This window comes from Scomber scombrus, chromosome 10, assembly GCF_963691925.1.
Source record: "Scomber scombrus chromosome 10, fScoSco1.1, whole genome shotgun sequence".
Lineage (NCBI taxonomy): Eukaryota > Metazoa > Chordata > Actinopteri > Scombriformes > Scombridae > Scomber > Scomber scombrus.
In genome coordinates, this window is record NC_084979.1 from 26,832,177 (window position 1) to 26,900,791 (window position 68,615).

Sequence of the window (68,615 nt, forward strand, 5' to 3'; positions counted from 1 at the left end):
AAGAGTCATTCCAACAATTCCTCCTTTAGAGGCTGAGTACGCTGCTTGGCCGACCTGGAGGAACAAAAAGAGAGATAGTGAGAAAAACAAACAAGCTGCTAAACAGAGAAACCTTCTACCACCTTTACACAAAGTTAAAAACATACATCATGGTGGACAGAGCGCCTCTACTTAACTTTTTCTTTTTATAAATGTACTTTTAAAAGGACATTGCATCTCACATTTGAAGTTTAGCTGCGTTGTAGGGACTGACACATAATTCATAACAGACGATGAGTGCGGTTAAAACGTATAATTTTTTTAGTTTGACGGCCAGATAACGGTTTTTATGCATGCATGAGCTTCACTTGTGACAGTTTGATCTTTTTAAGAGCTCTTATTTTGTTTTCTGTTATGAAGGCCAGTCATGTTTCTCTCCTGCCATTTAAGATGAGTCGGTTTTTTAGTCAGTTTACAAAGTATTTTAAATCCAACTGCACACAAGTCTGTAAATGATGAAACATATTTGTGTTCATGATCAAAGGATAACGGCTGAACATGAATAATAAAAGGCTTCTTTAATCATCAGTACGCTTAACCACTGTCTGGCTGAGGTCAAAAACACAAATACTGCAATATAAGGCAAACTATATTTTATATTTGAATAACAAAGTCCCGAAGTTCAACAACGGGTTTTCTTCACATTTCAGTTCATGTTTTCAAAAATATACCAGGTCAATAAATAAAAGAGTTTTCAAGAAAAGAAAACAACAAACATCACCTGTCCATCAAAAGCAGCCACACTGGCAGTGTTGATGATGCATCCTCTGTGTCCATCAGCATCCGGCTCGTTCTTCCCCATCGCGCCCACGGCGAGGCGGATCACGTTAAAGGTTCCTGCGATGTTCACCTGCAGAACAAACACATAAACGATCACATGACACACTTCCACTGAGCTGCGAATGGTGTTATAAAAGTTTTTGTAACGCTCGTCCGCCTTACGTTGATAACGCGCTGGAAGTCCTCCAGGCTGTGAGGCACGTCTTTCTTGAAGTTGTAGGTTTTGACAGCTACGGCGATGCCGGCGCAGTTCACCGCCAAGTCCAACTTCCCAAACTTCTCTCTGGCCAGCGACACGGCCGCCTGCACGTCTGCCTCCGACGTCACCTGAGAAAGGACAATAATGACATTTAGACATCACATCTACACGCAGCCTCAATGAGAAGATGGATAAAACCAACAGAGGTGCAGCCAAAGAGTGAGGAAGTGGTTCAATCACACAAACATTTGGGCATTATTTTAGATTATCACCCAACATTTGATGAACACAGACGCTCGTATTATGCTTTATAGCTGCATCTCATTTTTTTTATAGCCTACTATTTCATCTTTTTTAGCTGTGTGTGTCTTGTTTTTATGTGGTTGTCATGTTTTTATTGTCTTTAAAGCACAAAGTGTGTGGAGTGGCACCTGTAATCTCATTATATGTAAAACATAATGATAATAAAGCTTTCTATCATATTGTGAAACGAGGGGCAACAGAGAATTCACCTCCTCTTTCCTTTCAGTCCGTATCATTCTCGGCCAGTTTTATCAATGTTTTAATGAGAATCTTCTGACCTTTTCTTCTTTTATTCAGCTGTTAAAATCTGGTCCAAAAATCCTCCAGAAAGCCACAAGTGACTCAGCTTTTTCTGTTCATGTTCTTGCCAGTGAATTTTCTCTGTCGACATCGGTGCGTCGTTACGTTTTACCTGCTTTGTAAAACCAAACGCTATTTTAAAATCATTCATTCAGTAAATGCTTGTAAATGTTTAATCTGATCATTTTATCAAGTTTATTTATCTTATACATGAATTTTTATTATTGATTTTATGCTGTATATTTTATCACTTACTTGTATGTTATTGTATTGTGTGTATAATAAACTACTCCACACAAAGTGTCTCCCCAGTGGGATTAATAAAGCTGTACTGAATCATTAAATGCACCAAAGATGCCCTGAAGAAAAATGCTGCTTCATTTTTTCATGTAAGTAGGAAACTAGAGAAAGATCTGCCATGAATAAAGAATAAAGTATATGTTTATATGCACTGGTGATGGTGTCAGAGTGCCATCTAGTGAGCTGAGAGTACATTACACTATGAGCTGAATTATGGGACCTGATTTATTTAAGATAATATATTAATAATATATTCCTTAATTAATCCCACAGTGGGGAAATTTACAACAATTTAACTTTGCTTCCTGTCACCGCTCTAACTACACAGTGTCGCCAAATCAACCAAGACTGAAATCTTTACTTTCTTTCATTAGAGAGAGAGAGCAGTTTTGTATTGACTATGTGGTCGAAGCTCTATCATATACCTTCCCACTGATCGTGTTGGTTTCAATTTGCTCAAAGAGACAATGAGACAGGGATAAAAAGGGAGCATGACATGACAGGAAGTGATGGGATAAATGCAGCAAAGACTGCGCAAATATCTAGCATTTACCCTCCAAATAGCCAATAATAGCCCACAGACTTATATAATTAATATTCTGCTGGTTCCCTCGAGGTCTGGTACCTGTCTACAAACCGGTTTCATTTTCATCATATTGGTTTTTGAGTGCAAAAGAAGGGGTGTGTTTTTTCCCCCTCTAAACTTTATCCAATAACTGTGTTAATTCAAGTAATATTCTGAAGGCAGTTTTTTTGTCATCTGTGCACTTTTCTTACAGTCAGATCTACAAGATGAGTTTTGGACAGCCCAAAATCACACAGTGTAAATGAGCTTTGAGGCACTCTGATACCTCTGTACATCTATTACACACGTCTAATATTTAAGAACTGTATTTTGTGTGAGTGAATGTGTCCCTTTGGACTCACGTCTGCGGGGGCGAAGGCACAGCGTTCTCCCAGACTGGCTGCCAGAGCCGGTCCGTCAGAGGAGGGCAGGTCCAGGATCACAGCGGACGCTCCGTTCTTCAGCAGACGCTCCACGGTGGCCCGACCCAAACCGGACGCACCGCCCGTCACCAGGCCAACCATACCCTGCACAACACACACACACACACGTAAGGAAACACACACATGGACGGAGACAGGAGGAGGAGGGTAATGCAGGAAAAAAGGAGACAGAGGAAGATTAAAACAAACAAAAACAAAAAAACAGGAAAAAATGGGTCACTGAGAGAGGAGGAGAAAATCAAAACTGCTCTGATTAATTTATTATGTAACGGTGACAGCAAATATTATGAAAGATATAATGAATATAAGCATTTTGGTGATTTTCAAAAGAATATCCCATCACACAGATACAATGCAGAGCGGCAGCGGCAGAGTGTTGAAATATGCAGAGTCTATACCTTCAGAACAATAATGAGATACATTATGTCACTAATTAGAGATTCATTACGAGCTTGATGTAGTATGCAGTATTACAGTAAAGGTACATTAGTATTATGAGTGATGCAGTATGCAGTATTACAGTAAAAGTAGTGGTTTGGTCCCTCTGACTGATATATTATTATATATGACATCATTAGATTATTAACAGTGAAGCATCAGTGTTAGAGCAGCATGTTACTGTTGTAGCTGCTGGAGGTGGAGCTAGTTTACACTACTTTATATACAGTTAGCAACTAGTTCTCAACCTAGGGGTCGGGCCCCTCCAAAGGGTCAGCAGATAAATGGCGGTGAGATGATTAATGGGAGAGAAAAGAAGAAAAAACTCAATTCTGATACACAAATCTGTTTTCAGTTTTTGGACTTTTTCTGTAATCTATGATTTTTGTGAAATACATTCATTGAAATGAAACCATGTGAGAAGTTTAGAGGGAAAAATCACTAATTGGTGGAGCTGTTAACAACTCATAGACATCTGAAATGTGTTGTAGCTATTTTAAAAGATAATTATATTTTCCATTGTGTCAAATCTTCATCTGAGAAGTAAATAAAGCTGCCAAATAAATATAGTCGAGTAGAAAGTACAATATTTCCCTCTGAACTGTAGTAGAGTGGAAATATAAAGTAGAAGTATCTTAAATTGTACTTTAGTGAATGTACTGAGTCACTTTCCACCACCAATGTCAAAAAGTAAGTGCATGGTTGAGCTAGCACTAAATATAAGCACTACATTACATTAGTTTTGTACTTTAAATAAACCAACCCTTTAAATAATGACTATAAAGTGTGTGTAAAGTCCCTCCAGCGTGTGTGTGTTCGGTAACCAGAGGCCGGTTATCAAACACACACACACAAGGCTGAGCAGCTCCAGTGTGTTAACATTAAAGCTACACAATGCAACTTCTGATCTGCAAAGTAAAAAAGCACAAACATGACAACACAGGCCCGCAACAAGCCCCCCGCATCACCCTCATCGCATAGTAAAGAGTGTTTCATTGATAAAAAAGGATTCTCTGCTCACCTTGACACATCGAATGTTCGCCATGTTGCTTTTGTGACGTAGCGTCGAAGATCGTGTGTGTAACAGAAGGAAGAGGGATAACTCTGAGGATAAAGAGAGGGATCACTCCGAGGATAAAGAGAGGGATCATTATGAGTTAAAGAGAGTGATCACTGAGTTAAAATGCTCCCACCAGACTGTTTTACTGCTTCTGAGTTTATTCAGGGTGTGTTTATGATATTTCCAGAAAGATGCCGATATTAAATTATGCCTGTTGTAGTATATTCACCTATTTATTTTGGTAGAGCCTATTTGTGAGACTACAGTATTGATGACTATTTCATTATTATTTGGCACCATATTTATTTTGTAATTGCTCATTTTATGTTGTATTTTGTGGAGGATTTGGAGAAGGTTTATTTTAATTTATTTTATAATGTATTTAATCAAAACCCTAACCCACATAATATCTGCATGGGGGGGGGGTATGTATTATTAAAATATATTAAGAATGTTTTAATTGGAGATAATGGCATACATACATGATTGATAAATGGCGCCAGTAATCCAGTCTGTATGAGAGCTCTGTCATTTTAACTCTTCTTTGGTCACAGCATGGAATAACAGCGAGGCACTTTAGCCACGCCCTCTCCACTCTGGATTGACCAATAGGAGAAGGTTTCTGGGAACGCCCCCCTCCCTCAGAGAGACGCTGACCAATCAGAGCAGCCCTGCAGCTCACTGAGGTCAGTTGAGGAGAACTGATGCTCCTTCAGTTTAATTTTGATTTATACGACATATTTGGTCCCAGGGGTAGCCACAATTTTAGAGATTAGACCAAGACTCTCCTGCCACGACATACATATATAATATCAATATAATATACTCATAAATCAGCAGAACAGAAACAATTTTTATAGAGAAACAAGTTTTATTATCATTATCAGGATGCAAAAACATTTTGGCATTTTAAAAAGTATGCAAAGTTGCAAAGTTTAGTATAATTGTATTAGTAAATGCATATATGAGTATAAATGTATGGTTGCATGTGTGCATATAGATATACAGTATGTGTTTAGTCTTGACTTTTTATCATGTATTTGATAGATTTGTTTATATTAATGTAATTTCTGCTTTTATTCAGTTAAGCATGAGCATGAATACAGAGACAAGAGATGAAGGAATTTGGTTGAAAATTAAAAAATCTGTAAATATCGTGAACTCAATGAGGCGGAAAAGGATGTTATTTAAATTTTCCATTGTCTTTTATGTCGTGATTTGTGACAAATATTGTTTACAAAAGTGCAAAATGTTCCAGATTTAGATTTAATGAGAATTTAAGCTGGAGCGACAATTGAATTTCTTTTTTAATGTTTTTTTTGCATTTTTCTGAATATTTTTCTAAAGCACCCCAGCCAAAATGTATCTTAATATTATATTAAATAATAAAAAGGTACCAAAAATCTACATTTCAGGAGATAGAAACAGTAAAGTTTTGATGTTAACTTTATTTATATAACACCTTTCATACATAAAATACATCTTTACATTTCAAGCAATGGTATAGGTTAAAAAAACAAAAACCTCTGCAGCATAATCCAAAAAAACAAATCATTCAACACAAAAACCTGATAATTTACTAACTGTCTCCAGGCTACAATAAAAGGGCCGTTGAGCTGGACGGGAAATGACGCACACGTCTGAACGTGTGGAGCGCGTTAAGCCGCCACAATGTGGAAGGCAGTAAGTTGTGTGGTTGTATCTCCAAAATAGGGGTTGCAATATCCCAAACCCCACAACAACACAACTTACTACCTCACCACAGCGCAGCTACGAGCACGTCCGCCCCGACCTGGAGCACCAAAAACAAACATCACACCAACACTGAGGAGCGTGTGGTCTGTGGTAGGGGAGACCTACTTTCATACAGGTTATGGCCACAATAAGCTGAAATTTTAACAACCAATTGTATGCGAAAGTTAGCGTATATGCATGTTTCTGGGTCAGTAACAAATAAGCAAGATGAGCAACTCAAAAATATCTTTAAAAATAGTTTTAAAAGCAGCATCAGGTTTGTTAAAAAGTACATTTAGTATTTTTGTTGGTTTTATATAATTTGAAATGATATTTGCACAATTTCTTACCAAAAGTAAGACAGAATGCTCCTGAAAATGTCAAATGGTGTAACCACAAAAAGAATGATAAACATTAAATATTTTATTCACATACAGTGTACTTACAATGACCTATACAAATAATGACTTCATTAAAAATGTAAATGGCTCCTGATCTCCATGATTCCCCAGATTAAATGTAATATTTAGAACAATTGTATTCTATTACCTTTATTTAATATAAAAGTTATAATGTAAGATCATGCCAAACTAGTTAATATGGTGTTTTATTGAGAATTTAGTGTTTAATTATTTGGTACAAAGTTTTTTTATGGTTACACCACTGAGACCTTTTTGCTATAATCCTCTAATGTATTCTCTCAAAATAGATTAAAAGCAGATCATTTTTACTGGCTTCACAAAAAAAAAGAATGTGTGCAAGTTATACATACGTTTATTTTAAAATTGTATTCCCTTTAAATTTGACTAAACCACATGGACATAAAAACCCTGTCACTGATCCTTCTACATTCCTGCAGGAAGCTAAATGACAGGAAGGACAGATGCAACATATAACCAGTAAAAAATTAATCCAATGTTCTATGAAAGCACCGTCACTAACAGCAACAGAGGCTCCAGTCACCGTGGCAACAGAACGCAGGATGCCGATAGGCTGGATGGATGAATGGTTTGGTGGTCGTGAGAAAGACAGTAGGCTGTATAGTTATCTCCCAGATCTGGTGTGATCCTAAAACTATACAAACTACTACCTCATCCCACAGCCCCCACTCTTCCTCTTCCTCTTCTTCTCTGGAGTCCAAATAATCAATATCATCACACATCTACTTACATATAAACAGCAGCAGGAGGAGAAAGATTAAAATGACAGGTTCACATTTTTTCCAAGTCTGTCTTAAAACAACAGTCTGATGACCGAATGAACGTTAAAAGAGGTTTTTCTTGCTGTAATCATTCCTCCTGTTCATACTGACTATTAAAAGGTCTCCTTCAGATGTGCTTTTAATGAAAGTGACAGGGGACAAAATGGGTGTTGGTGCAAAAAAATGTATTAAAAGGTTGATCTGAGGCTAATATGAAGCTTCAGCCGTCCAAATAAGTCAAATCAAGTAGATATATTTCATCGTTAGTCTTTTTAGTGTCAAAGTCCCTCTTTTTGTTACTATACTTCCACTACAGCTCAACAGAGAAACACAAAGAGGGAATCTGATGCTAAAGACTGTAAATGTGTCAGATATCCACTTGATATGACTAACTCAGACTGCTGAAGCTGAATATAAGCTTCACATCTACTTCTGTCCTCCGTCACTTACACTGAAAGCACATTTAAAAGGAGATCTTTTAATATTTAGTGTGAACTTTTTATCATCAGATACCCCGCTGTGCGTTTCGTGTATCAACGCAAGCATTCTTGGATTTAATGCAACATGTGATTGGCTCACTGCCACAGCAGCTACGACCCGTCTGTGGCAGTGAAGTCGCAATTTAATGCTTCTTTTCACATGATGGGTATCGAATGAAGTCCTTAGTTGGTATCTGTATAGCTTTAAGGGTACTTGGATTGGTAACGACACCCAGCCCTAGTGATCAACATTTTAAGCTATTTTCTGCAACTAACAATTATCTTTTCATCACTGGTTGAATTTATTTATTTATTTAACATGTCAGAAAGTGGTAATAGCGACAAAAGTGTCCAATCACTGTCTCCCAAAGCCCCAAAATGCAACCTCAAATGTCCTGTTTTGTCTCAACTAACAGTTCATGACACAAAGATATTCAGTTTGTGGTCATAAAAGACTAAAAATAAACCAGAAGATATTCACATTTGAGAGGTTTGAACATTGCCTGTGGATTTTCTCTGCTTTAAATCAATCTAAAATTAATATAATTGAGTTTTAGACATTCAATAGGTTAAAAATAAGGCATTCTTTAGATGTCATTTTGTAATTTGGTAGCATTCTAAAGCAATTTTCTGCAACTAATACTTATTTTCATCACCGATATAATTTATTTGTTTAGTCATTTTATCTTTAAGGTCAGAAAGTGTTGATCACTGTCTCCCAAAGCCCCAAAATGTCCTGTTTTGTCTCGACTAGCAATTGCTGTCATAAAAGACTAAAATAAACCAGAAGATATTCACATTTCAGAGGCTTGAACATTGCCTGTGGATTTTCTCTGCTTTAAAATCAATCTAAAATTAATATAATTGAGTTTAAGACATTCGATACGTTTAAAAAAAGGCATTTTAAGGTGTCATTATTCAATTTGGGGGCATTTTAAAGCAATTTTCTGCAACTAGTCATTTATTTTCATGACCAATTTAATTTATTTGTCTAGTCATTCTGTCTGTAAGACACCAGAAAGTGTCTCACAAGGCCCCAAAATGTCTTGTTTTGTCTTGACTAGCAGTTTTTGTCATAAAAGACTCAAATAAACCAGAAAATATTCACATTAAGATCAATTGCCCCTCATCACTTCAGTGCATTATGAAGATATCTTCAGTATGATTATCATTACAGCAAGAAAAACATATCTGTGTTAATTCAGGACCCTGACTGTTGATTTAACACTTAAAACATTATGAACCTGTCCTTTTTATAGATGATAGAGATGACCAATCCTCAGAAAATGATGCAGCCTTCTTCTCATTCAGAGGCTTCCTGTCCTTGAGGGAGGGTCTCCAGAGTCCAAACCACAACCTGGAGGGGGAACAAACACATATATCATGAGGGGACCAACCAGAAAAACCTGCATAATAATAATAATAACAATAAACTAAACCCCTGCAGCAGAGCATCAATCACTAATCAGCTAACTTCTCTCCTAACTCAGGTGAGGCTAACAAGCTAAACCTGGCCACCATCTTAAATAACAGCAGCTTCATTTACAGGAGACAAACAGCCTCAGCTTCAGGACACTGTGGCGATGTTTAACACATGATGTACAGAAACAAGAAGCTGCTGCCGATGTTTACCAGGCGGGTTAATTAGCATCAGGAGCTCCAGCTAGCAGCGCAGTTAGCATCGAAGAGCTAGCTAGGAATTGGCGGTTCTCGACCCCGCGCCACCCCGCACACTCCTCTCCTCTCACGCACACGCACCCGCAGCTTGTCCCGTTTATCACGTTAACAGTGTTGGTTTCCTCCCGGGGTCGTCGTCGTCTTCGTGGTGGTAATATTTAAGCAGAGAGAGAGGAGGGAACGGGGGGTTTACTTGGAGGCTCTGCGTAGCTCCAGGTGTCTCTGCGTGTTTCATCCTCACCGTCTGCTGCTGCTGGAGGAGGGGAAATACCGCGAGACGTTAATACAGCGGGGCCGTGCAGCGCGACCCCGCGACGAGATTTCAAGTGCTGTCTCACAGCAAAACCCAAAGATGTTATAACATAGTATAAGAGCTTACAAGAGGTTATTTAGACCTTATAAGAGTTTATTTAGACTTTATAAGAGTTTATTTAGATTTTATAAGATGTTATAAGAGTTTATTTATACTTTATAACGTGGTATAATAGTTTATTTAGACTTTATAAGATATTATACAAGGTTATTTAGATTTTATAAGAGGTTATTTAGACTTTATAACTTGGATAAGATAACTTTAATAAGATGTGATATGAGTTTATTTAGACCTTATAAGAGCTTCATAACACCTTATAAGATTATCTTATTAAGACCTTATAAGATATTATAAGAACTTAATAAGCCCTTAAAAGAGCTTGATTAGACCTTATAAGATGTTATAATATATTACTAAGACCCTATAAGAGCTTAATAAGATGTTATAAAAGTTAAATAAGACCTTATGAATGGTTTGTATCACACTAAAATGTAGTTGTAAACAGACATGTTTATATGTTTATTCATGTGCTTGTCAACAACTGTAAGCAAGCAGTAGATGAATTACTCAGAGCTTTTTCTTCAGTACAAACACAGAAACAGCAATGTTAAAAATAGGGTAGTTTGGGAACGGTTGCAGCACTTTTTGCATTTTGCTCAATTACTCTGAGATTATTTACGCATGAAAACATGATAATAATTTACATTTAAAGTCAGGTTTCCAGGGACAGTTACTTTAAAATGCATTAAAATGGTACTCAGTATTTGAAGAAAAATGTAGTTCAAGTATCAGAATCAGAGGTTTGCACATATAAGGAAGTAGTTAAAGTATTACATAAGTATTATGAGTGATGTAGTATGCAGTATTACAGTAAAAGTACTGCAGTATAATGAGTGATGTAGTATGCAGTATTACAGTAAAAGTATTGCAGTATTATGAGTGATGTAGTATGCAGTATTACAGTAAAAGTAGTGCAGTATTATGAGTGATGTAGTATGCAGTATTACAGTAAAAGTACTGCAGTATAATGAGTGATGTAGTATGCAGTATTACAGTAAAAGTAGTGCAGTATTATGAGTGATGTAGTATGCAGTATTACAGTAAAAGTACTGCAGTATAATGAGTGATGTAGTATGCAGTATTACAGTAAAAGTAGTGCAGTATTATGAGCGATGTAGTATGCAGTATTAAAGTAAAAGTACTGCAGTATTATGAGTGATGTAGTATGCAGTATTAAAGTAAAAGTACTGCAGTATTATGAGTGATGTAGTATGCAGTATTACAGTAAAAGTAGTGGTTTGGTCCTCTGACTGATATATTATTATTATGACATCATTAGATTATTAATAGTGAAGCATCAGTGTTAGAGCAGCATGTTACTGTTGTAGCTGCTGGAGGTGGAGCTAGTTTACACTACTTTATATACAGTTAGCTAGTTTAGTCCAGTGGTTCCCAACCTAGGGGTGGGGCCCCTCCAAAGGGTCAGCAGATAAATGTGAGGGGTGGTGAGATGATTAATGGGAGAGGAAAGAAGAAAAAACTAAGATCTGAGACACAAATGTGTTTTCAGTTTTTTGGACTTTCTCTAATCTTTGATTTTTGGTGAAATATTGGATCATTTCAACATTTATTGAAATGAAACCATGTGAGAAGTTGAGGGAAAGATAACTATTTGGTGGAGCTGTTAACAACTCAGACATCTGAAATGTGAACCGACTACACACTGCTTTTTGCAAAGACGCTAAAAATGGTTTGTTCCTTAATGTGTTGAATTTTAAAAACTTGTTAGCCATTGTTTCAAATCTTCATCTGAAAAGTAACTAAAGCTGTAGAGTAATATAATAGAGTAAATGTATTTTGTTACTTTTCACCTCTGTGTATTCAGTTATTTATAAAGTTTAAATTATTTCATCATTTCTTTGCTTCCATATGAACCGATCATGTTTAATCTGACCTCGATCGTCTTGAAAATCAAAAACAAATCAAGACGCTGGACACATCAAATACTTTTTTTACTAAAAGAATAAATTTTATTTCAGCACTGTAAGTCATTTCCAACCAGTACAAACATGACTGCCATCTTTTGTCTCTTTCTGAACCATTCCTCCCCTCCCTCTGTGAAATCAGACCACCAACAGCCAGACAAATAAAAAAAAAAGCTTTCTTCTTTTTTTCCTCATCTTTCCACAAACAGTCTGGTGCTTCCATAATGCTAACAATGATGACAAATTATACCAACCATAATTATAACAGCAATAATGATGATGATAATATTTCTATAACAATAATATTATGGATAAATTTGTAACCCTTTTCGCTGCACAGGTAGTTTTTGGGTGGCCCTGGGTACTGAAGTACATGCATCGGTACACATGTCGCTGGAGGCATGATTGACCAACGTGACAATAAATGGCCCACAATGATCAAAACTTGAGCACCTTTGTGGGACTCAGCCAAAGAGGAGGAGGGTTGGTTGGAAGGGGGGCGGATGGGGGGGTTATTATACTGGAGCTTGGGGGGGGCTGGTGAGGGGGGGGGAGTGGCAGTGTAGAGAGAGACAGACAGAATAGGGACCCTTTAATCAAACTGGACAAAATGCTGTGAGAATCCTGCAGATATAATTCAGAACAGGTACAAACACAACCGATGAATCTTTTTTTTTTTTTTTTTTCCACATTCTGTATGACAGACATTAATACTGTTTTTTAACTTCTACAATAACAACATTGTACATTTCTACTCTGGGGACTTTTGGTTCTCTTAAACATTGTTGAGCTCTTCAGAGACACTCCCATTTTGTGTGAGGCAGTGAGGCGAAGAAAGGGGGTGGGTGCTTTTAGTTTTTTTTTTAACATCCACTGGAAATCATTTAAAAACAGTCGGTAAAAAAAAGAGGTTGAATTTTTCCTCAAAAACGCTTCAACTGAGAAGGTTTGCCGTTATACTTTCTCATCTTTTAGACGAGAGCTTTAATTTGTGGATTGTAGTTTGCAGTAGTCAGTCTTTTCTTTTAAAGCTGCAAGCAGCAATTTTTAAATAATTCACTGATTATTTTCTACATTTATCGTCACAAAATAGTGATAAAAATGTACTTCTCAATTACAAATAGTCCTTTAATTCATTTATTTTATTGAGATTTTTACTGTCAGTTAGACAAAGAAATGCAGCTAATGCTCATAAAGTGAAAAGCTGCAACTAGAGCATGTTCAGTATACTTTTGTGAAAAATTATTCACACAATTAACAAAAGTGATTCATTTCATTTTGATTGTTTCAGCTCTAATATATATATATATATATATATATTAATTTGGTTTTAAACTCAAGTCACCATAAAAGTTCATCCTTTCTTTCTTGCACATTTTATTTTTAAGAGAAGCATCCAATCTCAGATTTGTGTTTTAAAGGAAAATTCGGCCTCTTATTTTTATTTTCAGCCTCTGTGCCCCCACTAAGGAAGAGACTCAGTGTCTGCGTCTGGCTAGTTAAAAAGGCAAGTTTGAGAGAGCGCAACATTTACATGTAAGAAAACTGCAAAAGAGGGCGCAAAACCCCAGCACGACTGACTGAAAGCATGTTTGTCAGGTGTCATTATTCCTTTGTTCCTGTGTTATTTAGTGTAGAGCTGATGTGAGCGTGTGCAGTGGTTCAAACAGCTTAAAATTCAGTCAATTAACGAAACGTACGAAACTTTATGAGCGCGAGTTGAGCAACAGGAGCAGAGAATTTACCCCACATTAAAAACGCCTTACGGCAATATAATAAGAAACTTCACGCTACAACGCCTCACCTTCATGCCTTATACTCTGTTCACTCGCTCACTGTCCACAAACACTCCACTTTTCTCTTTCCTTTCCTGTCTGTCTGCGTCTCCATGACGACCACAGTGTAAAAGACACACCGTTTCCCTCACAGACTTGTCAGATAAAAATCACACGTGCTGCAATGTCATTATATATATGTTATAATCAGAAAACTTGTTACTCAGGGGGGCGGGGGCAAACCGTTGATGTCTGAGGGGGTTGGGGGGGTATAAGGGGGAAGAGGAGGAGGAGGGGGCGACTATTGGGGGGGGGGCTTTATAGGGCTTATAGGGGGATGCTAGGTGTACTTTGGTTCTCAGGTGTTTACAAGAGATGTTTCGCTGCTTTGTGCAAGGGCGCAGAGTTCAGCTTAAAAGATTGATAAATGAGTCGACCACAAAAATTGTTTATAAGGGATATTATGAAAAGAAAAAAATCAAACATAGTGCAGACGACGATTTTCAATTCGTAACGGGCAATATTTACTTTACGTACATAATAAAACGGTGAAGTGGTCTAAAGATGCCATATAAAATACAGGTAAGGAAAATCGCAATCATTACAGTTCAAATCTCTAGGTTGGCTAAGCGTATTTTTCAGTACTAACTGAAGCAATGGTAGAAGGATTAGATTAGAGAAGATGTAATAACATTAAAAATAGTAAGAAAAAACACATTTGCACAATTGAATAAAACAGTTTTGATTTTTTTTTCTGATTTTTTTTCCAGACTCTGGCTAGATAACATACAGAAATTGATTATCAACGTTAATATAACCTTTACTGTTAGTTGGGTTGATTAAATGGGCGGGGCAGCCCAAAGAGTAAAAGAGAGAGAGAGAGAAAGAGAGAGAGAAAGTAACGGCCAATAAGAAACGGTCCTAGGGCTATTTTTTTTTTTTTTTAAGAAAGGAGAGGCGGAGAGAGATTGGGAGGAAGATAGGATTGAAAGAGAGAACTGAAATCTGAAATACAGGGAGGGTTTAACCTGTGTGTGAAATATATTGAGTGTGTTTATGTGTGACTGCTTATAATGAGAATCAGTGGGCATGGCCTGTCTGTTAGAGTGTGTGTGTGTTTTTTATATATATATATTTATATGTGTGTATGTATATGAGGATTGGAAGGGGGGCAGAGAAAAAGTGAATGAACAGTGTGGTGGTGAGGGGTAGAGAGAGGAGAGGCGAGAGAAAGTGTCATAGCAGAGGAGAGGAGTGGTGGAGGTGGGGGGCGTTAAGGATAACAAGCATAAAAATCACTGATCAAATATCTATAAAACTAAAACAGACAAGGACAAAAGAGGGACACTACATCATGTATTGTGTTGACTTTTTTTTTCTTTTTTCCATACTAGCTACTGTGTAACTCAGGGTTTAACATCTATGTATCTGTATGTATGTGTATGTGTCTGTATTCATGTGTTATGTCATTATGTCATGTGTGTAAAATGAGTGTTTTGTCTGTCTCTTAGCGTGTGTATTTGTGTGTTTTTTGTTGATGTAAGTAATCCGTCCATGCAAACTTGATCGTGGGGTGTTTGTTTTTGTGGTGTTTTTTTTTTTAATCAGTCAGTAGAATATGTTACCAAAATGATCTCTGATGAACTGACAACCACTCCACTGGGAACTGAAACTGCACAAAAAAATTCACTTCAGCACAAAAGCAGAGAGAATGCTGCTGGTAACAAATGCAACTGAATTACTTTGTCTTGTCTTGTTGCATGTGTGTCTTTATGTGTGTGTTTTTATGTATTATGTGTATGTTTTTGTATGTGTGTGTTCGTGTGTGTTTTGTAACTGGCGAGCGAATCGAGAGAGGGCATCGTATACCAGATCACGCTCTGGCTCGCCGCAGAAAAAGCCATCTTCTAACAATGTACTGTTGCGATACACATATTTGTACTAATGTCAAAAGTTGAAAAGCAGTTAAGTATATGACTCCTAGTTAATCTAGACTTAGTATTTTTCGGCCAGTGGAGCTATATTCTCTAGCCTAGTCTTGGTGTCTGAGTATTACAGTCCTGTGTTAAGCCCGACGCTGTTACCTACTCTTATAAACCTATTAAAACACCTACAGCACTCGGTAATGCTTAATCCCTACCAATAGAACGGCTAACAAGTCCAAACCTCTGATTTCATTTGGTGTTGGTGTAACAGAGACGGCGGCGTAGCCCAGCCCGTGTCGTGAGCGTAGGCCTACACTCATCGCTGGGGGTCAACGGTCAGTGTTTCACTGTAATGGTTGAGTTCATAACAGAGGGGATGTCTGACACGACTACATTGACACTTACATATAGTCAGGGTTTTTTCCTTCAAAAAAAAGAAAAACAACGGCTTCTGGTAAGAGCTTTTTTTCCCATGTCAATTTTGTGGCACACGATAGAGCATAAGTCATCAACATAGTAAGAAAATAAGGTGCTTCTTGTTGACTTGCCTTTTTTGTGTTTTTAATGAAATGAGCTCATTTCAACCTCTCTCCGTGAGTTTATAGAGATTTATAATGTTCATGGCCAGCATCTCTCAGGCTGTATCTTTCGGTCTACTGCTTTTAAATCTGCAGTTCTACCAGTTAATCGGTAAAAGTACATAACTTGTGTTTCCGTTGTAAGATGAAACCTACTGTGGGGGGGACACATCTCATTCTCTACAAACATAAGTGCTCTAATAAAACAATTCAGTATCTTAGAAGTCTCAGATTGTGTGAGCGGCGCTCTCAGGTCCGCCATGAGGCCTCCCTCTCCCCTGTCATGTGACATGTGTTCCAACCCATAAAGCCTCTGCCAGGTCCGGCTGAGGTACTCAAGGGCGGGGAAGTGCTTCCTGTTGGTCTAAAGTGACACACCAGAGCTCTGCGGGGCAGCAGCTCCTGGTGTTGGGCTATTGTCATGACAACAGTTACTCAATCACCACCCGAAGGTGGAGGGATCTTTGAGGCTTTGCTGCCACACCGGTTATATATCACTGGCAGCCGAAGTCGGCTTGCCTTATTAAAATACACTTTGGAAATAACTTCTCTGAAATCTAAAATGATTCCCAGGAGTCCCTGATGTGGAGGATCAGGACTCCTTCAGTTTCATAGCAAAGTTCTTTTGTGAATGTGAGGCCAGTCTGAAGGGAACTCTGCCTGGCAGCAGTCACCCAAACCCTCTCCATTCATTTCCATCATTCGCTGGGCAGCATTATTCTTTTTTTTTTTGGCCTTAACTCCAGAAGGTGCCTCAGAGTTTTTTTCATTTCTTTATCACCTGGTAGAGGACTGTCCAGTGTGGTTTAACATTTTTTAAAACAAAGTGCTTCTTTGTCTGAAACCACTCTGTTCACATTCTGACGTCTCTCAAATAGATCTTTACCTTTAAATGTAGTTCTACATGTCATAATGATTTACTTATGCGCAGGGGACACCCCTCACAGGCTTTCAATTCATCTGTATAGGGGCTTCAAATTCAATATATTTAAATACAACATTAAGTGCCTTTGTTAGGAAAATACAATCAAAGCTTTGGGAGAAAGGGACAAGGGGGATAGGGGAAGATAATATAATAATGCACTTTTTCTTTTTTTGGAGGAGCGGGATAAAATCTTGCATACTTTAGGGCTTAAGGTGCATAAATTCATGGGGTCTCTTAGGCTATGCTACATAGGTCAAAGTAAGATAGCATGCTAATACCATGGTGGTGCAGAAGTGCTCCAGTGATAGATAACCAATCAATCTATAAAGAGGGGTTTGCTGCTAGCGATTATGCTAACTGTATGTTCAGCAGAGCGGCTAGCCTGCAGAGTTTGGGGGGGACGCAGTGGGTGGTGGGGGGGGACGCGGGGGTCACTGCACAGAAGAACGGTGTTTAAAATCTTTCCCACATAACCGGACGTCAAACTCTGATCATCTCTCTGAGCTCATGTAAAGACACAAATCTTAACACGAGATGGCTATGGCAACGAACCGCATCGACACACACACACACACACACACACACACAACGACCGACCATGGCAACCAGGGCCTAGATGCTGTAACCATGGAAACCACATCCAATCTGTCACCGTAACCGCAAGCTTAAACATCGGTGTGCAGAGTTTCAAAAACAATGGGACCATTTAAAAAAAAAAAAAAAACATAAAAAGAAAAAACTTAAACTGTACAGGTACCCATACTCAAGAGGAGGGGCAGGAGGGGGGGGGGGGATTGTTTAAGTGGTGGGCGGTAATGGGGGGTGGTGGGGGGTCATGGGGTGGGGTGGGGGGGGCTTCAAGCTTATTTTACTCTGAGTGCGGGAGGGAGGCAATTAGGATTTTTGAGGGGTGGGGCGCTTACAGACTCATGGAGAAATCCTCTCTTCATAAAACAATGTAAAACCACATGAGAAAAACTAAAAAGGGAGTAACAGCTAACTGCTTTGGCTTATCACACGGAGCAGCAGAGAGGACAAGGACGAGAGCGAAACACACCCCCGCCCTCCGCGCGTCGTTCCTGCTCCGTGTGATAAATGTGCACAGCTAGCAGGCAGGGCTACAAAAACAGGGAAAGGCAGTCGAACACAGATAACTCTCTTGGAGCAGTGCATCCCCGGCAAGAGGAACGCCATCACTCTTCCTTCTGTAGCGCTCCGTCTGACGGGCAGTCGTCAAGGCAACAGGGGGCCTCCACTTCCACCCCCTCTGATTGGTTGTCTCTGCTGGCTAAGGCACACGGGATTGGCTGGGCCACGGTGTTCAGCTCCAAGGGCTGGCCGATGGCGGAGGCTGCCGAGCTGCCGTTCAGCTGCTGGGTCGCAACCTCTGGCGTGGAGCCCGCCTCCTCTGAGGGCTTTGGGGGACTGCTGGATGGGGGGGGTGACGTCTGTCGGGAGTTTAGGTGGAAAAAAAAAAAGAACAGCAGGAGATGTGAGAAGTAGGTTAGAAGTCGGAAAACTCTCGAAGGACCCCCCCCAAACTCAATCTACTAGCCCCATTACATTCTTATTTTTATTTGTTATGATATTGAGTATTTCACATAGAAGATGACCCTGTCTGTTGTTAACTTTGTGTATTTATGTTCGTGTAAGTATTAACAAAAACAATAAAAACAAAGTTTTTAAAAAAAAGAAAAATGAGTAAAAGTAAAAAAGTCATACCTGTGTTCTGTTGGCAGTTGCCTTTTTCGCTCCCCTTACTTTTGCTGGGATCTCTTTACCCCTCCTGTGACGAACAAAACAGACACATTGAGAGACGCAAAGTACAACCAGCGACTCATCTCTACTTTATCGCAGCATGTTTAAAAAGTCAAATGTTGCATCTGAAATAGAAGACGCTGTTGTGTCAGCTGATGTTATTTCCTGGTAGAAATAAAGTTGCAACACAAACGCCTCGAGCTTCATTATGAAGTGGACGGTGTAACAATATTCTTAAATGTGCTTTGTTGGCGTTTATTAGTTAGATAGCGAAGCTTGATGCTCTTCTGCTTAGTTTTTATACTTGTCAGGTCCTACGAATTAAGAATTTAAAATGCATACCAAACAAAAGCTCGGGTCTCAGGAGGTTAAACTGAATATTCTCTTTAAGTTTATTAACAGCAGCCTGTCCGCCACTAAAGAAACGGATTAAGATTAATGCAGTGACAGTTGTTAACTGGTTTTGAAGGTTTTGGTTATAGACAGACAGAATCTGTTAGTTTAGATCTAAAAATAAAATAAAATCATCGTACTCACCCTTTCCCTGCTCCCACTGACACCACCTGCATGTTGAACCCCCCTCTCCCACGGATTGGTTTGTTCCCAGCCCACTGGCCAACAACCATGCCAGCTATCTCCAGTTTCCCTCCCTGAGGGGGGATGGACTGAATGCCTGAAGAAAGACGAAAATATCCTATCACAGATATTCTTTGGTTATTGTGGAGAAATGTCTACATATGTCTAAAAGTTGATTATAGAGTCTGTGCAAGAAGGTGGAGAAAAGGAACGTCTCCTTACCTGGGAAGGCTCTGGGTCTGTGCTGGGCAGGGTGATGTGGATGATGTGGGTGATGATGAGGAGGCATGCCGCCCATGGGGCGAGGTGGATAGAGAGGAGGCATTGGGTAGAAAGGGGGCACCATGGTGGGGGGGAGGAAGGCAGGAGGTGGAAGAGGAGGAGGAGGAGGAGGCGGGCGGGACAGGTTAATGCCCTCGAGGATCGCCTGACGCATCTTCTCCACCTTGGACACCAGCTCCTCCTGAAAGAGAGACGGCTGATTCAGAATTTCAGCTTACGACACACTTAGATTTTAATCAAAGTTTATTACTAATAACACACATTAAATTACATTCCCTCTTCTTTCAGTAACTGTTGTGTCTAAGTGTGTTAAGTATGAGCAGCACTGTGGTATTAAAAATCATCATTAAGGAACAAAGACTGTCACCTCCCTCAGGTTGTTGTGCTGTAATAACATTACTTTACTCAGTGCTGCACTATTACTAAACATTTTTACTAATTTTATGATCTTCTAAATCAAGCTGCAACAGTCAATTAACCAATTAGTCAAGAGAAGGGAAATGAATCTGCTATTTTTTTCAGAAAATATGACAAACATTTGCTGGTTTTAGCTTCTCAAATCTAATTTTCAGCTTTTAATAATCAATTAACTGCTTCAGTCATTATTTTAACAACAATACCAAATGTGATCTGGTTTCAGCTTCTCCAATGTCACAATTGTTCTTTTTTCTTTGTCATATATGACAGTAACCTGAACCTCTTATGCTTTTAGTCTGTTAGTTGGACAGAACAAACGGATTGAAGGCTGTGGGCTCTGAGAAAATATAAAGTACATTTTTCAACTATTTAACATTTAATTGACAAAACGACTAATTGAGAAAATGACCTACAGACTGATTGATAATAAAAACCAGGTGTTGGTCGCAGCCCTACTAAAACTATCATGCATTTCATCCTGAACTAATACGCGGATGACATTCTTTTTACAATATTGTCTTAAATGTGTGTGCTTTTATTTTTATTTTCCTCTTTCTAGTGTTTTTTTCCCTGTATGCTTTAAACATATATTGCTACTATCTTGCATGCTCTCTCTTTTTCTTTCATCTTTTTTGTTGTGTTGTATTTTTGTATATTATTGTGGGTTTATACAACTATTGTTTAGTTTTTTTCTGTGTTAATTGTGGACCCCAGGAAGAATAGCTATTGCCCAGCACAATGGCTAATGGGGATCATACTAAATTAAAATAAAATAAACTAAACTATACTGTAAATTTATGATGGTTTCTGGACTTTAAAAGACATCACATCACAGGTTAAGTCCTGTTCCCTGGGCTTCGTACCTGCCCCTCACACATGTCCAACAGGGCAGCCCGGTCGCGTGCGGCCCGGGCCAGTTTGCTCTGGAACAGTTTGCCGTCGAAGAAGCCCCAGGGGCAGCAGTGTTCCCATGGCAACGGCTGGCCACACACATCATTGACGAACAGCGCTGTGTCGACGCCGGCCATGAAGAGAGCAGCCAGCTGCACGCCGCGGGCGTCCACCTTCTCCACCTGACAGGCAACACACAAATGAACAGTGACAGCAGCTCCACATCATACGCAGGACGGAGAGAAGAAGAAAAGATACAAGTAGTGACAGAGAAGAAGAGGAGGAGAGCTTTGAATCATGTGGTCCTGGTCTATCTTGTGTCTGGGGAAACGCTTCTGAAAGAATTTAGCTTTCTATTTAAAATCACTCTCACAGCAGCGAAGCTCAGCCAGTTTCCATTCGGCTCCAATTTAACCGACTGGGCCGCTCAGATCTGACTCGATCTGCTGCAATCGCTCTGGTGTCTGGCCTATTTCCTCTGAGCCCAGCGAGGAAATCTGACAATAAAATATACTGATAATCTATTATAGATGATATAGATCAGCTAAAAATATGTGCCTGGTCTATTTTTGAAGGGAGACGAAGCTGCACAGAGCAGATTGAGCTGGGCAGGAAGTCAGACGCAGTGATGCCGTACAGCATCCGGTCAATTTCATTTTCTAAATAAAACACGGCTGTGCTAATGAGGGACAGAAGTACTCGGTTCATCTGAGTATAATGATGATGCCGTCTGCTGTCCATCCTCATATAAAGACAAACACAGCTCTATATGTGATTAGAAAAGAGCAGAGAAGCAGAATCTCTTGTTGAGAAATGCGTTTTGTGTTTGAACAGTGACTGACGCTTCCGTATCTGGTCTGAACACGTCATTACAGGATATGATGTCTGGCAATTTTCTGTTTTTTCCTACCATCTTTTTATCTCGTGTGCAGAGCCAAACCAACAATTAACTCATCTTGTGTCTCCAAAGCCTGATATATTATCTTATTCCTCTAGCAAACAAATTAGAGAAGCTCTGTAAACAGATCCACATTCCTGGCGTCTGCCATACAAGGAGCTTCTCTCCTGAGGGTTTACTATCTCATCGCTGTTATGACTCTTTGGAGCCGTTTCTAAACAAAGTACAGTAACCATGGCCTTTGGGGCAAATTAACATGACACCCAGTGGCTGTGGATCAAGAGGTAGGAGCAGTCTCAGGGGGGTAGAGCGGTCTTCCACTACTCAGATCGGTGATGTGTCGATGTCACTTAACCCCAAATTGCTCCTGATAGCTGCGCCAACGGTGTATGAATATGTGTTAATGGGTGAATGTGTGTGTGTAGTGTAAAAGCGCTTTGAATGGTCAAAAGACCAGAAAAGCACTACATAAGTACAGTCCATTTATCATTTACCAGTGCAACGGTGTGGCTCGATGACGTGTTTTTAATAGTTTTCGGGCAACAAAGGAGGTCTACAGCAAAGAGGGATGAGAGCTATCAGACTTTGAATATACACACAATACTTTTAAGTAGGGTTGTTTCAGTTCAATGTTGCTTTGGTTCTGCACATGACATCTGTTGACAGGAAGGAATATGTAGAAAATCACCAAACAAAGCCTAAAATATCCAGAAGCTGCACCACTGACTTAGAGGCTATTTTAATCTTGCACCATTAAATATTGTGCTACTCAGAGGTAAAGCGCACAAAAAGAAGGGGAACTTGATCAAAAGCCCACATAACAACCAAGACAACCATAAATATAATAAGAATTGTGTGCAGGAACACATCTAATAACGATGCAGTGATGAACAGCATCTTACCTTTAGCTCCTGTAGCTGGTCGGGTTCGTAGAGCTGGTTGGAAACAGCCTGCGCCAAGAAGGCATCGAGCTCATGTCTGTGGAGGATCCTTCCTCCAGGCCACTGCATCATATACCTGAGGAGGAAGCAGAAAACACACAGAGCTATGACTATAGAGCAGAAACACAGACCTACAGGGTACTGAGAGCCAATAACTGCTTCAACTTTAAATCTGACCTAATTAATGCTTTATTTTATTTATTTTGGACACATCTGCAGCTCCATAATCAATAAAAAATAAACATAAGAGATAACAGAAAAGTTTTAATTAAATTATAATACAAGGACGAGACAGTAAATGAGAGTGTGTCCAAACTTTGACTGGTACTGTATACTACCTCATCCGAGCAGTGTAAAAAAATATTTCTATTATTTTGTATTATTATCATTAAAATTAACTATAGATATATATTCTAACTTAATTAAAAAATGTTATTATGTTAATTATGTTTATTTTATTGATATGGAGCTGCAGTTGTATCAAAAATACATACAATAAAGCATTAATTAAGTCAGATTTAAAGTTGAAGCGATTATTGATTCTCTAATAAGCAAAATAGCACACACACATATACAGGTTTAGCAATAAGATCTTTACAAGTCTCTCATATATAATAAGAATAATAATGAGAAAAAGAGGAACAATAATGATAAGAAGAAGAATGTATAAGAAGAGGAATAAGAAGTATAATAATAATAAGAGGAAGAATAAAGAAGGAGGAGAAGGAAAATAAGAGGAAGAATAAGAAGCATAATAATAAGCAGAAGAAGAATAAAAAGGATAAGAGTAAGGAGGAGAAGAAGAAGAAGGAGAAGGAGGGGAGAAGAAGCAGCAGAAGAAGAAAGAAAGAAAGAAAGAAAGAAAGTGCCACAGCAAAAAATCATTGTATACTGAACATCTGAAGCTAACAAGTTGTTCCCGTCTGTGTTGACTTGAACACCAACCGAGTGTCAAATCTAAAAAACTGACGTCAAAGTGTCACCGACATCACAAACGTTTAATATTATAACATATATTATTCATTTTTAATATTTAGTCTTTAACTGCTGTCAGTTTTGGGCGCTGCTCTTTCACACTGACAGAATAGACTGATTAAAACAGGCTGCACACTTTACTGACACTAAACAAAGCACTGAGTTATCATCATATTTGACTATAGTGTGATTTTGAATACTACCGTTACATTTACAGCCTTATAAAAGCAGAGTCGTGTTCACAGCAGACATTGTGACTCACACAGGTGTTTTATTAACTATTAACATTAACAATAGCTGTTTTATTAAAGTGTCCCAGTACGTCATGACAGTTTGACAGTGAGGCAAAAACCAAAATCAAATTGCTAAAAACTCATTAATTTTAGTATTTACACCATTATTTTCCCTACTGTGACATGTCAAAAAGTCTTCTGTGAAAAAGGCTTTTAGAGATAATTAAATTTGTAGATGTCTTTCAACCCAACAAGCAAGCACAACAGTTTAATAAACCTTCTAGGTGAGGCAGATAATTGGTGGTATTGTGCTCCGTGTCAACACTGTCACGGCTTATTGGAAACTACTGAAAAGAACGGAGCCATTATTAACATATTATTAATGTTATTAGTGACACCTGTGGTGTTTGCTGCCATGACTCGTTGAAATGTTTCCTGTGAAAAGGATCCATTAACATTTTGACATCAATTTGTGAGAGATGCTTATTCATCCTGCATGTTCTCTATAAAACCCCACAGTCTTGAGGATAGGTTTTAAAGCAGCAACTATCATGCGTTTTGTGATTTTATGTTATTTATTTACTCTTATGATGCTGGTTGTCCATGTTAAATATGGTTTAACCTTCCCAAAGAGGTGACATCAGCGCACCGTGCATGTCCATAAACGACCATCCTCTCTGTAATATTTGTTGCTGAGGTCGATCACATCGTCTACTCGAACATCTCGGATCAAATTTAATCCCAAACATGTACAGATGTATTTGAGAAGTTGCCATCTTGAGTAAAGAATGAAAAAAAGATTTCAAGTCCTGCTACTATTGTTTGTTTTTTAGAGTCTAAATCATTCAAAGATATTACAATAGAGCCCCAGAATATAAATGGGTCAATGACGTGATGCAACCCTGTGTCCAAAAGGTGAAACCAGTATGTTTTAATAAAAATCTGATTATTATATACAGGAAAATAAATGTGGACTAAAATGTGGAATTAATATTATCCACTTTTGATATGCAACACTATGTTTTGTCACAAATTTGTCATCATTTGTCAAAACTTATTTAGAAAAAATGGTTGTTTTTAGGCTATGTCATGCTCAATATTGACAAAATGCTTTAAAATTATTTGTATAAGTCCACTTAAATACACTGTAGGTGGATCAAAACATTTAATATTTATCATTCTTTTGTGGTTACACCATTTGACATTTTCAGGAGCATTCAGTCTTACTTTTGGTTTAAAAAAATGTCATTTCAAATGACATAAAACCAACAAAAATAATGAATTAATGTACATTTTAACAAACCTGATGCTGCTTTTAAAACTATTTTTTAAAAGATATTTTTTAAATTGCTCATCTTGCCAACCCTTATTTGTCACTGACCCAAATATAAATCTTCAAATGTTCATGTTCCCTTTACGGAGGAATTATACAGCCAGCCGTGGTGTAAAGTGCCGTCATACCTGAGCACGCAGCACATGAGCAGCAGATGCTGTGGGACTTGTGCTGGGTTGAGGAGGGCTGGGCAGTCGGAGCGTAAGCAGGCCAGGAAGGCCCTGGTTCTCCTGGAGCGGTCCTCGCTGGCTCGACCCAACCACAGCCGCCGCAGGTTGGGGCAGGTCCACTCCCGGAAACACAGGGCCGGGACCAGCTCAGGAGTCAGGGCTGACTTGGCCTTACCGCTGCTCCACTCTTTGACAATCACTGGAGGAACTGTGACGCAGAGACGAGAGAGAGTGAGTCGGTTTGGATGTGTGGATATTTTGAAGGTTTTCAAAGAGGGAGGAGTGCCAGATAGTTCATAGAGGTTTGGGGAATTTGACTGTTTTTCAGTCAGGAACTAATAAATGCCTTCATACAGATCTTTTCATGTATTTTGTTCAGTCTGAAGTGTTTCAAACAGAAATATAAGGCTGTCTTGGCTCAATTATTGAGTGTCTGTGGATGGAAATAATCATAATCTCACAGGCAACCAGGAATTGAGGGAAACCAAACTTCCAGACTTTGAAACCCCCGGTTTAAAAGATCTGATGCAGCAGTGGTTCCATAAATACATTTGACACAGTTGCAGATGTTTCAGTGCAGGTTGATAGTCGTGATAGGTTAATAGTGCAATATTATTCAAATCGTGTAGCTGACACACTCCTTCCAAAGCCTCCAACAGTGACGGTGCAGGTAGGATTTCAGGTACATAATTGTTATTTTGACCTCACAGTTAAGACTGTCTTAATTTCATGAAATATAAATGAGGGTTCAGGCCTTTCTATAAAGCAGCATTTCAGGAAAACCACATGTGTAATTACTAACCATAACATTTTGATCTTTTTTATTTAATATTCTAGCCATAAACTCATCCATTAATGCCTAAATAACCAGGCTGCTCAGCTGCTGTTGCTGGTACCTCTCCCAGAGTTTCTGGCTCAGTAACACTGAGAGGTTCATCTACTGGGAATTATAAGAAGCCTTTTCCTGTTCGGCCGATCAACATGTGGGAGTCTTCATCTACAGAACTCATAATGGATCATAAACAGGATTTTAAACTCAAACAGTTTTAAAGAGGGATGAGTCATGTAGTCATGAGTGATCTGCTGCTTATTGATTTATGAAACTTTTGTGGTATTTTTTCTGAGTTGTTTGTATTATAATGTGTGTAGAGTACTGTTGAGGCTTCTCTACTTTCATATGTACTTTACTGTTGAGTTTGATGCGTTTTAAAAAGTGGAACTAGGGACAAACTAGCTTAGGCTATGTCCATATACAATTAAAACATTAACTAAACTGTAATTTTCTTTCTTCACTTTAAAATCTGCAATATCAATAAGTGACTCATATTACTCTTGCACACAATGCTACTTTTTTTACTACTATTGTTCTTGTTGCTTGTGCACTTATCATTTATTGTTCTTTATATTCTTTTCTATCCACTTTGTACATTTCCCCACCATGGGACAAATAAAGGATAATCTTATATTATAGATTACGCTGGGTACATGTCATCGTTCACACAAATATGATTATTCATACTCGTGTTTGTAACTTCAAAATGTCCTTTGTTTGAAAAGCATACAGAGCAGCACATTTAATATAAAGCTGCTCCCTTCCTTAATCAGTATTCCGACATGTCAGCAGATACATAACCCCGACAAATCCACTTCCCATTAGTGAAAGGAACAGAAAAAAGAAAAAAGTACTCGATTTAGATACACTAGGATTTCACTTGTTACAGCAGCCAAGTCAGAGATCAATGCCAGATAAAAGGTTTGTGGAGGTGTCGAGGCAACAAGAAACTGTATAAACAACAGGAAAACAACATCTACATGACACCAATATTCACCATCTTCATTCATTGATGAAAGCTTTGGGTCAGAGGCCTTTTTTAAAGTTTCAACAAAGGCACAAAAAAAAAATTAGAGGAAGAAGAAAAAACATGAAAGCTTTACTGACGTCTACAAACACTCTCAGTTAGATTGACATTTAACCAGCTGCCCCCAAACTTCTGCTCCACTAAATTTCACTTCTATTGATGGTTTGTTTCATTGTTTTTTTTTTTTTTAAATAAAGCTGAAACCAGTACTTATTTGCTATAGTTAGTATTTGCTTTCATTAACTGAAATCACCAACAGTGCTGATAGTCATCAATATATTCTGAGGAGCCGACACTAGGTACAGTTATCATTAGAGCTGCAGCGACAGAAAATAATCTGAAACTATTTTATATTTTAAGTCTCATTTCTTGAAGGAAAAATACCAATAATTAGTCACAGCTTCTTGCAATTGTTGGAATTTGTAAGGCTTTTATGTGTAAAATATGACAAACTGAATATAACTGTTGATCAGAGGAAACTAAACATTTAAAAAGACCTTGGGCTCTACGAAATCACAACAGGAATTTTTGACTAGTTCCTGACATTTTGTTGACAACGATTAATGGATTAATGAAAATAATCACTACTTGCAACTCTCATAATCAGTTTACAGAGTAGCATTAAAACAAAAACTGACTGACAAATTAGGAAAGACACTGAAGGTTCCATGTGGTCTTGTCAATGAGCTCAGATGTGTCCTCACATTTCAATGTTACAAGAAGAAATAAATAAGTTACCTGAAAACTAGAGTCACAGTTATGAGAGAAATTATTGAAAAGAAAAGGAAAAAAAAACCCATGGAGGATCTATGGAAAACTTTTACACAACTCAGATAATAAATCTGAGCATATGTTCAGTTTTTATAATCATGTTTTAAATTATCTACAATCAGCCCTCGTCTTTCTGCTCTCGATCCCAGCACCTACCTTCCAGGGGAGCCCTTTTGCGGAGGGCGAGCCTCTCCAGGCGGCGGTGTGTTTCAGCCAGACTGAAGAGGACACCATAGGCATACTGTCTGCCAGCACGGAACAGCAGAGAGGCAGGAGGCAGCTCCGAGTTACACTCATCCTCTATACACACTGGCATCTTCATCTCTCCCTGAGTGGTGGGCAAGGAAAAAAAAAAAGACAAGGGAACAGGCAGAGAGATTAAAGCGAGGATCAAGAGGTACGAGGAGGTTGATGTATTATCTTTGTCACACAAGACGATTAAAACACATTTTTCTAACACTGGTGAAAAATGGATGTCAGCAAAAGAGAGAAAAACTGTTTACCTTGGTCAATATGTGGTAAATCTGAGGATACATCAGTCCTCTTCTGTGTCTGTGCTCGGCTACACGAAGAACCTCGGCACTAACCTAAAAATGATTAAAAAAAGAGAAAAGAAAGTTGGGAAAACATTCAAGTTACAACTGTGTGTGAAAATATGTTTTTGTTTTTTTTAACGCTCACCTGAGGCAGAGGGGGTGTGGTAATGTCCATGTGACTCCGCGTCGCCATAGACAGCAGTGACGGAATGTTTGACCCGCTCCCGTTGCCTTGGGAACCGTCTCCAGAGGCAGAGCCCCCCCTTCCGGCGGGATCCTCCCACCGAGAGGGCTTGTCCGTCAAATGGCTGCGAGAAAAAGAGGAAGGAGGGAAAGAAGGATCAATTTTGTTATCCTGGCCTTGGCATGGTGTTAAAAGCTCACTTTGTTTCAATAATGACTTTAGAGTATTAGCGTTAATGTAAGCCTCTCAGAAACTTAACACACGCACTACAGGAAATTCAAGGTGTCCCCATTCTGACTTTTAAATCCCCCCTTTTTTTGTGGTGGGTCAACAAAACAATTACTTGTGTAGCTCCTGTCGGTGCCCTGCTGCTTCATCCATTTTCCTCTTTAGGTGTAATCCTTAAATTCTATAAAGTGAAGCTGCACTACTTTACCGCTTATTGACAGAAAGCCGGCCAGCTACTGAAGCTGTGGTTGGTGTTGATGTTTAAAAAGAAGGATCGGTCGCTATTGACTTGAATTTTCTTCAATTAATATTCAATAACGTTACAACAATTTTAAATTCAATACGCACACAGGAGCTGATATACACTTGTATTTTTATACCTTAAATATTTTATGTATTTTAAGAATGATTTTATGGAGTTTATGGTTTTTATGTAATTTCTGTCTTTTGTATGTCTGATATTGGTGAGCCAAAGACAAGTTTCTACCATGGTGGCCAATAAACTTTTATTCTATTCTATTCTATTAGGAAAATAACATTTTCTTATAATGTACCTTACACTTGGAAAAATCTGCAAAAGGCCTTAAAATTAAATGTATTTATCAGCACTGCGGCTGTTCAAAGGCCTTATATCAGACTTTGTTTTAATTGATTGCAAATATTTTTAACTTCAGTGTAATCTTATCTGTTTACTTGTATTTATTAATCGTCTTACTTTCTTTTATTTCTTTATTTTTATTTGACCTAATATTGTTTTGCGTGTTGTAATACTGTTTTGTGTTGCAATACTGAGTTTGTTTTTCTTTCTATCTGCTGTACTCGGGTCTTGATGTTAATGAGATTACCTGATTAAATAAAAGGCTGTGACATGTACTGTAAATGAGGGAATATCTTTTGGAGGAATTGTGACAACTGATGTTTTTTTCCTTTAATTTGTCACCCCCAAATTAAATAAAGTCAAATAATTAAATTAACCCTAACCCTCTAATAGTCATCTGTCTCTTTTGTCTTTATGTGATAGCTCAGCTTTGTGAAAGTGGAGTACAATGTTGGTATTGCAAAATGTGATACTGATGCTTTAAAAAGAGCATTTCACTGATTTATCACTGCTGGATTTAAAAAAAAAGAAAAAGCAGAACAGCTAAAGACAAGAAAACAAGAAATGTCCTCTCGTCTGTTCTGCTTCCTTGACAAAATCTGGCACCTTCGTTACCCACAATGCAACTTGACTCAATTCAGTTAAGTGACATCACATGAGGCAAATAATCAGATTTCGGCCAGCTCTCTGTCAAACTATAAAAGGCTTTATACGACTATTTAAAGCCTTTATTCTTCATTTTTGTTTGAAGTGGTTTTAAAGCCACAACAACAAACTGCAAAACTTCAAACAATGAGCGCAATAAGACGTTACTGAATTACACAATTAGACTTTTAAAAATCACGCTGACCAAAGAAGACACAAATCTTTAAAAGTGCTTTTTCAAAATGTACAAATCAACCTTTCCCTACTTTTCTCCCTTTTCTCTTCTCAGCATTACTGTGGTTAAGGCTCAGATATCTACAAGTTACCAAACCTAAACTTGTAATTAGTCAAAACGTGTGTTAAAATAAAGTGCTCCACCTTAAAAGTAACCCCAACTATTAATTATTATGCCAACATGAATCTATTATTAGATTCATGTTGGCATCAACTACATAAATGTGCCATAAAAACACTCTTGGTGTCTTAATTTCTCATAAAATTGGGAAAGAAAATCTTTCCACTGGTAGGTCGCCTTTGTTGCTACATCGCAATGCAGTCTCTCTACCTTACAGCGAGAACAACACAGGAGACGTTACTGTGATTTTAAATCAAAATGAAGACGATCGGAGAGGAGGAGAAAGTGTCTGTGCAGCAACTGCTCGCCTAATGCTAACGGGAAGGAGAGGGTGTGTCATAAAGAGCTCAATCATAACATAAATCATTTCAAAAAAGCCCGTCTGCTTCAGCTATCGTATGCTTTATACAATATGAGAATATACAACGTAATTAAAAACATGCTCACGGGTTTTGTTATATGCACAGACATCCTGTAGCATCACAACAATGACGAACTTCAGCTCCACAGTTCAGCATTGTGCTGATATTTTCTCTACTGTGAGCAGTTAAAACTGCATCTTCAAATGACAATAATATAATTTATCACGATTAGTTCTGAGACAATATATCATCCAATAAAAGCAGTTATCGTGACAGACCTGACAGTTACAGGGCCTGATTTACTGAAGGTTTGCATGTGTAAAAACATGTGCAAACTTGACATCACCTGCAAAAGAAATTTGCAAGCTGATCTACTAATGCAGCGCACTGAGGCTTGCATCTTTCAAATGTGCAAGATACATACATGCTGTCCCTTTAGTACGTTTGCCATAATGAATAAGTAATTTTTACCCCAGTGAGTAAAATACAGGGAGGAGAAAATGCAAATATGGTAATTTAGCACACGCTTTGTGAGTTACCAAACCTGGAGGTAACTATGTCTATAAATAATACGTTTGGAGGGAAGGTATTAGAGTTGTTCCGATTCCGATACCAGTATCGGAAATGCCTCTGATACTGCCAAAAATGCTGGCATCAGCAGCCACGTAATTTATTAGAAATAGGAATCTATTTACTGGTTAGCTCCGTTAGCTCTGACAGTTCTTCGCCGCTCTTAAAACAGTTGCGTTGTGCTGCCACCGTCAGCTGCTGTTTTAGAGGGGCGAAGAAGAATTGATCACCTGACGCCTGACACCTGTTACAAGGAGCTAACGTTAGCGCATCATGTCGGCGGTTTGGCAGTACTTCACAGTGGATGTTCCCACCAGTAAGAATAATTATTCCTATATTTATTTAGTTAAGTTGCTGTTGCACTACTGTTTTATACTGTTCTATTTAAAAATAAATGGCTTCCATTTGCTGTATTCATTCATGTTTTACAAATGGTTTAACCTGAGCCAGGCCTTACCACAGTGATAATCATATCAGTCATGCAAGCGTAGTATGATTTTTTCTTTTTTTCTTTTTTTTTAAAAACACACTGGTATCGGTATCGGCCGATACCCACAGCACAAGTATCGGAATCGGTATCGGGAGGGAAAAAATGGTATCGGAACATCTCTAGAAGGTATTAACTGGCTGTTACTGATGAGAGGAGGAGAGAGAGGCACAATGACAGAACACAGAGAATGGATATTTTTCACCCTTGTAAATAATTTGGGAATGGATATTTTTGGTTTAACTAACAGCATTGACCCTGTCACAAATACTCTCCCATATGGCGTTTTTTCAGGTAATATTCAGATTAATCTTACTGTAATTCAACAATATACTTGTTAACCTCTTCCACTAATATCTCTAAATCCATGGGATCAAATTTCCCTCATTTAAATACTGCTGTCTGCACCTGTTGTCATTTGTTGTTATTCTTCGTAGAAAATAAAATGCACGCTAACCAAACGTGCAATCTCTTACAATGCACACGCAATTTAGTACCCTTTATTTGGGATCTTAGTAAATCCTATAGTGTAGTGGATCAAGTCTGGATAGTCGGGGTTCCTTTTAAATAACAAAGTTCACATTTCACTTAAAGTCAATCAGCTGGATGTTTGAGCTTCACACAGATGTAAAATAACAACTCTTCTACTCAGGCCGTGTCTTACTTTGCATTGCTGTCGTTGGGTTCGTCTCCATCGGATGACGAGGAAGGAGACGGAGAGGGACCGGACTGAGGGCCGGTGTGATGATTGGGTAATCGGTTTCCCCCCTGAGTGGAATCATATGGAGCTGACCAATCAGCGAGGCCCATCTTGTTTGTCAGTGAATCGTTGCAGTCTTGGGACGGCGGTGGCGGGTTCTGGAACAGAGGGGCGGAGCCAGGTCCATATGGAGCATTTTGATAAGGTGGCTTTAACCCCGGAACCTGGGGAGGGAACTAGGATGGAAAAGGAGAGGGGGAGAGAGGGGAGGAAGGGAGGGTTAGAGGAAAAGAAAATGGTTTGGCAAAGAAGCAATGGGGGAGGTAGAGGGATAAGATCTCTCAAGGACAAGGGGAACTAATGCTATCTAGTTTTATTTTAGATCAGACTATAAGCATTATAAATCAAGGCTGGAGGGAGGATTTAGGATGGAAAGGGCTGCGCTCTCCTCCCTTAGCCAGTTACTCCCCTAAATGAGCACATGCCACAAAGGGATTTCAAAGAGCAAAAACTTAATCCACTCTGCTACATGTAGATTCATGTAGAGCAGAGAACAATTACACACACTAGGAAGAGAAGATGAGAGGATTAGAAAAAACAAAAAGGAAATTTACCTGATTCTTTCCAGGCTGCATCGGTCCCATGTGGCCAGGTGGTCCCCCAAATGGATTGGGTCCAAACCCAGGTACTGAGCACGGCGAGACAAGAAGTTAAATATACATTTAGTAACCCGAACACATTAACGTGATTCTGTCGTCTAAAACTTGTTTCCTGAGCAGTTTGCTACTCACAAATGAAAGAGGAGGGCCCCATGTTGGGCGAGCGTGGTTTGGAGGCAGCTGAGAAATACTCCACAGCCTTCTTGAATCGCTCCACTTTGTCCTCCATACGAGACTGTGAAAGAGACGAGGGCGTGAGCTTTGACTACATAACACGCTGCGATGGTGTGGAAGCCTTTTAATGCCCAGCTGAGAGACGAGCAGGTCTGTTACTAACTTATTCAACACCAGATCAGAGCAAAGACCAGAGGAAGAAACTCTAACTTCCTGACTCTGCTCTTGAGCTCAGGGTCTTACGGGTCTGACTAAACTCAGCTTTAATATTAAAGAGGGACCACAGGTGCCATTAACACTGTGTGAGCCTGTGTGTGATCTCAAATATTCAAATCAAGTCCTCCTCATTGTTCCCAGATACACCTTTGAGACCAGAGGAGATCAGACTCTTGCCATCAGGGCCCCAAGACTCTGGACTTAGAGATTCTTATTATTATTGTTAGTAACTACACAATCAGTAAAGTTGGGTTCAAATAACTGGTTTAATCTTAAATCCAGTTCAAGACACATGTCTCACCCAAAACACATTGCACTCACCTTTTTAGAGCTAGGTTTATTTATTTATTTATGCATTCATTTATTTAATGTCCTTTGCTCCTTGGCATATTTTCAGTGTGCTCTCTTGTTTTTAGTGTTTTAATGTTTTACCTTTCTTTTTTTTTCTTTCTTCTGTGTAAACCATCTTTGAGCACCTTGAAAAGCGCTTTAGAAATACTATCATTATTAAACATATACCCATGTTTGACTCGCCATTTTCTCATTAAAAAAAAACGGTACTCAACACTTTGACTTCCTCAGCCTATCTATGGCTCTCATCTACAAACCCATTTGTTCCAAAAATATAAATAAATAAAACGGGTCACAAACAGGTCACACAACAGCTAAGGCACTGTAGACTTTACACACATTACTCAAACAGGAGGAAATAGTATCTAGCCTTTGTTGGTGACTATTTGCAGCTGTGGATTCGGTGAGTGAGCCAGCAGCAGGATGTTTATGTGGGATCGACTAAAAATAAACTAAAAATGTTCATTGTAATGAAGCATTATGTGTTTTTGGACATATGATGGAGCTCAGAGGAATAATAATAACAATTCTTATTCATGACATTTGTTTAACAATAAGAAAAATACAGTATGAAACATAAGATTTATACTTTAAGTCTAACTAATATAACAAATATACAAATTGGCTTCTGAAACTGATGATGGGACTGATGGAAAGTCTTGCTGGTTGGTCGACTGTCATTTAAAACATTTAATATCTACATTAAATCACTTTCAATCACTCTGCCTTTTGGTCAAGTGCAACATATTATTTAATTATTACTTATTTAATTGACTAAAGACTCACCTCTTTGCATTGGCTTTTAAACGTAGCTGAGCTTGACATCCTGACTATTATTGTGTAATTACATTTTCCTTTTATCTGTTGTGTTTTTATGGTTCATCTTACTCATAATTGTTCTTTTATTTTATCTTGTGTTTTAAGCTTGTAGCAGCACTTTGGTTAACTGAGGTTGTTTTAAACGTGCTATAGAAATAAACTTTGACTTTGGCTAAATGATAAATTTGAATCAATTATATACTACTATCTTCAAAGTGTTTGTTCATTCAGAAGTCCAAAACCAGAAAAAAAGAATATAATGTTTACTATCATGTATGTCTTCATATTCTCAGATTTGAGAAGCTAAATCCAGTGAATTTACAGCATTTTTAAAAAATGAATAAATCAATAAATCAATTACCAAAATGTTCCATCCATCAATAAACTGTTTCCACTGCATGAACTCACTTTCAGCCACTAAAAGCTATAGCAGCACTTTTAGCTTTCAGCCTCCCACTGGAGCAAAAAACACTTTTAAAATGAGACGTTGGTGAACGGCGTACAGCGGTGACAATGCATTTAATTTGTCTTTTATGTGCAACACTGCAAACATGACAGCACCCTCCTTCTGATGGACTGAAACTAGCATAAAACATTGTTGCATATTTATATAAAAAGGTGCGGTTTGATTCTTCTCTGGTTCAGCACTGATGTGAGGAATTTCCGATGCTGACTCAGGCCTTGTGTCAACAGTGATGACCTATTTATCCGTCAGCAGTCAAACGAGAGTCACAATCATGTTTCTTTTACATTTTTTAGGGGGGGTTCATCTTCATGACCCACCTGTGACTGTTTGAAGACATCTCTGGCGATGGCGTCGAGGTTTCCCAGGTCTTTGATGGAGGAGACGTACTCGGAGACGGCCTTGATCACCACCTCACAGGGCGGCAGCACCAACTGATGGGCTCGCACCTGAAACAGAAACAGCACAAAAGGATTTAAACATATATCTTTGGTTATATAGAGAGTAACACAGTGAATTGAACGTGTCACCTGAATATATACATGTTATTTATCCTATGTCACCATTAAATCAGACCTTTAAACATGATAGATTTGAAATGCCAACATGTACACTGGACTTTAACAGTGAATCTGATCCAGAGATTAATTTTTACTCATCTAAATATTCTTCTAAATACAAGCTGCTACATGATTCTACCCTTGTTAAAAATGAGTAAACCTTTAACTCTCCTCTTAAGATATTATTAAACATGAGAGTAAATACAAACCCTCCTCTAATGTCTGCATGCCTTAACTGCCAATGTGTGTATTTTACAGGGATGGAAGAAAACTTCCTCCCTGGTTTATTGGAGGTTTCCAGAAACAGCAGAAAGAAAATTGGGAATGCAAACTTTATCAATTACGGCCCAAAACTATGGAACAAACTACCGATAGATATCAGGGAAGCCGGTTCATTTCATATTTTCAGAGAAAGCTAAAAACTTCTTTTAACTTTTTCTATCAGTCACTACTGCATTTCTTTTGATAGTTGTAACTTGATTTTATAAATTGTTTTTATTCTATTTTTTTAAGCTACTTTCACTATGGATTATTTATTTTCTTATATTCCATTCCTTTTATTCCATTCATGTTTTCATTTCTTTCCTCTTCTTTGTTATTTAACATTGCTCTATGTTCCTTTTTTGTCAAGCACTTGTTGTATGTAATTTATTTTTGTTGTAAAGCACTTTGAGCTGCATTTATTGTATAAAAGATGCTATACAAATAAAGTTATTATTATTATTAAGAGTCAACATTCATGCACTTGTTAGGGCTGGAAAAATGTATAAAATCAAAAATAATTAACATGCCAATTCATTTTCTGTCAACTGATTAATAATTTGTTTCAGCTCTCGTTCTTGTATTGATGAGCAGCAGCACTGACAATTTGAGAACAGCTACATGAGGACTTCCAGTGTCACTCGTCAGCAGTAAAACACAACAAGGCGTCCCGATCTGTGAAAATAATAGACAAAGAGGAGGCGAGGAATGCCAAGCAGCGGAGTGGCATTTCCTCTGCTGAATCAGCTCTTTTCTTATATCACAGCACCTCCGAACTTATTATCGCACTCATACAATGAACACTTAACATAAAAAAGGACATGGATCACGACAATTTTTTCAAGTCCAACACAAAAGAAAAGACTTGTTCATTTAGTGAATGTGGGGGTTGGAAAAGTGTTAAGAATTTAATTATAATTTATGATTGTCATTTCCCAACTATGTGGGGGGATTATCTATTACCAATTACTAAAGTATCTTCCTGGTCTGTTCATGATTCATTCTTCCCTACTATTTATATTCTGACTCACTCATTTTAAAAAGGGTGCAGTCTAGTTAACACTTCCCGCAGATGTTCCACAATTGAAACATTTATAGAAGAAAGGCAGCTCCTGATCCATTAGAAGGATCTTAATGTGAAAAAACCCTCCAATAAAAACAGGGGGAATTAGAAATAAGGATCTGTCCTAAGTAAAGACTTGGTTCTGTTTCACTTCTTAATCCGAGAAATTACAGTGTTACGCTATTATAGGAGCTAATATTATATTACAGTGAATTATGGCTTGCAGAGGACTTTGGACTAAGAGGCATATGGTACCTTGAGAGAAGCTAGTGGGTGTTCTGGTCCCAGCAGACTCCAGTGGAAGGCAGCCAGGTCCTCATCAGGCAGAATATGGTTTCCTACAAGAGAGACAAACTCCTTCAAATGTTTGCTGTACTCTCAAAAGAAATGTGCCAAAACCGTGTGCTTCAGATTCAGCGACAAAGGGGGCAGGGTGGAATATAGGTCTGATTTTATGTGTGTATGTGGGTGTGTGTGTGTGTATAAGCTGTGGTATGCGAGAGTGTGTGTGTGTGTGTGTGTGTGTGTGTGTGTGTGTGTGTGTGTGTGTGTGTGTGTGTGTGTGTGTGTGTGTGTGTGTGTGTGTGTGTGTGTGTGTGTGTGTGTGTGTGTGCCGCTCCCTACCCAGCAGAGCAGCGAAGCAGGGCAGGTGCTGTGTCTTGAGCCCGAGCTGCCTGGCAGCCTCAGACAGCAGATACTGGTGTGTGGTCAGGTTCTTGCCGTTCCAGCTCAGTTTGAGCGCGTGCGAGGAGAAGTAGGCAGGTACATTGCAGAGGGCAAACTCAGAATCCTGAGCGATCAGGCCAGCAAATCCATAGTCCCTGTAGAGAGACAGCACTTCCTGGTGGTGGTCCTCCAAAGTCTGTACAACCTGTGGATGCAGAACAGACAAATTCAGCATGAAATATTAATAAAAAACTGTGGGCGTTGAAAACATCCTGTCTACATCCTACCAGGACCCTGATTTATTTTATATTTTTGTGGTCATATTTAAATAAAAGGAGCACAGTAGCTGTTTCTATATAATTTCACGAAGACAACATCCTTAACAAGCATCAGAATTTGCCCAAAATGAACTAACATCTGTAAAACTCACCAGCCACCAAGCTAGAAGTCACTACAACATACTCAATTAATGATATAGACAGATTATAATCAACTTTATATCTACAGCACATTGCCAAGCAAAGGTTATAAGCTGCTTCACATATTCCAATAAACACCATTTAACCCTTACATACTGTTCAGGGTCAAATTTGACCACAATTTCACATCCGAGAGCAGTAAAAATACTTTACTTTTTAGCCTGAAATTTGATGCCTTCCCCTTATGTGACCCAGAATATACTAAAAGGGGAAATATATTTGACCCAATATTCATCCAAAATTTCAAGAATGTTCATTCTTCACATTTTATATAATTTTTAAGTTATAATAAAACATTGTAACATAGTATATTGTCTTTTATATTGTTTATTTTAATGATAAAAACTAAAGAACAAACTCTCTGTGCTCTCTGAAAGCCTCATTAAGAATACATCATGTTTATCTGTGACTGATGAAGTCTTTATGAATAATTTGTGGTTTAGAACTTTGCTATAGAGACTAATTATGTGAGGAAATGCTGTGACGGCTCAGAATATGAGCTGTATGTGAGGGTTAAGCAAAAAAATTTTACTCTCACACACAAAAACAATAGTCAAACATTCGTAGATGAAACAAATATAAAATGAATAGAGAAACCAGCTGTACTGACACTTAAAATGTGCATGCTAACGCTTTAAGCTCCCCGCAATTACAGGTGAGGCAACATAACTACTTCAAAAATCACAGCTAATGTCAGCTGTGCCCTGCAGAGCCTGTGAATGACGGTGACTGACACGTTTACACCTCAGTAAGAGTGAGAGCAGGAAAGAGTCATGATTACACCGAGATTGTAACATTAATTTTATTAATAATAAAAAAAAAAAACCTGTGTTAATCAATGTGAAAACTAAATAATTATATTCTGTTACTTCATTAAACAACTCTATTTAATGAGTCAAAGTAATCAAATCTCTTCTCTCGAATGAAGCTGCAATATGGGACAGGGACGACAATGCTGATTATGAGGCTTCAAATGTGTTACATTTTTCAACAACTAGAAGAATATATTTGCAAAAATGTATATATATAAGAATGCCTGTAAGTATATATAAAGCTGAGTAAGACATTAAAATAATAGGAATTGATTTAGGAGGTGTAATTCAATGAAGCTGTTGAAATAAAGACTCAGTTTCTCCCTGAATATACAACTTGGAAAAACAAGCACACATGGGATCTGTGAGTAATGATGCTACACACACACACACACACACAGAGCATCAGAGTGTGTTGTTGTACTATAATGTGGGTGGGATTTTTTTTCCTATTCAAACAAGAAACCTCGCAGGATGCACCATGGCATTGTGTTTTAAAAAAAAAATGCATGCATGTCAGCAGGTGGGAAGCTGGATTTAAAAAGGTTAAAAAAGAGAGAAAAAAAGCTTAAAGTTGATCAGCTGCATTCATGACAAGCCTTAAATATAATATTATGATTCAAAATCAATGTTTAACTATGTTGTGCACCATATAAGATGTCTGCTTTAACCCTTACATACTGTTTGGGTCGAATTTGACCCATTTTGACATTTGAAAGCAGTTTAAAAACCCACATAAATCAAATTATTTAAGCCTGAAATTTTCTGACTTTTCCTATAGTGGCTTAAAATAAAAAATATTTTTAAAATAATGTTTTTTGTGCAGCTTGTATACATTCTTGCACATTTTTAAAAGGATATATCGTGAAGCCTTACAATTCAAATGTTGTTGCTCCCTTCACTTACATTAAATTAACAAATAATTATGGCTGATATATTCTCATTTTAGACAACATAAGATCATAATATAGTGTGATTGTGAATCTATTTTCAGTATAATTTGGTATAGGCACTTATTATAATTATAAAAGAATACCTAACCCATAAGAACCCAGGCCCATTTCTCCTTCAAGGAAAATTATGGGGGACATAAAACAGACTAAATAGACCACAACGAACACATTTCTGACTTTTTTTTTATCCTTCAAGATACCACTCTCTAGTGTCAAAGATCTGAAAAGTTACATATGTGTCACATTGGGTGTTAATGGTAAATATATTCCTCATTTGAACATTAGTAAGTCCGATAATCTTTTTTCCTGTGTTGTAACAAAGATTTGACCTGTTTATTTGCATTTCTGCAAAATTATAACTTAACTGACTTATAATAAAGGTTTAACAACAAAATCTTTTTTTCCAGATTTGTTTTACTACACATATGTTTGCAAGTAAAAAATGATTTTGATCAGCTCAGTTAAGCCGGTCAGAGTATGAACAGTATGTAAGGCAAAAAAGAGAAAGAAAAGCTTAAAGTTGATCAGTGGTTTAGCTGCATTTATAAAGAGCCTTAAATATAATCTTATGAGTTATAAATGACATGTGCTATGCCCCATATAAGATGTATACTTTAACCTTAAATTTATGTTAAAACGAATATTTTTGTCAATATGCATAAAAAATAACTTTAATTATCTTTCTCAATCACTAAAACAACTGAAATGTACGAAATAAGTCGCTAAAAAAGCATTACTGTCAGGCACTGGGGATCTATAAATAGTCTATCCACTCAGCAGTTGTTCAACAATGTATGAAAGGTTCATTGAGTTCATGTTATGTAATACATAGGCTAGACTAGGTCATGTTCTACCATACATGTTAGTATCCGCTATTTCAATCAGGATGTAGATGGTGCTTCTCATATCTAAAATATCTATAAAAAACTGTTGCACAGGATGCATTTCTGCTCCCAGTAGACCATCCCAGATACAAGCCATGAGAGCAGAGGAGAGGAGCAGCAGCAACATCAGCTAAGAGCAGAAAATATATGCTCTGCTGGGGAAAAACAGCCAAAGCAAAAAAAACAACCTGTTTGATAGATCAGGTGTGCATTTTCTCAACATCAATTTTTACAACTCACTCCCATATGTTTGGCTAATTTCAGTGGTTGTGGCTGCTGCTCGTGGCTGGTGGTAGTAGCACTTTGCACACAAACAGGAAGGAGTTAAACAGCTCTGAATGATGTTAGCTGCTAAATGGGCGTGCAGCGACAAAAAGGGGGCAATAAGGCTATAACATGAACATGGCATGGCAAATGACCACAATAATAAAACAAACTTTTTCACAGCACTTGATTCACATATTGCTCACCCGCACTCGGAAGCGAAACATGGCGAGGCGGACGCAGTGGCTGAGGCAGGCCGGGGGCAGGAACCATGCCCGGGGAGGCGGGGTGGCCTTGCTGCCGACGTGGTTGACTATCAGCTGCGCCGTCTGTCGCTGGCCCTGAGCTCGCCTCGCCCACTCGGGCCAGCGCTCCTTCCCCAGTGTGCCATTGAACACCACGACAAGCTCCAGGCCGCCCTGGTACAAGCAGGCCTGGGACAGGGCGGCCAGGTAGCCCAGCATGGCGTTCCACTCCCCCCCGCACACCCAGTCCGTCTGGTAGCCGCCGTACAGCCGCTGCAGGCCGGAGTCAGCGTCGATGAGGATCCTGGCAGGCGGGGGCGGGGGAGGCATGGGCCCTGGGTGATGTGGGTGGTGGTGTGGATGATGATGGTGGTGGTGAGGGGGCTGGCGGGCCGCGGTACGTGCAAGCTTTAGGAGATCCACCGGGACCGCAGCCCCTGGACACCGCTTCTCTAGATACTCTTGAAACCCTTGCACTCCCATGACGGTGTTGTTGAGCCTGTGCGTCTGGCCGGGAGCGGGCTCTGAATACGTCCTGTACGCCGTGTTTGTGATGTGGTGTTGGGGCGAGACTGTAGCTAGCTGAAGGCAAGCTATCTAGTCTCTGGTGTAGTGACTAAGTGTAGAGTTTAGTTAAACCCTGCTGCAAAAAAACTAAACCCCGTCTCTGCTTACCCAGACTAGTGAAATGAGTCACCATGCACAGTACTACTACTGCTGCTGTGCAAAGTGTGTCAGCTAATGTTACTTTTCTTCTTTTCTTTTTTCCACCCCGAGATATTATTATTATTGAATTCCTCAGTTTTGGTCGTGGGTGCTCAGTTTAGTTTAGTTTAGTGTCCATCCCTGTGGTGGATTTCTGGTGAGATGCCAGCAGCAAGGCCAGTGCAGCTACAGCAGCTATAACCAGAAAAAGTTCACCATATTTCCTGCTTCCATCATTTTGGCTTTTTAACATAATAACCGGCTTCCAGAAAAATAAGTTGGCAGCTAAAAAAAACCGGAAATGCAAAAACAAAGGTGGGTGAATATTATGAAGTAACCTACTACACTAAAAAAAAGTAGTGCTCCTGCTGCTTGGGTTTGTGCACATGAAACAGATGCAATACTGCGCATTAGTTAGCAACCCACAGGCTGGACATGATGTTACACCCGACAAAAAAACCTTATTTATTTTAATGTGACAGCTAAAATATATTACATTAATTCTGCACTACTTCAGGCAAATGTCAGCAGGTGTGTAGCGATAGGTTGTCAGAATATCAGTTTAAAAAATAAACTCAAAAAATAAGAAGCGGTGACTGACTGACTAGCTGGACTAATATTTGCTAACTGTTAGCGGCTAGATGCTGTTAGCGGCTAGCTGCTGTTAGCTAACTGTTAGCTTCTGTTAGCTGCTGGGTCCCCGGCGTGATTTGACGCGTCAACTCCCCGAAGGTGGACACGACGCGGAATGAGATGGATGTTTGACGAAAATAAAAAGAAAAGTAACTTAAAAAGAAAAATTAAAAAAATTAAAAAAAGCCCGATGATGGGTGCCTCCCTCGCTTTCTCTTCTTTCCACACTCACGGCTTCATGTTGCAGAGAGAGGGGGGAACATTACTTCCAAGCGACATCAGCCATCTTGCGACTTCCTCGCGGCCCACAGTTGAGTGGGAGGGATTGAAGAAGGTGGAGAGGGGAGGGAGGCGCGGTGGAAGCTGGGTAATGTAGTGTGATAAAGGTCTCGCGTCACGGCCGGCTGGGTGTGGTGAGACGGAGGGAAAAAACTACAAATCCCAATGTATACATGGATTTTAACGGTTTGGATGAGGATAAAAAAGCAGGAGAGTTAGAGTAGAATTTCTCCAAGTGATTCAACTGTTTCAACCGTCGCTATCTGACCGTTATATGCATATAAACACGTAAATATTAACAATATAGCTGCGGTTAAGGCTTAAGATCAGCCATATTGAAGATGTGTATAATACTTTGGCAGTGATTTAGGGAATCTGAGTGATGAAAGCTTCTGAATAAAGAAAATAAAGTAAGCTATGAATTCGTTGTTATTTCTCTACATGAATGGTGTAACAGGTATTTTCAGTGTGTGGTGTAACAGGTAGACTGGTTCTGTCCTGTCCAAATGTTGAGTTATTAGTGAGTATGTCGCCTCCCTGTGGATGTGTTCAGCTCTGTCTTTACCAGAGGAAAAAAAATGTGTGTCTTTTTTTGGGGGTGGTGGTGGTGAGGAAGAAACTAAAGTAGGCCACCGGGCCCTCAAGGCTCTCTTCAGTTGCCATGGTGACGTGAAGCCATAGCCTGATGGACTGCAGCTTTTGTTTATTTATTTATTTATTACTTTTATTTGTTGATCAACAACATTGTAACACAACTTCAGCTTTAATTTTATTTATGTTCCCAAGGGGCAATTTGTTTTGCAGCAGAACAGAAATAGACACATGAAAACAAACAACACACACCCAAGTACAGTAATAATACAGTGGTCAACCACAAAGGGAGACGCAACCTCAAAATTAATGGTAGGACAATACATTACAATAAATACATTCAATATATAACGTGCTCAGAAGAACGCCACATGATTAATAAGTACGTTAAAAAACATGAGGCCACTGTAAAAACTAAAAACTAAGATAAGATAAGACAAGACAAGATAAGATAAAAGATAACAACATAACATAACATAATCCTTTATTAGTCCCACTGGTTTCATCTTTGTCTGGGTCACATTTCAGATGTCTATGAGTTGTTAACAGCTCCACCAAATAGTGATTTTTCCATCTAAACTTCTCACATGGTTTAATTTCAATAAATGTTCAAATGAGTCAATATTTCACCAAAAATCAAATATTAGAGAAACGCTGAAAACAGATTTGTGTATTTTTCTTATTTCCTCTCCCATTAATCATCTCACCACCCCTCAGATTGATCTGCTGACCCTTTGGATGGCCCGACCCCTAGGTTGGGAACCACTGGACTAAATTAACTATAAATGTATATAAAGTAGTGTAAACTAGCTCCATCTCCAGCAGCTACAACACTAACTAACTAATGATGTCGTATATAATATATCAGTCAGAGGGAGCCCGAACAACAAAGTGCTTTTACTCAGGTACTGTACTTAAATTCAATTTTGAGGTAATTCTCCTTTACCTGAGTTCTTCCATTGTATGCTACTTAGTACTTCTACTCCACTACATGTCAGAGGGAAATGTACTTTTTACTCCACTGCATTTATTTGCCACTTACAGTTACATTTCAGATTTTACATAAACTATTATATTCTAATAATGTTGTTTAAATTGTCTGCTATTTGCATTTGTTATACACTTTGATAGATAGATAGATAGATAGATAGATAGATAGATAGATAGATAGATAGATAGATAGATAGATAGATAGATAGATAGATAGATAGATGTAAACTTTATTGATCCCCTTGGGGAAATTTAGGGTCCAGCAGCTTGATACACAAAGACATCAAAGAACAGTATACTAAAAAATTAAATACAAAATACAATATACTAAATACTAAATAAGAAAAACAGCAAGATCTGAGGCTGAGGCTGTGTGATAAAGTGCAAAAATAAAATAAAAATAAAAATATAGTGCAATATACAATTTTTAGTGAATTTAGTCCAGGCTGTGGCTGTGAGGGTCCTTTTATTGCCAGATTGTAAAGTTGTACGGCCCTGGGGACAAATGAATTACTCAGTCTGTCAGTTTTGCATGACAGTGAGCGTTAGTCTCCAGCTGATCATGCTCTTCTGCTGGATGATGGTGTTGTGAAGTGGATGACCTTCATTGTCCATGATGGTGAGCAGTTTGTTCAGGGTCCCTTTGTCCGTTACTGAAGTGATGCTCTCCAGTTCGGCTCCCACATTAGCTGCGTTAGTGTGTGAAAGGTGGTGTATACTACAAATAAAGTGCATTTTTTTTATTATAATAAAAAATACTTAAATAATTTGATGCAGTGATACTACCATTAATCTAACCAAAGTATCTATAATTGGCTCCAAACATGTACTGTAGGCTATTTGTTAGTGGGAAAAAAGCGAATATAATACAGCATAATGATATAAAACTCTAAAAGAAGCCAGTTTGCATAATAAGTACAATTACTTTAATACTTAAAAAAACATGTTGCTGTTTATACTTCTGTACTTTTACTTAAGTAGGATTTTGGATTTTTCATGCAGGACTTTTGCTTGCAATAGAGTATTTTTACGCTGCTGAATTGGTACTTTTACTGAAGTAAAGGATGAATACTTCTTCCACCACAGAGGATCTCTATGTGTGTGTGTGTGTGTGTGTGTGTGTGTGTGTGTGTGTGTGTGTGTGTGTGTGTGGTCTGTCATAGGCTGCTTTTGGGGACAAATTTCAGACTTAGGATAAGTCAATTGGGTTTAAAAGCGGTTGCTCTAATTGGGAAAAAACTGATTTTGGGGTCAGTGGTCATGGTTACGGTTAAAGTGTCCAGGAAATTAATGTAAGTTTATGTAATGTTCCCAAAGGTGACCTAAGAATGTATGTGTGTGTATGTGGTCTTTCATATGCTGTTTTTGGGGACACATTTCAGACTTAGGATCAGTTAATTGGTGGACAAAAGCAACAATCCCAATTGGGAAAAAGCTGATGTTTAGGTCAGCAGTCATGGTTAAGGTTAAAGTAAGAAATGAATGTAAATCTATGTAATGTCCCTTATTTACGTCTTAAATTGTGTTTAATTTTCTTAAATGTTCTTATGGCTCAAGGAATGCTATCTTAATTTCTTTATATTGTTGTCTAACCCTCAATATAATGACAATAAAGCTACTAAACTAAAAGTGACCTGTGTGTGTGTGTGTGTGTGTGTGTGTGTGTGTGTGTGTGTGTGTGTGTGTGTGTGTGTGTGTGTGTGTAATGTCCCCAAAAGTGACCAAAGTCTGAAAGCTTTGTGTGTGTGTGAGAGAGAGAGTGAGTTTAGCGGTGAACGCGCTGCACGCCCCCGCATCCTCCGGCGGGTACAGACACCATGACGGCCCGGTCTGTGCGCTCTCTCTCCGGAGCTCTGAGGACCGCGTTCAGCAGCCGGTTCACCACGGTAGGAGCATCCTCTGAGTTTACCTGCACACCTTCAACAATAACACACACTTTAAGGTTTTTATTTTGAAAGATATAAAGTGATTTATCGGTTAGTTTACCGGAGCAGCTGAGAGTAACATTATAAGCTGATTACCGGAGCTAGCTGTGGTTTACCGTCGCTGTCCCTTCAGCACCTCTCTCATAGTCACATTTAATCAACTTTAACCGGGATATCCTGCAGAGAAAATGATGCTTTTCTTATCTACATGTGCAGCATTCCTCAATTCTTCCAACCGGGACCAGGATGTAACTTTAACTGCTTCCCTGCAGACTCATAAATTATTCAGAGAGTAATACTTATAATGGTGGCCGAGTAAACCATTTTCTTTCTCTCTGCACCGAGGAGGGAAATGCGACGTTTAGAGAGGCACTTAATCCCAACATGAAACGATAAAAGATAATGTGGTATTTGTAAGTGAAAAGCTTTATTTAACCTTTGTTTTTTAACCCTTTCATAGGATGGATTAGGGTAATGTGGGACAGCTAGACTCCAGTGCCTTTGTTTCATTTTCTATTACATTATTTTAAAGCTAACTGTGTTTTATATAAATTACATTTTTTAAGTTACTCGTTTTTCTGATCTGATGCAGAAAGCAAAAAAAACATGTAGGCTAACAAAATTAAATGACCAAATATGGGCACATTTGAGAAAGTTTTGGCAGATAAGGCTGCTTTGTTTACATCAAAATATTTCTAAGCCTAAACACTGTTTAAAACCCAGATTACAAATTCTACAAGGACACAAGGAACATCAGTATATGTGCCATTTTTCTCATTGTCTTCTGATTTAACAAGGAAACATCTCAGGGTTTTTATAATGATATTAAGTATAATGTATTAAATTCATATGTAGATAAGGTAAACAAGTCAGAATTGCAAAAAGTGTCCCACATTACCCTGATCCACGCTACTGTTTAGGGTCTCATTTTTACAGTTTAGAGAGGAAAGAAACACCTTCAAAACTTTTCCTTTAGCCAGACATTAGATTACTTATCCTAATGTGACAGAGAATATACACAATTAGAAATATTTCACCTGTTTAAAAATGTTTCTGTGCAGCAGATACACTTTTTTTGTTGAGTGTTTGATATTTATTTAAAAACGAAAGAATAGGTGGATTAGGATAATCTGGGACACTTTTTGCAATTCTGACCTGTGTACCTTATTTACATATGAATCCAATACATTATATCAACACTTAATATCATTATGAAATCCCTGAGATGTTTCCTTGTTAAATCAGAAGACATTTTTTAGATATAGTAACCAAAAGGAACATGGCACTTATATATTTATATTCCACACAGTCATTCTGTGGACATTTAAAAGTTGATATGAAGCTTATATGAGGCTTCAGCAGTCTGAGTTAGTCATATCAAGTGGATATCTGACACATTTACAGTCTTTTTAGCTTCAAATTCCCTCTTTGTGTTTCCCTGATGAGCTGCAGTGGAAGTATAATAACAAAAAAGGGACTTTGGCACTAAAATAACTGTAACATTGAAACACATCGACTTGATTTGACTCATTTGGAAGACTGAAGCTTCATATTTTACTCCCTATGCAGGCTCATAAATTACGCCATACTTCAAATGCTAGCCAAGTTAATTTCTTCTCTCTACAGAAAATGATTGAAGAGAAAAATGTGACATTTAGAAACTTCTTATAGAGACCCTTCTCAAACTCATTTAAACAATGCATTTACTGTACGTGAAAAGTTTTATTTAGCTTTTTCACAGAGGAGACTGCCTTAAAATCACCTCCAGACTTGTTTTAAAGATTCTCTGATTGGAATTATTACCATGTTAAAAACTACTTAAAATGGTATCTTCTCCTCTCCCTAATTAAAAATGCATAACTTATGAATATGGAAATATGTTTCATTTTAAAAGTTAAAGTGTTGGATCCAACTGAAGGAATAATAAGTTAATAATAAGTATGTAAATATATCTGCTGTATATTCCCCCTTAAATATTCCACAATTCACCAAAAAGTAGTGACTCAGATAAATAGAAACAGGCTCAAATGAATAATAATAATTATCTGATTGACGGACAGTTAATCAGCATAGTTGTTTAAGTCATTTTTAAAAAGTCAAAATAAATAAATAAAAAGTCAATGGTTTCAGCAGCAATGTTGAATATTTTCTAGTTTTCATTCAGTTTTATTGTATGATTGTAAATTGTGAGAGCGGAGCAGATGGGCACTAATGCAGGACACGGCAGGCAGAGAGGATCAAAAGCTGAACTATTTATAGAAAATAAAGAGAAACTGTGGCACGAGAACAGGCTAAACTGGGAGGGAGATGACTCGTCACTCGTCACTCATCACTCGACAAAGACTGAACTGAAAACTGGATTTAAATATTTTAAACTGAGCTAACGAGAAGATGAGGTGCAGGAGGGGAGACGGAAGAACAGACAGGGAGCTGATTGGCACGACTGACGAAGCTAAACAGGGACACAGTTTGAGTTCAAGTTTATTTATTTGTGATTATCCTATATAAAAATACACATACAGTGGAATGAAATAGAGATTTTCTGTAGCAGGGTGCAAAAATATACTAAAAACATATCTAAAAAGCAGTTAAAAAGACAATTGCTATGCTAAAAAAAGTGCAATTAAGTAAGTGAGTTAAAAATATATATGTCTTATAGTAAGATAAGATAAGACAAGTTAAGATAAGAATGCATTAAGATATGATAAAATAAGTTAAGATACGATAAGTTAGGAATGATATGATAAGTTAAGATCTCCTTCAAATGTGCTCTCAATGTTAAGTGATGGAGGACAAAAACCAGTGTGTCCACACAGTCATTTAAAAGTAGATGTGAAGTTTATATGAGGCTTCAGCAGTCTGAGTTAGTCATATCAAGTGGATATCTGACACATTTACAGTCTTTATAGCATCATATTCCCTCTTAGTGTTTCCCTGTTGAGCTGTGGTGGAATTATAGGGACAAAAAGAGGGATTTTGGCACTAAAAAGACTAACGTTGAAAGTTATCTACTTTATTTGACTCATTTGGACGGCTGAAGCGTCATATTTTACTCCCTGTGCAGACTCATAAATTATGCCAGGACTAATACTTCAAATGGTGGCCAAATGTATTCCTTCACTCTATGGAGACTTTGCTGATTTATCACCTGATTTTAATTCACATGGCTCTGCTAATAACCACCTTTTCTCTTTTTTCTCTGCAGGTATACGGTCCAGCTACGTATAATCAAAGACACAAGTCCAGCTACATTGTAAGTTTCTCAGGATACAAAAAAAAAAATTTATAAAAAAAGGAGCTCAATCAACAGAGCCATACTTGTTTTACCTTTTGACCTTCCTAACCTGATAAACCCTGCTGTTACACACCAAAAAACACGTCTTTCCTGCACGTGCACAGGGGTTATCGTTGTTGTTTTGTCTCATCGATGCTACCGAGGAAGCTGCTGGTCACCACGTGTCTTTCCTCCCTTTTTTCCTCCAACTAACCTCCCTGTTTTTTCTCCTCCTTCCGTCATGAACGCCTCCTTCCTCCGTCCACCCACACCAGACGATAGTGAGTATGGCTGCTTAAAAACACACACAGGAGGTGGTGGTGGATCACAAGTCATGTATTTAGTGAAAATAGCTAGTTAGTCTAGCAGCGAAGAGTCTTCTCAGTAGTTAGGATTGTATCTGTTAGTTTGTATCAGGAGGATTTTAATTTTTTGGGTGTGTGTTACAGCCTCCACCTGCTCGATATGGAGGCAGACACACGGTGACTCTGATTCCTGGAGATGGCATCGGACCCGAGCTGGCACAGCATGTGCGCGAACTATTCCGGTGAGATTTCACACATCACATACATACAAAGGGGCGCCACCAGGGATTTTGGGCCCCAGGAAAAGATATCACATTGGGCCCCACAACCACACACAGGTCATGCCAACCATGCACAACTTCTGTAACCACACCTCTATCTGTGAAGGCTTGCAACTGTCTTATAGTCCAATACTAACTGTCCAATATTTACTGACATTGAGCTAGACATGCATGCAACATTCTGCATACAAATAAAGCATTAGTTTAATTGTAAATGAAATATTCTAGTAATGTCTATTAATGATAAAATGTTAATAAAATAATAATGAAATCGTCCGAAACTTTTCGGCCCCCCTTATCGCTAGCGCCCCTGCACATACAATGAAGGTGATGGGAAGAAGTGACTATCAGACCTTGCAGTCTATTTATGAACAAACTGTTCTTAGGCAAGCCCAGAGGATAGGGACTGAGCCATCCCATATTCTTCATTTAGAATATGAGCTCCTACCCTCGGGCAGAGGATATAGAGTCCATAACTGCAAACTCAACCGTTTTAAGAATTCATTTGTTCCAACCTCCATCAAATTCCTAGACAATGCTGCTTGAGGCCGAAGATTGCGCAATCATTTTATAGTGCTTTTATTATGGTGATCTTTTAGCATGTGTTTTTCCCATTGGTGTATGTATGCGTTGTGTGCAATGTTATGGGATATGGGCAATACTGTTATGTATTGTTGTTGGGATGGTATGGCTGGTGATGTACTGTTTGTTGTCATTGTGGCTGTCAAGGCATTTATGGCGCAGTTGATGAGTCCAAGACAAATTTCACAAGCTGATAATAAGACAGAACGAGTGACGACATAAAGAAAAGGAATAAAAACAAAGTACAAATTAAAAAAGACAAAAATGAAGGCCAATGCACTCAAGAGAGAATGAGAACTAACTAAAACTAGGTTTAAAAAAGAGATTAGAAAGACAAAAGAAACAGACGAATTAAATCGATAAGAACATAAAACTTATAGAATGATAATAATAAAATAGTGTAAAATAAAGTAGAAAAAATAAAAAGATAAACATTTTAAAACATCAAGACATATACAATAAAATAGAGTAAAGAGACGATAAAAACAATTAAATTCTTAATTAAAAAAAAAGCTGTGTTAAAATAAAGTCAGTAATCAACTCAGTAACTCAGCTCTCATGTCTGGTCGGTCTGATTCATATCGATCATGTCTTTGGTGATGAAATTGCTTATTGATCGATTGCAGCTGTGTGCAGCACTCTTCTTTTGCACGAATGCAGCGCTACATTCATTTGAGAGCTATGTATTTATTGATTTATTGAACCTTGTTTTTATTGATTTATTGAGCCGTGTATTGATCATTAATGCACTGTGTGACTGCAGCAGGGTGCAGCTCTCTCCCTTTGCACTGTGCACCGCTGCATTGTCTTGTTGGTTACGTGACATTTCAGCAACATATTGTATGTCTTGTGTTGCTTGATTTACCCAAGAAAAAATTACCTTGAGACAAAGTGCAAAGTGTATCGTATTGTAACACATCATATCGTATAGTATTATATTTTATTGTATCGCATCGTATATCATATCATATCATATCATATCATATCATATCATATCGTATCGTATCTTATCGTATCTTATCGTATCTTATCTTCTTATCATATTACTGTATTGATCATCAGGTTCTGCTGCGTGCCGGTGGACTTTGAGGTTGTCAACGTTGACTCAACTATGGCCGCAGAAAATGACATCAATGACGCCATAATGGCGATCAGACGCAATGGAGTCGCACTGAAAGGTGAGTGTTGTGTAAATGTGAATGTATGTCAGAAAATCATCACCACATCCCAGAACAATATATCTTCTTAAATAAATATATCATGTGCGTTTTTTACAGCTTATAAGAAAATGACTTTAAAGTCTGAGTATTTGCAGATTTACATTCAGTCAAAAAATAAAAAAGGATTTCAGCATTAAATCAAAAAGGAAAAAAACAGAAATACGAATCAATTGAAAAAGAGATCAGATAAATGTATTCAGATATAAGTACATTATGTAGGTTTATGAATTAAACATGAGAGAGGGGACAGGAAATTATAAGTACTTACTTCCTGCTGCTCCTTTGCGGACATGTTGTATTTCTTGGGTTGTTTTCTGAGAGTTTGTTGTTTATCAAATCAAATAAAGAGTGTAGCTCTCTCTGGTCATCCTGAGGTGGGTAACTAAGTTTTTATTCATCCAGGAAACATTGAGACCAACCACAACCTGCCGCCTTCCTACAAATCCAGAAACAACCTGCTCCGGTGAGTCAGACCTCTGTTCATCATCACTATTTCATATTAAAAAGTCACTGCTGTATTATTGATGTACTGTAGAGAGGTTATCTATTTATAATCCATCTTTCTGTGTCTCCATCTGTCCATCTCACCCTTACACTCTCCACCTCTTCCTGTCTTTCTGCAGCACCACTCTGGATCTTTATGCCAACGTGATGCACTGCCAGTCTCTGCCGGGGGTGAGGACACGCCACCGAAACATCGACATCATGATCATCAGGGAGAACACGGAGGGAGAGTACAGCAGCCTGGAGCACGAGGTGAGAATGATTACGGGTCAATGACGGTTTTTTGTGTCCATGTGGTTTAGTTACATTTAAAAGGGTTAAAATGTGAAAATAAATGTATGAATAACTTTATAGCAGACCCAGTATAGCAGCAGAATATATTAGAGGATTATGGTAAAAATGTCTAATTGGTGTAACCATAAAAACTCTCTACCAAATAATTAAGCTTGCTTAAAAACTTAAAAATGTACATTTTAACAAACCTGATGCTGCTTTTAAGACTATTTTTGAACTGCTCATCTTGCCAACCCTAATTTGTCACTAACCCTTCTCTTCCTATCTCTTATCTCTGCAGAACGTACCGGGAGTCGTTGAATGTCTGAAGATCATCACCAGGACCAAATCTCTGCGTATAGCCGACTACGCCTTCAGGACAGCTCGGGAGACAGGACGCAGTCGAGTCACAGCTGTGCACAAAGCTAACATCATGTCAGTTTATGTGTCTTTTTATCTTCTTTTGTTCTTCTCTGTAAAACACACAAATACATCCTGATATTGTGTGTGATTGTCTGTGTGTGTGTGTGTGTGTGTGTGTGTGTGTGTGTGTGTGTGTGTGTGTGTGTGTGTGTGTGTGTGTGTGTGTGTGTGTGTGTGTGTGTGAATGTGTTTGTTGGTGCAGGAAATTGGCGGACGGCCTTTTCCTGGAGTGCTGTAAGGAGGTTGCCAGCGGTTACCCGGATATCAAATTCGACAGCATGATTGTGGACAACACCACCATGCAGGTAGCTTGCAGCATGTTCACATACAGCTTATTTCATTATGTTGTGTTCACAATACCGGTCGGTACAGATGCATAGCAGCAGAATAACAGCATAAAATTTGTATAAGTGCATAAGTGTAATAACACATATAAATGAAACAATTGGTTGATTAATCAAGAAATCATTTTTGTCCTTTTTAAAGTAAAACATGCTGAACAGGAAGATAATCAGCAGCAATAATCAATAATTAAGATAACCATTAGTTGCAGTCCTATATTAAACTTGAAGATTGTGACTCAAATTTAAGAAAATCCTTCACAGTTGCAAAATACTTTATTTCATTTTATCTCTAGTATAAGCTTACACGCTGGCACCATCTTCATAGTTGACTAAACAACTCTGTGTGTGTGTGTGTGTGTGTGTGTGTGTGTGTGTGTGTGTGTGTGTGTGTGTGTGTGTGTGTGTGTGTGTGTGTGTGTGTGTGTGTGTGTGTGTGTGTGTGTGTCAGCTGGTCTCCAAGCCTCAGCAGTTCGACGTGATGGTCATGCCCAACCTGTACGGCAACGTGGTGAGCAACGTGTGTGCCGGGTTGGTCGGCGGTCCGGGTCTGGTGCCTGGAGCCAACTACGGAGAGGACTACGCTGTGTTTGAGACGGTGAGAGAGCCACTCACAGCCTTCATTCATTTCTTACAACCAAACAAGAGCATCATTAAAGAAAAAAAAGCTTGTAAAACATTTTACTGGAACTTTTCTTTATATATCAGTTTATACTTGTGTTTATGTGAGTGTGTGAATGAATCAATAATTTAAAAAATATATAAGATGAGGGTTGGGAAGGTTACTTTGGAAATGTAAAAGGTTACAGATTACTAGTTACACTATTTAAAATGTAATAAGTAATGTAACTATTTCAATTACTTAATCAAAGTAATGTAACTTCTTACATTTGATTACTTTCTGATTCTAGAAACTCAAAAAAAGTAAGTGTACAAAAGTGCTAAATTATTTACTAAAGTATTCCCTGTCAGAGCGGAGCAACAGCACATCAGCACTTCAGTAACACTATAAATAATGAAATGTTCCAGGGCACCAGGAACACCGGGAAGAGCATCGCGAACCGCAACACAGCGAACCCCACGGCCATGCTGCTGGCCTCCTGCCTGCTGCTGGATCACCTGAAGCTCCACGCATACGCCAGCATGATCCGCAGAGCCATCCTGTCCACGGTCTCCGAGACCCGGGTACGCCTCAGGATCACACACACACACACACACACACACACACACACACACACACACACACACACACACACACACACACACACACACACACACACACACACACACAATGAAACAATGAAAGCAGAAAGCAACAGAAAAATGCAAGAAGAGAAAGATATCAAACATATTTCTGGTGTTTGTTCCATTAAAAGTTTGATTGTACTCTCTTTTTGTCCTCCAGCTGCACACATCCGACCTCGGAGGCCAGGGCTCCACCTCTGAAGTGGTCCGGTCCATCATGAACGACATCCAGAGCACGGGGCCTCTGACACTGAGCGTCTAGAACACACACACACACGAACACGCAAAACCACTATGTCGGATCGTACCTCTATGTTGTAGCTCTTCTATGCAATTTTATGATACCTATATAGCAAGAAGTTTGATAGCAATACTAACATAAAACTGTGTCTACTAACAGTTTGTGTATCTATGCAACAAGTTTTTATTCTTCATGGAGTTTATTATTATATGAAGAAACACAAATCTTTTTGCCTACTAACTGTTCGAAGTTGTTGTTAACCTAAATGTGTTTGAGTTACTAACAATCCTTTACATGTTTATTAGTTTGGTTTGTTTATTAATTATAAACTAAAACCACTTTAACTCATTCTAAACCAAACACACAGCTGCTGATTGTCCTACTACTGAATGTAAACCTCATTAACACTCCTGTCTCACCACTAATAAAGTATTTGTCCGCTGTGGTTTGTTCTGTTGTCCTTATTAATGGCTGTTCTTTAGTTAACACACATAAATGACATTAGTGCTGCACTGGCTCGTCTCGACCACCGGGGGGCCACGTTGTCTCGTGTTATTACAACATTTTGGTTTATTGTGATTGTCTGAAACTCTCTAATTACTTCTTTAATTGTCAACATTCATTTATACTGCATAATTCACAAACACACACACACACACACACACACACATGCAGCAGTTTCAAATTCATTTAAAGACATTTAAATTCAAAACGTGATTAGAAACACACTTAAGATTAAACAGAAGAAAGGACATGTTGTATAAATGTATTTTGAGACAATCCTAATAAGAAAATAAAGACATAAAAGTGTAATAAAACCAGGTTATAAGCCTGCTTTTAAAACCTTAGATCCTCTCACATAAAGTGGTTGAATGAAGCCTCAAAGATCTTTTTTCTCACTTAGAGAAGCAAACACGGATATAAAAAATGTCTGTTTCATATTGTACCAGCAGGTCAGAAACAATAGATCTTACAGCTAAACCCTTTTTTAAATATTCAAGCTTGTTTAAAGTCTGAAGAACAACAACAAGCGTTTACTCAAAGTCAGTTTTATACAAGTCAAAACTTTTATCACTGATCTTTATAACTTTATACGAGTCAAGATTGAACACCTAGAATATAAAATACTTTGATTAAAACATCATAAAGTGATTCATTTACAACTTATTTCAACTAAACAACCAAACTCTGAAGCTTTCACAGCTACTTAAAATAAGTTAGAGCTGATTGTGATCGCTCATTTTGCTCATAAGGCTCAGAGTTATTGATGCTGATCAGGAGTGAAATAGTCGTGTCTTCATTTAAACAGTGGAAGAGACGTCTGTGTTTCAACTGGGACTGATCTCTCATCCTGTGAGGTGTGGCCGCAAGATTTAAAGACGATTACAAAGAGCAACTTTTCTGTATTTGTACACTGAAAGTCACTTTATACTCAGACTTCAATGATAATATGGACTTTTCAACTTTTTAATGAAAGGTTTTATGTTCATTTCCTTGTTTTCTTTGTTTTTATTGTCATTGTCCTCCTTCTTTGTTCTTTCTTTTATTTATTTATTTAATTCATTTAGGTTTTAGCTGGTACTTACTATACATATAAATATCTTTACTAGTATTGTCTTTATCATGTTGTTTATTTACACATATATTCTTATTATTATCTGTGATATATTTAGAGCTGCAGTGATTTTCTTAAAGAGAAAAATGTCAAAAATTCACTGATTCCAACTTCTCAAATGGGAATATTTTGAATTATTTAGTCTTTTGTGATTGTAAACTAAATATCTTTGGGTAGCGGACTGTCAGGGAATCATCATTTAATACATATTTTCTTTGCTATTGTGTGTGACATCGTGTTAATTTATACATATCTTATTTATCTGTGACATATTGTGTATTTATGCATATTTTATTTCCTAGTATCTGTGACATTTTTTATTTATGCATCTATTATTTATTTATCAATGACATAGTATTTATTCATGCTTCTAACTTTTGTATTATCTGTGAGACAGTATTCATTCAGGCTTCTTCATTATCTGTGACATTGTTTGTTTATGCATCTTTTATTTATTTATTCTTATATTATCTGTGACATGTTTATTTATTGAATATAGGTGCAGTTAATAATCAGAGTGTTTGATTTTTGTTTGACTGTTTTGTTATTTGTTGTTTTATTTCAGTGAACTAACTGAAACCAAGCAGTGTTTTTTTGACTTTTTGTGGCACATCGTTGACCTGTTTTGTGGCTTTCTATACAATAATTTGTAAAGCAGCCAACAACTAATTACAGAAATCTGTTTTGTAGTCGTATCCTAACAAGAAAAGAAGCAGGCGGAGCAGCTAACAGCCTTGTGTGTGTGTGTGTGTGTGTGTGTGTGTGTGTGTGTGTGTGTGTGTGTGTGTGTGTGTGTGTGTGTGTGTGTGTGTGTGTGTGTGTGTGTGTGTGTGTGTATGTTTAAGGTCACTCAGCGGGCCCCTCGATAATTAGAGGCTCCTCCAAATGAGGGAGCAATTGAGGGGAAGCAAACAGATTACTGCACTGTCAGAGAGAGAGAGAGAGAGAGAGAGAGAGGGAAGAGGAAGAGGAAGAGGAAGAAAGAAAGAAAAAAAAGGGGCAAGAATGAAAGAAATGAAAGCAGGAGATCTAGAAATAAGAGGGGAAAGTCATCGAGGAAAAGATAAACCCTCCTCCCTTTGCTGTGGACAGACTTACATCCCATCTGTCACAACATCTGACTGTCTCTCCTCCCTCTCTCTCTCTCTCTCTCCGCCTATTCCCACCCATCTTCATCCCCCCTTTTACTGCACTCACTAACGCAAAAATCACACATTCACATATTTAGTTAGGCCTAAATATGTGTGTGTGTATGCATGAAAGGCCTTTGATCACACTCCCAGAGACTAATAGGAGAAATCTCACTTGATCTTCTAGTCATATGCTTCTGTTTCTGCCCTGAATGTGGATCAAAGTGGAGCCAACAGCAACATGTTTAATATCTAAACAATCAGCCGGAAATTAAATTAATTCACCATCGCAGACTGGGCATCCTTTGATCAGCGAATCCGCCTTCTCCTCTTTCTTTTTATTCCTCTTTCTGTCACTTTTTTCTTGTCCCCTTTTCATGAATTTGGAAACAGCAAGAGGAGGAGAAGAAGAGGAGGAGAGAGGGAGGGGATGCAAGAGTGTCAAAGAGCAGGAAGAAGGGAGGAGATGAGGGAGACAGGAGTGAACAGCGTGAGTTGGCAGAGGTCACCATCAGAGTAATAAGCAGGAGAGGGGGAAACACACACACACACACACACACACACACACACACACACACACACACACACACACACACACACAGCATGGATGCGGCTAGTGTGTGCAACAGCAGATCAGGTTATCCCGGCTCCTGCAGATGCTTCACGGGACACTGAAGACGAGGACGAAGTGAGTAAGTTGTCTATATTTTCTTGTGCTTTTGCTCCTGTTTTCTCTTCTTATCTTTTCAGTTTTTTACTCAAATGGAGAAACTAACTAACTAACTAACTAACTAACTAACTAACTAAAAATCTGAGTGAGAGTGGAGGGAATACATGCAGGTGGAGGTTTGGGAGTGTTTAATATGAATATATCTGCTGAAGTTGAGAGAGGATAATTACCAGAAAAAAGAATGACAAAAACAATCCATAAGGAGTGATTTCTTTTTAATAGCTTTTTCTTTGTTGAAAAGAAAGTGAGGGGGTAAACAGCAGGTGTCCAGTTTTCTAATTGGATTAACATAGCCGAAAAATGTCAAACAGCTTCATCAGTGCAATTTTTGATTAAAACAGAGAGTCAAGGAAAAACAGCTGAAGTGGATTCTGAATTTAGACAACTATGAAATATGTTACTGGAGGATTTGACCACTTGAGGGTTTGACTACTTATAAAACTGCTAAAAAAAAGTGTTTCAGACTGATTTTTGTGCAGAGTTTCACACTAAAAAGACTGTTTTTCACATTAATTTACTAAAGGAGGATGTTTTTCTCTGCTCACCTTAAATCTCATTTTAAGAAGTGATGATTTGTTACATATAGACAACTAGTTTGGTAGCTGATGGCGGTCCAGCTCCAGTGTGATGAGGAAACTTTAAACCTCCAGTGTATAAACTCTGAATGTGAGGTAAAGGAGACATCCTGGTGTCCCACAGTGAAACCTTTGAAATTAACAATATTTGCATATTCATAGAGTCTGGATTTGTACATGAGGGAGGAAGGAGAGGATGTCAGAGAAAAACAAACACACACACACACACACACACACACACACACACACACACACACACACACACACACACACACACACACACACACACACACACACACACACACACACACTAAAATGTTAGACACCAAACATTTGCATATTCACATCATCATGGATTTTTCAGCAGGGGAGAAAAAGTAATTTGTATTTTAAGGTTAAAGAGTTTTTAACGAGGTAAATGAACTTTTATGTGAGAAAAAAATGTTACAAGAGACTCCAACTCTGCTTTTCAGAGAGGTCACAAGATAAAAAAGTTTGTAAACCGCTGTTTTGATATTTAATAAATGCATTTTATTTTAGCTACACTATGATAATAATAATAATAATAATAATAATACACTTTATTTATAGAATACCTTTCATACAAGGCATGTAGCTCAAAGTGCTTTATAGATAAAAATACAATAAAACAACAGCAAATAAAACAGAATAAAAACAATAGTATTATTAAACAATTAAAAAAAAAAGATATTCAGTAAAAAAAAGTTAAAATAACATTAATTAAAAGCCATATTAGATAAATGTTTTCAACTGTCATTTATAAATGTTCACAGAGCTCACATCTCTTATAGCTTTGGGTAGACTATAGTTTACACTTCTCATGTCACAAATCGTGTGGAAACTTTCCCACTTCAGCAGGTTGTGAAAACAAACTCAAACATCCGAGTGAAGAAATAATAAACGAGACATTTCTGAGCGAAGAGGGACTTTAAGTGGAACGTACGTACACTGCCTGTTGATTTATTGCATGAAAGCGCTCCCAATTAGCGACTACCAATTAGGAGTTCCCATCTTTTCTCTGCAGCCCTCCACCATATTTCCAGAAATGATCACAGGATGCACTGTGACCTCCGTGATTATGAAACAGACATGAGTATCAGGCAGCTTCCAGTTTGTGGATAACATACAGGCCATTTGTTCCTCAAAGTATCGACTTATGTGTCTACAGTTTACGGCTGCATGTTGGAGTCACGTCCATTTTAGTCGACCTCCACTGTAAACATCCCACAAACACACACACACACTTTTTGGAGTTAATAGGGTGTTATGCCAAGTGTAAGGCTTCTGTGAGAACTTTAATTGTGAAACAATGAAATGTGAAACATGTTTACAGGAGCCCTCACACACTGTTACAGTTCAACACACACAGAGACACTCACAATGGCAGAGGCATGCAGAGAGGGCCTCTCATGTGGGACTATCTACTGAGTCCAAATGGGAAGGTTGCAATAAGGTCATGGTTGTTTGACTAATCTCCAGTGATCGGCATTACGCACTGACTGGCAGGTAGAGGTTACTGAAAACACTTGCAAAACTAAAAAAGACAAGCGATGTTGCAAGGATGTTATGAGGTCCAATTCAGTTTTTTGGTGAAACAATAACAAGTACTAAAACTTCTCTGATGACTTCTCTCCTCTCCTCTCCTCTCCTCTTCTCTCCTCTCCTCTCCTCTCCTCTCCTCTCCTCTCCTCTCCTCTCCTATCCTCTCCTCTCCTCTCCTCTCCTCTCCTCTCCTCTCCTCTCCTTTCCTCTCTCCTCTTCTCCTCTCCTCTCCTCTCTTCTCTTCTCCTCTCCTCTCCTCTCCTTTCATCTCCTCTCCTCTCTCCTCTCCTCTCTCTCCTCTCTCTCCTCTCCTCTCCTCTCCTCTCCTCTCCTCTCCTCTCCTCTCCTCTCCTCTCCTCTCCTCTCCTCTCCTCTCCTCTCCTCTCCTCTCCTTTCCTCTCTCCTCTCTCCTCTTCTCTTCTCCTCTCCTCTCCTCTCCTCTCCTCTCCTCTCCTCTCCTTTCATCTCCTCTCCTCTCCTCTCTCCTCTCCTCCCAGCAAACATGTCAGTCTCCTTGGCAACAGACTCATACCCGTCCATCGACAGGCTGGTGGTCTCTGTGACCCCGGCCGGTAGCAACGTTACCGAGTGGGAGCGTGACGCCTTGTTGGCGGTGGCCGAGGTGGTGGTGCTGGCGGTGATCTTGGTGATGGCGTTGCTCGGCAACGGGCTGGTTCTGGCGGTGTTGCTAAGACGGAGAAAACACAACAACCCGCTGCACCAGTTCATGCTTAACCTCTGTCTGGCTGACCTGGTGGTGGCGCTGTTCCAGGTAACAAACACACACACACACACACACACACACACACACACACACACACACACACACACACACACACACACACACACACACACACACACACACACAGGTTTACTTCAGTCACTTTTAGGCAGGTTTAGGAAGGTTACTTTGGAAATGTAATAGATTAGATTACAGATTACTAGTTAATCTACTTCTTGATCACTTTTCTAATGTTCTAACTAATGTTTTCAGCTGTTAGGGTAAATGTTCCCATTAAGCACCAAAATCTAAGTTCAGCTGTTTTTCATGGATACTGACATGATTTATAAGAGAGATCATTTCTTATAAAGCAACATTTATCTCTCATTTGAAAATGTATTCATTAGTTCATGTAGATTTTGGAATATAAAATAAAGATATTAGATGAAAAAAGTCTGTCATGAGCTTAATTGGTACTGTGACTCCATTTAAGCCCATGTGTGCTCCAAATGAGCCCACGTCATGATTTATTTACAAAGTTTAAAAAAAATAGTGATTTCAAAAAATTAAAAACAGCAATATATGTATTCAGTAACATGTTAAATATTAAAACCCTCCTGAGCAAAATCTGAATCCAGATGTTACCTCCTTTGTAATCATCAACATTTTCATCAGTAACTGTAATTTAAGAAAACATTTCTTCTCAGTAACTGTAACGGATTACACACAGTACATTTATTGTGTAATTAAATTACGCAATACATTACATGTAACTAGTTACCCCCAACACTGCATACAAGCTTGTTTAAAGTCTGAAGAACAACAACAAGCATTTACTCAAAGTCAGTGATCTTTATAACTTTATAAGAGTCAAAAGTGAACATAAGTAGTTTGTTTAAAGCATCATAAACAATAAAAACAAGTTATTTATTTAGAGCTTATCTCAACCAAACAACCAGACTCTGATGCTTCCACAGCTACTAGTTACCCCCCAGCTCTGATTTTGGGGTATTAACATGGACTTTCTTTCTCTGTCAGGTGTTGCCTCAGCTGGTTTGGGATGCCAGGGGTCGCTTTCCTGGCCCAGACTTCCTGTGTCGGCTGGTGAAGTACCTGCAGGTCCTCGGGATGTTTGCCTCCTCCTACATGATCGTGGCCATGACGATGGACCGGTACTACGCCATCTGCTGCCCCCTGCAGGCGCATCGCAGCTGGACCACCCAGCGACGAAACTCCTTCATACTGCTGGCCTGGGGGCTGTCGCTGCTGCTCAGCCTGCCACAGGTAGGCTGCCACAGGTAGGCACATACAGGTGGTCTGATAAAAATAGGATAATACAGGTAGGATAATACAGGTAGGCTGATACAGGTAGAATAATACAGGTAGGATAATACAGGTAGGATAATACAGGTAGGATAATACAGGTAGGATAATACAGGTAGGCACATACAGGTGGTCTGATAAAAGTAGGATAATACAGGTAGGATAATACAGGTAGGATAATACAGGTAGAATAATACAGGTAGGATAATACAGGTAGGATAATACAGGTAGGCACATACAGGTAGGCTGATATAGGTAGGATAATACAGGTAGGCACATACAGGTGGACTGATATAGGTAGGATTATACAGGTAGGTTAATACAGGTAGGCTGATACAGGTAAGCACATACAGGTAGTCTGATAAAAGTAGGATAATACAGGTAGGATAATACAGGTAGGATAATACAGGTAGAATAATACAGGTAGGATAATACAGGTAGGATAATACAGGTAGAATAATACAGGTAGAATAATACAGGTAGAATAATACAGGTAGGATAATACAGGTAGAATAATACAGGTAGGATAATATAGGTAGGATAATACAGGTAGGATAATACAGGTAGGCTGATACAGGTAGGATAATACAGGTAGGCTGATATAGGTAGAATAATACAGGTAGGCTGCCAAAGGTAGGCTGATACAGGTAGGATAATACAGGTAGGTTCGTATAGGTTTCCTTATGTTGGCAGGCTAATACAGGTAGGTTGTTACTGGTAGGCTGCCACCTCGAGCAGCTACAACGGTAAAATTCATCATAAACACATCAACACTCAATGACATGAGTACTTCACTTACTTTTGATATCTTCCAAACATTTTACTGATAATACTTCATCTGAAGGAGGATTTAACTGGTAACTGAGTTTTTTTACATTAATGTCTTGTTAAGTAAAGCATCTCTTTCTTCCACCACTGGAAGTTAAAAACAGAAACGTTAAAGTTTACTGACATTTGTTGGACACAGGTGGAGTTAGATGTGGGAAGTCGTCTTCCTCCATCTTACTCACAAACCTCTCTGCTGTCTGCTGTCGCTCCACACACCTCTTCGCCCTCCAGGTTTTCATCTTCTCGCGTTCAGAAGTGGCTCCAGGAGTTTATGAATGTTGGGGAAACTTTGCTGAGACCTGGGGCCTCCAGGCCTACGTGACCTGGATGACCGTGGCCATCTTCATCCTCCCCGTCCTCATCATCACTGTCTGCCAGGTACTCTGACAAGAAATAGGGCAAACTACATGGGTCAGTGACAAATAAGGGTCGGCAAGATGAGCAATTCAGAAAAATCTTAAAAAATAGTTTTAAAAGCAGCATCAGATTTTTAAAAATGTATATTTTGTATTTTTGTTGATTTTATATCATTTGAAATGACATTTGCGCAATTTTTAACCAAAAGTAAGACTGAATGCTCCTGAAAATGTCAAATGGTGTAATCACGAAAGAATGATAAATATTAAATATTTTATCTACCTACAGTGTATTTAAGTGGACTTATACTAATAATTACTTCATTTAAAAACATGTAAATGTTTCCTGATCTCCATGATTCCCCAGATTAAATTTAATATTTATAACAATTGTATTCCATTACCTTTATTTAATATAAAAAGTTATAATGTAAGATCATGCCAAACTAGTTGATATGGTGTTTTATTGATAAATTAGCTATTTTTTAGCAAGTTTAATTATTTGGTACAAAGTTTTTATGGTTACACCACTTAGATATTTTTGCCTTAATAGTCTAATATATTCTCTCAAAATGGATTAAAACTAGAAATTTGAAGCTGGGTCCACAAAAAACGAATGTGTGCAAGTTATTAATAAGTTTATTTTGTAATTTTAACCCTTTTAAATTTGACCACATGGACACAATAAACGTCATTGACCCGTATACAACAACCGCTGGACGTCTCCTGTTCTTTCCTCAGGTGCAGATCTTCAGGGAGATCCACAACAATCTGTACCTGAAGTCAGAGCGCCGTCTGTCCTCGCTACCTCCATCCAGACGAGACAGCCAGAGAGGAGGAGGAGGAGGAGGAGGAGGCGGCAGAGGAAGGTCCAGTGTCTCCTTGTATGTTTCACCGCTCATCTTCAACAACCCTGGGACGGACACCAGCTTTGATCCTGGATCCACCTACCAGCACCTTCCAATGGGTCCGCTCAGGTCCGACAGCATCGCTTCACACTGCGACCTGCACAACTACACGACTGTTCACACAGGTGAGTTCCACACAGAGGGGATGATAATGTCTCATACTGTGCTGTCTCTAAACTGACTAAAGTTAGCACTATGAGATATGGCACACTGTATATAAACATAAAAAAAGCAACATAAAATCCGTCTAGATAAGAGAAAAAACACCTTGTTTATTTCACAATTAGATTCAGATGTTCATGTCCATCCACTACCAGCAGGTTGACCTTTGACCCAGCCTGAGTCCAAGTTTATGTTTATTCATTTTTCATTCAATAGTTGTAACTCAAAGAGCTGAAGAAAAACTTTTTTTTTAAAAACAATAAAATACATAAAAAATACGATAATAAAACATGAATATACTTAATTTTTTTTAAAGAGGCATTAAAGGACCAGTATGTGGGATTTTAGTGGCATCTAGTGATGAAGTTGCAGATTACAACAAACTTTCTTTCAACCTTGTTCATAGATTTTACCCAGCTAGGATTACGGTTACATTTATTTGTAATTAAATTACGTAACGCCGTCATGTAACTAGTTTCTCCCCAACACTGCAAACAATCTAGAAAACTTCTAAGTGTGAAACAAAATTATCACCTGGAGCACCTCTGACAGACACACACACACACACACACACACACACACACACACACACACACACACACACACACACACACACACACACACACACACACACACACACACACACACACACACACACACACACACACACACACACTAACTAAATTATTCACCTGCTGTGTTTTACATTGTCGACACAGTTGGTCTGAGAAGAACCAGATATTAACCAGGACCACATAAACTCACAAACAACAGCCAACATTACATCACTGCTGCAGTCCAGCTGTGATAAAAAAAAACACAAAAGATAGATATTCAGGCACCTCAGAGTCATGTAACTAGTTACTCCCCCAACACTGATCTTTATTGACATCCAAACTGTTTGTCGTACTAAAATATAACTAAGAAAAGGCTTTAACACAGGAGGTCAAACAGTAAACTGATTCCACTGGATTTTCCTCTAATCTAAAGACTGTAGAAGCTATTAAAACAAATACTTGTTTTCTGTTTATAATCTTTGTATGAAATGTAACTTCTCTCGCTCAGTGTTTGATTTTACTTAAGATCAATATTTTATGTGTGATCATTTAATGACAGAAGAGTTTTCAGTTGTTTGTAAATGATAATAAAGAGTGAAACAGTCGTATCCTGTGCTTCCTGTCAGCTGAGCTGCAGCCTGATGTGCTCCCCGACCCTGCAGCTCCCTCGGCCGTCTGCCCCCCCCCTCGGGTCAAAGCCCCCCCCGCCCGTGGAGGAGAGGTGACGGCGGCCATGTCGAAGACGGTGAGGATGACGCTGGTCATAGTGCTCGTCTACTCGCTCTGCTGGGCCCCGTTCTTCAGTGTCCAGCTGTGGGCTGCCTGGGACCCCAACCCACCCAGGAACGGTACGCACACACACATACACATGCACACACATGCACACACACACACACACACACACACACACACACACACACACACACACACACACACACACACACACACACACACGATTGTACTTCTACACACCCTAACAAATGTGATATGTGAGATTTTGAGGCCAGAATTAGAAGGTGTTGAAAGTTTTGTGTCACAAGTTTTGAAAAAAAAACTAAAAACAAGAATAAAACCTTTTTCTCGTGGCTCGTAACTCATAACTTAAAATATAAAAGAGAGCAGCTCTTCGACACATCTGTGGAGTTTTGACATATTTTCTCAAAAAATTACTAAAATGATTTTTAAGTTATCAAAATAGCTGCAGGTTAATATTTAGTTGATCAATTAATCGATACAATGACTAATCGTTGCATCGTGTGTGTCTGTCTGTGTGTCTGTCTGTCTGTGTGTCTGTCTGTGTGTGTGTGTGTGTGTGTGTGTGTCTGTGTGTCTGTCTGTGTGTCTGTCTGTGTGTGTGTGTGTGTGTGTGTGTGTGTGTGTCTGTGTGTCTGTGTGTGTGTGTGTGTGTGTGTGTGTGTGTGTGTGTGTGTGTGTGTGTGTAGGTGCAGTGTTCACCCTGCTGATGCTGTTGGCCAGTCTGAATTCATGCACCAACCCCTGGATCTACTCGGCCTTCTCCAGCAGCGTCTCTCCGGAGCTCCGCCTGCTGCTGCTCTGCCGTGCATACACACACCGCCGAGGCTCCTTACCCAGCGACTCCACAAGCACACACAACTCCAACTACTGAACCACACACACACACACACACACACACAAACACACACACACACACATCATCACAATCTCCTCACATGACGTCAAAGAAACACCTTCACAGTCTTCATCTTCTGTCTCTGTAGATGCTACAACTCTAGATCCTTCACATGTGAACTTGTTTATTGCTGTTAAAGGAATATTTCGACATTTTGGGATAATTTGTTTTCTTGTCGAGAGTTAGAAAATAAGATTAATACCAAATATGAAGGAGTTGGTTCGCTTAGCTTAGCATAAAGACTGGAAACAGATGGAAACAGCTAGCCAGGCTGCTAATAAAGGGAACAGAAATACTACCAGCATCTATAAAACTCACTAATTCATATTTTATATCTGATTTATTTGACCTGCAGAATAACTGAGGAGTAAAATCTAAATTTCGTGCAGGATGTGATTGTTATGAGCTAGAGACACTCAGTCATTCTTAACAGGTTTCTGAAAGCTTTTTTTATTGTTTGTTAAAATAAAAGTACTTAACTTAGTTGTATTATTATAGTGAGAAATGTAATATGTAAATACATTTTCTAGTTAAAATAAGAAAGATTTTGTGCTATAATGAGAGAAATATGATGCAGCTTTGCGTTCATCACATTAAACATGTTTTATATAACAATTGAAATTAACCACTTTAACTTTCTGAAACATTTCCGCAAACATGTTTTATTTATTTATTTATTATATTCTTGACTTTTTTAATCTGAAGCGGTGACTTGAAACCCCCCCGACCTGTAAAACTACACCTGGATGCTTATTTGCTTTCCTCCTCCTTCTTTAACTAACAGCAGGAAAAACTAAATCTCCAAAAATGTCAAATTTATTCCTTTGATTCAAAACAGCTGATTTTAGGTTAAAACAACAAACTACTGTAAGAAGTTGTATAAAGTGTAATTATTGTAAAATACTGTTGTGAAATGTGATTTCTTTGTTGCACTGAACAAAAAAAAAGTGATGATCTGTTTTAAAAAACTTTTATTCATTCATTCTCATCAGTCATAAAAACACTTCACACATATAAACATTTTAAA

General features: G+C 38.5%; 4 protein-coding genes across 5 annotated transcripts in view; 2 read left to right on the forward strand and 2 right to left on the reverse strand.

Moving 5' to 3' along the window:
• hsd17b10 (hydroxysteroid (17-beta) dehydrogenase 10) overlaps positions 1-4,429 on the reverse strand; it is a 6,177-nt gene extending 1,748 nt beyond the window's left edge. Inside the window, exons 1-5 of the mRNA XM_062427328.1 lie at positions 4,389-4,429; positions 2,849-3,013; positions 982-1,146; positions 761-889; positions 1-54 (exon numbers count right to left, since the gene is read on the reverse strand). The exon at positions 1-54 is cut by the window's left edge and continues 55 nt beyond it. Of these exons, the coding sequence (XP_062283312.1) occupies positions 1-54; positions 761-889; positions 982-1,146; positions 2,849-3,013; positions 4,389-4,412 (537 nt within the window). The 5' untranslated portion in view covers positions 4,413-4,429. The remainder of the gene's footprint in view (positions 55-760; positions 890-981; positions 1,147-2,848; positions 3,014-4,388) is intronic.
• Positions 4,430-15,164: 10,735 nt separating this feature from the next.
• On the reverse strand, positions 15,165-43,277 carry fam120c (family with sequence similarity 120 member C). Of its 2 annotated transcripts, none has more exons than XM_062427967.1 (17): positions 41,619-43,277; positions 37,979-38,225; positions 37,610-37,692; positions 35,791-35,919; positions 33,580-33,682; positions 33,403-33,476; positions 32,753-33,024; positions 28,805-28,967; positions 28,627-28,710; positions 28,280-28,451; positions 25,452-25,701; positions 22,744-22,858; positions 20,916-21,125; positions 19,576-19,816; positions 19,315-19,450; positions 18,742-18,805; positions 15,165-18,467 (listed from the first exon to the last, which is right to left on the reverse strand). In XM_062427967.1, the coding sequence occupies exons 1-17, from the start codon at positions 42,138-42,140 to the stop codon at positions 18,213-18,215; spliced, it is 3,120 nt and encodes a 1,039-aa protein (XP_062283951.1). In that variant the 5' UTR covers positions 42,141-43,277; the 3' UTR covers positions 15,165-18,212. The 2 variants fall into 2 exon arrangements, with proteins under 2 accessions (XP_062283951.1, XP_062283950.1); XM_062427966.1 differs by having other exon boundaries at positions 19,315-19,471.
• Positions 43,278-46,672: 3,395 nt separating this feature from the next.
• On the forward strand, positions 46,673-55,490 carry LOC133987197 (isocitrate dehydrogenase [NAD] subunit gamma, mitochondrial-like). Its single transcript, XM_062426483.1, has 11 exons — positions 46,673-46,741; positions 49,986-50,033; positions 50,504-50,601; positions 52,285-52,400; positions 52,845-52,905; positions 53,066-53,198; positions 53,521-53,654; positions 53,845-53,947; positions 54,435-54,581; positions 55,013-55,168; positions 55,389-55,490. Exons 1-11 carry the CDS (start codon positions 46,673-46,675, stop codon positions 55,488-55,490), a joined length of 1,167 nt encoding a protein of 388 aa, XP_062282467.1.
• Positions 55,491-58,821: 3,331 nt separating this feature from the next.
• Positions 58,822-67,564, forward strand: LOC133987198 (vasopressin V2 receptor-like). Its single transcript, XM_062426484.1, has 7 exons — positions 58,822-58,906; positions 61,580-61,854; positions 62,842-63,087; positions 64,186-64,332; positions 65,052-65,310; positions 66,600-66,785; positions 67,380-67,564. The coding sequence occupies exons 1-7, from the start codon at positions 58,822-58,824 to the stop codon at positions 67,562-67,564; spliced, it is 1,383 nt and encodes a 460-aa protein (XP_062282468.1).
• Positions 67,565-68,615: the final 1,051 nt, after the last annotated feature.

What these genes read in the sequence shown, in the direction of transcription:
- fam120c (XM_062427966.1), bottom strand. Translation starts at nt 42,140, where the DNA reads ATGGGAGTGCAAGGGTTTCAAGAGTATCTAGAGAAGCGGTGTCCAGGG. An exon ending in ACCAGCTACAGGAGCTAAAG is followed by an intron (nt 21,126 to 22,743) that starts GTAAGATGCTGT and finishes GTTGCCTGTCAG; the next exon opens with GTGGAGAAGGTGGACGCCCG. An exon ending in CAGACCCAGAGCCTTCCCAG is followed by an intron (nt 19,472 to 19,575) that starts GTAAGGAGACGT and finishes TATCTGTGATAG; the next exon opens with GATATTTTCGTCTTTCTTCA.
- LOC133987197 (XM_062426483.1), top strand. Translation starts at nt 46,673, where the DNA reads ATGACGGCCCGGTCTGTGCGCTCTCTCTCCGGAGCTCTGAGGACCGCG. An exon ending in CATGTGCGCGAACTATTCCG is followed by an intron (nt 50,602 to 52,284) that starts GTGAGATTTCAC and finishes ATTGATCATCAG; the next exon opens with GTTCTGCTGCGTGCCGGTGG. An exon ending in CAATGGAGTCGCACTGAAAG is followed by an intron (nt 52,401 to 52,844) that starts GTGAGTGTTGTG and finishes TTATTCATCCAG; the next exon opens with GAAACATTGAGACCAACCAC.
- LOC133987198 (XM_062426484.1), top strand. Translation starts at nt 58,822, where the DNA reads ATGCGGCTAGTGTGTGCAACAGCAGATCAGGTTATCCCGGCTCCTGCA. An exon ending in TGAAGACGAGGACGAAGTGA is followed by an intron (nt 58,907 to 61,579) that starts GTAAGTTGTCTA and finishes CTCTCCTCCCAG; the next exon opens with CAAACATGTCAGTCTCCTTG. An exon ending in CCCCAACCCACCCAGGAACG is followed by an intron (nt 66,786 to 67,379) that starts GTACGCACACAC and finishes GTGTGTGTGTAG; the next exon opens with GTGCAGTGTTCACCCTGCTG.